Raw genomic sequence first — 72,089 nt, forward strand, 5'->3', positions numbered from 1 at the left:
CTCCAACTATTTCTGGTAATCCTTTGTTGTCTATGCATATTAGTGAATAAGGGACACACTGATTAGCAAAGATAGCTTGCCTGGGCTCCCTCTGCAGTTGTGTGTCAGACTGCCCTGTCTCCTGAGCAGAAGGACTTTGTGTAAGTGGGTTGTGTGTGCTGACCTGTCAGGCTTCCCTTTAAGGTAAGTAACTATGAATGAGACAGAAAGGCCATTCTCCCTACTCCCCGCAAATTGCCAAAACAATTTTACTCTGGCAGTGGGGAACTTTAGTGTATTTCTCTCCTGTTCAAAGTTCCTTCTCTTTTTTTGTTTTTCCATATATTTTGTGGAAGTCCAGATTACACCACGGTCTGCTCTGTTTTCTTCTAGGATCCTACACTCACAGTAGCAAACTTTTGGAAGCAAATAGCTCACTTTCTTTAGTGTGAATGGGTTGGGGGAAGGAGACGTAGGACTGATCACAAAGGGGCCCAACTGATCCTTCTTTTCTGAATACAATTCTTTAATTGACCAGAGAGCCTCCCCTGCTCTTTGCATTTATTCATTCTGAGATTTTATTTACTCTGGATTTAATCCAGTAAATTTCTCTTGCACGTTTTGGACTGGGCTCCTCCTACTTTCTTATCAATATGATCATATCTGATTTCTATCCTCAACGGATTCTTCACAATTTCTGAACTGCTGATGATACACTTTCCTTTAATTATACCACTCTTGGTCCTTTTGCTATTCTGATGTTTTAAGACGTTTGGGGAGGGGAGAATGGGGACAAAGCACTTAGGCTGCCATCTTGATCTAATCTGACCAAAGTCATTTTCTTATGTCAATTTCACTGAGGCAAGGAGAGTGGCCAGTGCTCACTCTGAGAGGCCAGGGGAAAGGGCATCTTCCAGTGCTGGCTTCTGATTAGTCAGGACTTCTAATAAAGGTCCATTAGGATTGAGAAATCTGGTGTCTGAATATCAGTGCTTCTGAGAGAGACAAGGTGACAACTAGCAGGCATGATCCTCAGAGCAGAAAAATTGTACACAAAAAAGTGCCCCCATTGGGTGAGTTGATTAGAAAAAGGCACTCCTTTGGGTAGGCCAATTAGAAAAATGCTTGCCTTTCTCTGCTGACAGTGGCATCCCTGCATTAGGGCCCAAGGCTTGTGGACTAGCAGAGTATGGGCTAGATTTCATCCTCTCCCACCCCCAACACACATACCCCCTCAGTGGTACACCTTTGTGCAGGGCATATCCTGCAGAACCATATATAGGCAAATAGTAGTCTCTGCCAATGCTACGTACAATGCCCAGAGACAAGGTCTCTGCCATCTGGGGCTTCTCCCAATTCCATGTACAGGGCTGAGAGGTCAGGTTCAAGCTCAGAGACTTTGCTCAAGTGGGCCTCCTATGGCAGCAACCTTTGCTCCCCACTAGCCACTGTCCCAAGAGACAGCCCTCTGACCTCCCTGAGCTCTTGCAGAGCCAACATTGAATTGCAGCTCAGAGATCCTGCCTCCAACAATTGCAGAGCTCTGGTTTTAGAGACTAGGCCCTTCTCACTGGAGACAGAGCCACCCTCAGCACCAAGAGCAAGGTCTTTAATGCAAATGCCAGCAACAACTCTCAGAGACCATCAACCACCACTAGGCCACTCCAAGAGCTGTCCTCAGGAACTAGGGACAAGGCCTGTACTGACCAGGCTACAGTGCCTCCTCCCACAGCCTACCCCACTCACCCGACCTGGGCCATCCGCTTATCTACCAGAAGTAATTATCGTGGCAACCCTGCAGGAATAAGGCATGGATGTCTGCTACAGCGTTTTTTGTTTTTGTTTTTTATTTATTTATTTATTTTGTTTTTATTTTTGGCTGTGTTGGGTCTTCATTGCTGTGCGCAGGCTTTCTCTAGTTACGGTGAGTGGGGTCTACTCTTCGTTGCGGTGCACGGGCTTCTCATTGTCGTGGCTTCTCTTGTTGCGGAGCACGGGCTCTAGGCATGCAGGTTTCAGTAGTTGTGGCACGTGGGCTCAGTAGTTGTGGCACAGGGGCTTAGTTGCTACGCGGCATGTGGGATCTTCCCAGGCCGCGGCTCGAACCCGTGTCCCCTGCATTGGCAGGCGGATTCTTAACCACTGCGCCACCAGGGAAGCCCCACTACAGCATTTTGAAGGTTCTGAAAATGTAATAAACCAAGAAAATAAAATAAGCTGTATAAAACTAAAAAGGGGGAAAGAGAAAAAAGTATAATTATTTGCAGATGATATGATTATAGTCATTGGGAATCCAAGAAATGCAATTTTAAAACTATTAAAACTGAGGAGTCTATGTAGTGGACATCTGTTGTTTTGGTTTGCCCAGCATTCCTTCCTCCCTGCTTCTGGTAATAGCACTTCTCTTCCTTTGGAGATCTGTTACTCCTTCACTGTCCTTTCAATATAGTCCTGGTGGGACGAGCAATGTTAGTACTTTGCCCCATTCCCCCTTTGCACACACAGCTGGGCACCTAACCCAGGATGGACTAATCATAATATCAAACCCTGCTGGACACTGTGGCAGCTCCAAGAGGTAGGCATATGACCCAGACCAGAGATCTAATACCTTCCTTGGAATATTCCAAATCAGAGGTAAAGAAGTAGCCTTCTCTTTCCTTCAGATCTTAAACCATAAGTAGACCCCAGAGTAGTTGATAGCTGTGTCTCTACCATGTGGAAGAGTCTTAGAGAATGAGGCAATACAGAGAAGAGAGAGGCTGAGAAGACAGATGAAGAAAGGAGTGCCTAGGTACTGGCTAGACTTGAGTCTCTGGATCAAGGTGTGTCTGGGATCTGCCCTGTCCTTCCCAGTTATATAAACCAATAAACTCCATTTTCCTCTTCAGCTTATTCAAGCTGGGTTTCTGCCACTTGGAAACAAGAGTCCTAACTAATAATACAAGCTGGATGTAAGATAAATGTACAGAATCCCATAGGTTTCATTTTTCCATTTTTTGAAGCATTATAACGTGGTTCCATTTTGTTTTATTTTCCAACATTTAATATAAAATTTTTTTAACATACAGAAAAGTTTAAAGAATTTCACAATGAACACCAATATACCCACCACGTAGATTTTACAATTAACATTCTATTATTATATTCCAATAGCTTTCTTTTATTCTAGCAATACTAGAAATAGAAAGAGGAAAAAGAAGTATCCCATTCACAGTAGTGGAAAAAGGTATGTGTGAAATGTCAACTGGCACAGACAAATAAGGGCCCCCAAATTCTGCTCTCTCTAGACAAAGGATGAGGAAAGGACCAACGCAGCAAGACAGAAAATTTTAGACAACTGATGTACTCTAGCCAAACGCCACGGAAAAACTGTGCCCCGCCCCTCACCCATGCCACCCTGGGCAGGCTACCTCGAGGCGGCCATCCCACTTCTCCTACCCTGGCCCACTGAGTGGAGACCACGTGGGGAGCCTGGCGCCTCTCCCTCTCCGCGCTGGGATTGTGTCCGAGGAGACCCCGAGGAGAGTCAGAACTTTCACTACCACTCAGTGGTGTTAGTGCAGGAATTGCACCAGTCTTGAAATAGAACAACTTTGGCTGACCTGCTGATGTCCCATAGGTGGTATTATTCAAGAGAGAATAACCCAGACTTTGGATAATGTATCCATTGATAGCATATCTTTTTGAGTGTTCGTTTTTTCGCTTTTGGCGCCAACTAGGCCTTCGTTAGGTGAGTGGGGTTTTCCCTGAAGGGATTGGTCAGATCTGCTGTTAATCATTGTTGAAAACCGTTAAATCCACAGGAAATCCAACCTCAGTGGGCAGAACTTAGCTCAGCGGTCTGGCCCTTGTCGCTAGCGTGTTTACCGAACGATTGTCTTCCGAGACCTGGGGCCTCTCACCGTTGTGGCCTCTCCCGTTGCGGAACACAGGCTCCGGACGCGCAGGCTCAGCGGCCATGGCTCACGGGCCCAGGCGCTCCGTGGCATGTGGGATCCTCCCGGACCGGGGCACGAACCCGTGTCCCCTGTATCGGCAGGCGGACTCTCAACCACTGCGCCACCAGGGAAGCCCGAGCCCTGAGGTTTTGAGATTGAACTAGATAGAACAACAAACAACAACCCATCCTGCTGATCCTCGTGGGACGGTGAGTTAAGCGGCTTCTCTGAGACTGTGTAACACGGGGAGGATTTCCTTTAGGAACATATTGAACGTCGACCTGCTTTAGGGTCGAGAGACAGTAAGCGATGCCACATCTTTAGACAGTTTTTAAGTTATTCTTTATGTTGTACTTCCTTTCATTATTCTCAAACGTTTAGAAGAGGTATATTAGAAGTTACAGCCTTTATTCACCTGAGGTGTGGAGAATTTAGGGGAAAGTATGTGAGAGCTCAATTTATCTGTCGAGAAAACTGCCTCCGGCAAAGCGGTGACCACGGGAGGACCCTCAACAACCACAAGTCTGTAGCTTGCTGAAGAGGCCACAATAGAAGATAATTAGAGACCTGGTTCAGATCACAAGTGAACTCGTACTTTGGAGAACCCTCAAGATAGCTGCAAGACAGTTGGAGGGGAGTCTAGTTCTTGGCATTCCAGCCAGCGGGGGCTCAAGCCATCGAAATTCAAAATAGGATTTGATGGGCTACGTCAGACTTCCAGTTTAAGATGTTAGTCTGAACAAATGTGTTTTTTCTCCCCCCAAGTTAGCTTTAAATGAAAGACGAAAAATAAATATTAGAGCCATAGCCGTAAGGGATAACAGGGAACGGTATGATTAGTAGGCCGAAATTGTGAGGATTTTCTTTTTTCTTTTTTTCTTTTAATAAATTTATTTATTATTTATTTTTGGCTGCATTGGGTCTTTGTTGCTGCGTGCAGCTTTCTCAAGTTGCGGTGAGCGGGGGCTACTTTTCATTGCGGTGCGCGGGCTTCTCACTGCGGCGGCGGGGCTTGGGCTCTAGGCGTGTGGGCTTCGGTAGTTGTGGTGCGCGGGCTCAGTAGTTGTGGCTCGCAGGCTCTAGAGCACAGGCTCAGTTGTGGCGCACGGGCTTAGTTGCTCCGTGGCATGTGGGATCTTCCCGGACCAGGGCTCGAACCCGTGTCCCCTGCATTGGCAGGTGGATTCTTAACCACTGTGCTACTAGGGAGGCCCTGTGAGGATTTTCTTGAAGATACGAAACAAATAGGATAAAATTAGTTGGGAAACCAGTCAATGAATCCATAATACCATCCAGATATGGGAGAGGGCAGCTGTAAAAGTGAATTCTCTGTTTTCTCACAGAGACCCCAACGATAGATGATGTCACAGTCATCTGCTTGGGATGGGAGTGCCAATGGAGCCGTCTCAGAAGGTACTGGTGGTAAATAAACTAATAAAACTTAAAGTTCAAATAATTGTTAAGAATATGTTGGGCTTCCCTGGTGGCACAGTGGTTAAGAATCTGTCTGCCAATGCAGGGGACACGGGTTCGAACCCTGGTCTGGGAAGATCCCACATGCCACGGAGCAACTAAGCCCGTGCGCCACAACTACTGAGCCTGTGCTCTAGAGCCCACAAGCCACAACTACTGAGCCCACACGCCTAGAACCCGTGCTCCACAACAAGAGAAGCCACCGCAATGAGAAGCCAGCGCACCACAACGAAGAGTAGCCCCCACTCACCACAACTAGAGAAAGCCTGCGCACAGCAATGAATACCCAACGCAGACAAAAAGAAAGAAAGAAAAGAAAGAATATGTCTAAGAAGCTTGAGTAAATTATTAAGCTATTACTAAGAAGATCAAGCAGAATGAAACCATTATAAAAAATTAATAGCAAGGTGGAAATCAGTTTCCTGAGAGGGATCAGGGGATGGTGGTCAAGTGGGCACTTCTGCTTTTGCTTTGCTGTGGTTGTTTTATAGTGAGAATGAACTCATGTAGTATTTTGACAAAAACTTTTTAAAGTTTGATCATATTTAGCGTTGCTAATGGTGTGGGCAATCAGTGGTCATTCTGAAGGTGGGTGTGTATGTGCAACATTCCTTAAGGGTAATATGGCAGTCTATCGAAATTTAAATATACCTTCTTTTCTTTTTTTTTTTTTTTTGTGGTACGCGGGCCTCTCACTGTTGTGGCCTCTCCCGTTGCAGAGCACAGGCTCCGGATGCACAGGCTCAGCGGCCATGGCTCACGGCCCAGCCGCTCCGTGGCATGTGGGATCCTCCTGGACTGGGGCACAAACCCGTGTCCCCTGCATCGGCAGACGGACTCTCAACCACTGCGCCACCAGGGAAGCCCCCTTCTTTTTTTTTTTTTAACATCTTTATTGGCATATAATTGCTTTACAATGGTGTGTTAGTTTCTGATTTATAACAAAGTGAATCAGTTATACATATACACATATCCCCATATCTCTTCCCTCTTGCGTCTCCCTCCCTCCCACCCTCCCTATCCCACGCTTCTAGCTGGTCACAAAGCACCGAGCTGATCTCCGTGTGCTATGTGGCTGCTTCCCACTAGCTATCTATTTTTCATTTGGTAGTGTATATATGTCCATGCCACTCTCTCACTTTGTCCCAGCTTACCCTTCCCCCTCCCCGTAACCTCAAGTCCATTCTCTAGTAGGTCTGCATCTTTACTCCCGTCTTGCCCTTAGGTTCTTCATGACCATTTTTTTTTTTAGATTCCATATATATGTGTCAGCATACGGTATTTGTTTTTCTCTTTCTGAATTACTTCACTGTGTGTGACAGACTCTAGGTCCATCCACCTCACTACAAATAACTCAATTTCGTTTCTTTTTATGGCTGAGTAATATTCCATTGTATATATCTGCCACATCTTCTTTATCCATTCATCTGTTGATGGACACTTAGGTTGCTTCCACGTCCTCGCTATTGTAAATAGAGCTGCAATGAACATTTCGGTACATGACTCTTTGAATTATGGTTTGCTCAGGGTGTATACCCAGTAGTGGGATTGCTGGGTTGTACGGTAGTTCTATGTTTAGTCTTTTACGGAACCTCCATACTGTTCTCCATATCGGCTGTATCAGTGTACATTCCCACCAACAGTGGGAATTTCAAGATTGCTTTGGCTATTCGGGGTCTTTTGTGTTTCCATAAAAATTGTGAAGTATTTTGTTCTAGTTCTGTGAAAAATGCCAGTGGTAGTTTGATAGGGATTGCATTGAATCTGTAGATTGCTTTGGGTAGTAGAGTCATTTTCACAATGTTGATTCTTCCAATCCAAGAACATGGTATATCTCTCCATCTATTTGTATCATCTTTAATTTCTTTCATCAGTGTCTTATAATTTTCTGCATACAGGTCTTTTGTCTCCTTAGGTAGGTTTATTCCTAGGTATTTTTTTCTTTTTGTTGCAGTGGTAAATGGGAGTGTTTTCTTAATTTCACTTTCAGATTTTTCATCATTAGTGTATAGGAATGCAAGAGATTTCTGTGCATTAATTTTGTATCCTGCTACTTTACCAAATTCATCAATTAGCTCTAGTAGTTTTCTGGTAGCATCTTTAGGATTCTCTATGTATAGTATCATGTCATCTGCAAACAGTGACAGCTTTACTTCTTCTTTTCCAATTTGGATTCCTTTTATTTCTTTTTCTTCTGATTGCTGTGGCTAAAACTTCCAAAACTATGTTGAATAAGAGTGGTGAGAGTGGGCAACCTTGTCTTGTTCCTGATCTTAGTGGAAATGGTTTCAGTTTTTCACCATTGAGTACGATGTTGCCTGTAGGTTTGTCATATATGGCCTTTATTATGTTGAGGGAAGTTCCCTCTATACCTACTTTCTGGAGGTTTTTTTTAATCATAAATTGGTGTTGAATTTTGTCGAAACCTTTCTCTGCATCTATTGAGATGATCATATGGTTTCTCAGAAATACTTTTACACATGCACAAAGATATATGTTACAGGATGTTCATTGCTGCATGTTTGTAGTAGCAAAAAATTGGAAGTACCAAACGTCCCAAAATAGGGGAATGGTTACATAAAATGTGGTATGTTTTTATTAGCAAATAGTACACAGTTTTTAAAAAGAATTAGATAGGGCTTCCCTGGTGGCGCAGTGGTTGAGGTCCACTTGCTGATACAGGGGACACGGGTTCGTGCCCCGGTCCAGGAAGATCCCACATGCCGCGGAGCAGCTGGGCCCGTGAGCCATGGCCGCTGAGCCTGCGCATCCGGAGCCTGTGCTCCGCAACAGGAGAGGCCACAATGGTGAGAGGCCCGCGTACCGCAAAAAAAAAAAAAAAAAGAATTAGATAGATCTCCATGTACTATCATGAAAAGATCTCCAATGTATATTAGGTTTAAAAAGCAAATTGTAGAACTTCATGTACAGTAATGATACCATTTTTTAAAAAGACAGTAAAGCTTATTTGTATAAATATAAATATATATGTACATAAATGCTGAGGAAGGCTGTGCACCAAACTTAACAGTGAAGGGACACTTCCACTTTTTATCCTGTGTTCTTCTATATTGTTTCTGTATTTTTTTTTACAAAAATGTGTTTGTGTGTCATTTGTATAAGTAAACAAAACCGAAAGGTAACCATTAATAGAATATAAATAGTTCATAGAACTTCCCAGCCACTAATAGTTAAAAAAAAAAGGAAATTCAGTCAGTCCAGCAAAAGTAAGGAAGGGGGAAAAGAAACAACAAGAAAGTGTGATAATTAGAATTTTTTAAAAATGACAGGAATATGTACATCCATATACAGTTGTCCCTTGGTATCCACGGTGGATTGGTTCCAGGACCCCCTCGCCCCAACCCCTCCCCCTCCCTCTCCCTCCCCCCTCCCCCCTCCCACCACCTCCCCTCTTCCCCCCTCCCCCTTGCCCTCACGTCCCCCCCACCCCCTGCAGGAATAACAAAATACCTGATGTTCAAGTCCCTTACCTGAAATGGTATAGTACATTCCACCCTCCGGATCCACTGATGCAGAACTGGTGGATACAGAAGGCTAAATGTACTATGCTGCCCATAAAAATGGTGAGGTAAATCTATGAATACTGACACGGAAAGATGTCCATGATATAATATTAAGCGAAATAAAAGTCACAGAACAATTCACATAGTGTAAACTATTTTTTTAAAAAAGCAAAAACTCTGTATATAGCTAACTATATAGAAAAAGATCTTTAATTAGCAAACTGTTAACTGAGGTTAACTTTGGGGATTGGGGGGAGCTGTCACCTCATTTTATAGTCAAAGGTTGTTGAGACCTGGACATCTCTAAATGTACAGCTGATCATATTACTCCCTTCACTGCTTGAAGCCCTTCAGTGGGTTACCCATGACCTAATGGAGTGAATCCAAACTCTGGAGCATGCCGTACAAAGTTCGTCATGGTCTGAACCCTGCCTGTCTTCGTCTCCCGCCATCCTCCCTGTAGGCCTATTGCACATCAGTCACACAGCATGGTCATGCTTGCATTTGCTTAAATGGGCCATGATTTTCCTCATACTTCCATGTCTTTGTACACATTGTTCCCTTTTCCAGGTAACTTGTAGATTTCCAGATCTCACCATCCTGATACTACAAATTAAGTTCAGATTTGTATAATTAGTATACAAATAACAATTCCAAGCCCCCATCTTGTGGACCATGGGAAGTCTATTCTTCCACCAGGTTGGAGGGCGATTCCTCCAGCTCCTGAGTAATTTCAGGGAATCCAGGAGAAATGTTCCAAAAATCAGTCCTAGTTGTCGTTTTCCATCTCTTCCAGGTATTCATTCTCCAAACTGCTATGCTCTAGCGTTCAACTGATCACCACTTGCTGTCTTTATACTTAAACTTTTTTTATTATATAATTTTAATATATACGTAAGAATATGTGTGACATGTAATTTATGGAGCATAATAATAAAACAAAAATCCAAGAACCCATCATCAGCTTAAGAACTAGAACACTACCAATGCTTTTGAATCTACCTAAATTCTCCCCCTTTGCTTCCCCTAAAGCAGTCCCCTATCATGGATTCTGTGTTTATTATTTCCCTTCTATATTTTAAGTTTTATCACATTATATATCCATGAGTTTTCTTATCTTTGAGCTTTACAAAAAATTACCAAATTGTATGTATGTATTCTGTGATTTGCTTTTCTCATGTAACATTATTTCTGTGATTTATGCATGTAACTGCAATTTATTTTTCAATGCTGTGTAGTATTTTCTTGTGTGAATATACCACATTTAGTCATTCTGTCGAAGAATATTCTCTTGCCATTCTTTGAAGTCTGTGTCAAAGGTGATGCAGACTAGGAACAGAAAATCCTTAGTGTGTTTTGAATCACTTCGTCCTTTGTGCCACCACTAAACATTCTCCATGTATCTTTTTTTAGCACTTAGCATATTTAAGAGCAAGGGTCAGCAATTTTTTTTTCTGTAAACGACTAGGTAGGAAATACTTTACGCTCTGCGGGCCATATGGTCTGTTGCAGCTACTGAACTCTGTTGTTTTAGCACAAAAGCAGCCACAGAAAATATGTAGATGAATGAGTATGGCAGTGTTCCAAGCTGGCTGAGTTTGGTCCACTGGCCATTATTTCCCAAACCCTGCTCTAGTTCGTCTGAATTCCTGTAGCATTGTCCAATATTGTGGTCATACGTGCATCTGTATCATCTCATTTCTTTCTCATTATCTTATTTCCCATGCCTCATCACCCTCTCCTCCTGCCCTTTGTGATTCTGAGTTCCTGTATCTAATGATGAGCCCAACTTGTCCAATTCCTGAACCAGTGTGGCTCAAAGCAAGAATTATTATCAGTAGCCACAGCTCCAACAGCAAGTAGGGTATAGAAGTAAGGCTCAGTGCTAAGAGGCCTAGGAATTGCTGTACCAGATTTGAGACTGGGATGCTGCCTTGATTTCTGTCCTGAGCACTCCAGGGTTTCTGGTTAAGACTGAAACTACTCCTGAGAACTATCTCCTTGCAATTTCCTGAATATGCCTTATTCTCTCTCACCTTCAGGATTTAACTGTGCTCCCCATTTTCCCTTTTTGTGCCCCCCCCATCCTTCCCACTCCCCTTTCCTGGCTAGTTCCCACTTACTCTCTGGGATTTAAATTTACTTTCTCTGGAAGCTATTCTTAACTCCCCACCCTTACCCTTTCTCCACCCCACCACACCCGACCTTCCTAGGCTGTGCAGGTGTCTCTCCTCTGTGTTCCTATTACCAGCCTTTATCTGCTCTGCCCTGTAGTTTTATGCCTCGCCCACTAGGCCAGTTGAGAACTGTTTGAGGGCAAGGATTGTCTTTGTATACTCAGTGACTGGATCATAATGGGTCCTTGGGCAAGGTTTGTTCAGTGTTTGCCTGGATTTGGCTAGGAGGAGCTGGATTCAACCTTTGGTGAAGATCAGCCACTGGCTGAGGGTCCAGCCAGGGAATGGACCGATTTTCTATAACCAAACTGCCACTCTGTCTTTGAAGGTACATTGCTTGGTGCTGTGTGCTGTGTGCTTGATGATGGCCTGAACTAAATCCAAGCTTGGGCTCCTTTTGGGCACTGTGATTTGGCTCATCTCCATAAAGGAGTTGTTTCATTATTCCTCATTTTTTCCTCCTGGTGAGTGGGGCTCTGAACGTTTTTTCCTAACTTGTCTATTACTTGAAACATTTTTATGGCATGTCTCCTTACTAAATTATAAACTATGGGAAGTACTGTATTTGGAGTTAGAGAAAAGCTGGGTTTGGTTTAAGTCTGTGCTTTGTGACTTTGGCAAGTCATTTTAACCTCCTGCCCTGAGCATGTTTCTCATCTGTAAAATGGGGATGGCACTTGACCTATTTCACAGTGTGGTTATGAGGATAAAATAAGATTGTGTGTGAAAGTGCTTTGAAAAACTGTAAAATCAACTGCAAATGGAATTTCGTATTAGTTCTGTATTCCCTTATGACATCTGTAGTCCCTTATGACATCTAGCACCATGCCTTGCCCAGAGTAGTTTGCTCAATACATTTTTATTGAATGACCAAATGAATTGGCAAGAGAGATAATGCTATCTGTGGGAATAAAGAACATTTAATAGAATCAGGAAAAACAGATCATTTGGCAATAGAAACATCCATATGGTGAGTGATAATTCAAAAGTTGGGCATTTATGGATAGCTCCAAACCTACATTCCCAATGTCTGCTCTTTGTTTTGCTTATTTAAAAAATTAAAATTTTCTTTTAACATGATTTTGGCAGCTGAGAGAAGCTGTCAAATTTGACTTGATGCTAAATATGCAGTCCTCTCAAAGCAGGGTTGGCCCCAGGCAATACTGTGAGGTCAGCAAAATGTACTCTCAGAAATCTTTCCTCCCTTGATGGTAACTGTCTTCCCCTACCCACATTGCAGTGCCTACACATAGTTCTGTTTACCTCCAGGCACTTAGGACTTTTGTATTATCCTTTGTTCCCAAGAAGCATTCACCTAAAAGGGTCAGGAACTAAGTCTTCCTGGCTAATTTGCATTTGAAAAAAGGATTCCTAGAGAAGGCGGCTATTTTTATCAAAAGGAATGAATAAATAATTGTGAAATTTCAGGCATTAAAAGGAATACAAAGGCTTATCAGCCTCATTCAAATCACAGTGGTACTTATTTCACCTACAGTTGTGGCCTCAACCCTGGAGTTATGTAGAATCACCCAGAGAGCTTCTTAAAAAAACTGGTAATTGAGGCCCTACTCACTGAGATTCTAATTCCGTTGGACTAGGTGCAGACCTGGGCAAAGGTGTTTTTTTAAAAAACTCCCCAGGCAATTCTGTTGTGCAGTTAGAGTTGGGAACCTCTGATTTAAACCTAAATTGGCCCTGCTCTTAAGAAAAGCTGAAGCCATTGGAAGATCAAACCTTAAAGCAGGGTGGGGGTGGAAGGGCTGTGAGAGTCATTGATAAAGTGAGCAGAAGGTTAAAAATAGGCCCAGCAACTCCAGAATAAGCAAGTGCTTGGCAGCACCAAAGGAAGAAGTAATCTGTGACTGATCCGTCCCCCACTCGCAAACCCCCAGGGGAAACTGCCTGCCCCTAACTGTTGCTTCTTAAAAATCTACTTTCCAGATGGTTCACAGGTTATAACAGTAGATAAAATCTCTTGAGATAAGGAGATAAGTACTCTAATGGTTGATGTACCCAAGTCAGTAAATATTCAGTTGATGAGATAACTTTACATAGAATGGATTTTGTTAAAAACAGGAGATCTGTGTCATTTATTTACATTTTACTGAACACCATAGGTTCAGCATTTGTTATTAAATTCCTTGCTTTATAAAGCAACTCCAGGATGGACAAAGGGTGAATTCACATTGTGTAGCTGGATCATCATTGCTTAAGCTTTGGCCTTGGTCATCCCCTATCAGTCCTTTGCTACTGATAGCATAACAAAACCCTTATTATGACATGTTTACTATGTCACCACTGCTAGGTCTGACTCCTCTGTATTTCCCTCCTTCAGAGATGGTCCTTCGGAAAAGTGGGTAGAGAGCCTGCTTTTACCCAGCAGTTGTCTTTTCTGGACGCGTTCTTAATGCTTGCTGCGGGAACATCTTTCTGAGCAAGCAGTTATCTCCTGTTTTTAAGGAAGATCCCACCCATGGATAACAAGGCTTCACAGAGTGAGTATTCACTGACAAACCCCTCCTCAGAGATGTCTGGAGAAGACCCCAAACCACGCACCCAGGGGAATCTGCATGATCAAAAAAGGGAAACTGGTTACACTCTGCCTTTTTAGAGAGATGCCTATAAAAATAGGGGAATGGACATTAGATAGTCCTCTGTCTTTATTTGTATCTCTTCCTTTATGCATATACTTACCTTTATAAATAGCTACAGATTTATTTATTTACTTGATTAAAAGAAGGCCAATAATAACTGTACCTCATCTGGCAGCATTGTTAAGTTTTATTAATGTTTCTAAGATATGAGTTGAACTCACCAGATGAAAGATTCTGTATATGGAATATGTTAAGTGCCCAATCGGGTTTAGTCTGATAATGGCCATAATTGTATGGTGTCCTACATTGCACGACTTGATTATTGTGGTTTCATTGAGTTAACCTTGAAAAGTGTATTTTAATGCTGAGAATGTCTTTAATGTTGGTTGGCAAACATTTGGGTATATAGAATATAAGCTTATGTTTTAGTTAGCCCCAATTAGTCGATTCTTGATGTAAAAGATGTTTTACAAAGCAATGTGGGTTTTTCTTCCTTTTAAATTGGTCCGAAGTTCCAAAAAGACACAAAGTCCTGGTCTTCATACATCACATAGTAATATCTAAGTTGGTTTGTGCCACAAAATGTAAATGTTAAATTAAAAAAATTACATAAATTACGTATCCATATTAAGATGTGCTAAATATGTGAGAATTGACCTGGCACAAAATAAATTAAGACAGTAAAATGTTAAAAGGAAGTTTTTTTAAGTTAATTATTTTATTTATATAAATTTATTTAGTTATTTATTTTTGGCTGAGTTGGGTCTTTATTGCTGCGCACGGGCTTTCTCTAGTTGTGGCGAGCAGGGGTTACTCTTCGTTGCGGTGCAGCCTTCTCAATGTGGTGGCTTCTCTTGTTGTGGAGCACGGGATCTAGGGCGTGCGGGCTTCAGTCGTTGTGGCACACAGGCTTAGTTGCTCTGTGGCATATGGCATCTTCCCGGACCAGGGCTCGAACCCGTGTCCCCTGCATCGGTAGGCGGATTCTTAACCACTGCACCACCAGGGAAGTCCTCAAAAGGAAGATTTTTATTAACCACTAAGAAAAAAAAGAAAAAATATTTTCCTATGAAACTCACTTAAGGATATTTCATGGAAAACTTAACTAGTAGGTTAGACTACTGGGTCATTCAAAGTGAGCTAGAGCTCAAGAGTCAAGTATCTGTGCTTTTAGAGCTAACATGTAATGTGGAAGACTGAAGGGCTTAGATAACCGTGTCAGATTGGGAGCTATGATTACTACCACGTAGTTGAATATTAACAGGATTCAGCTATCCTGTATGTTAGTATAAAAGTTTATCTTTGTATGGCACTAATTTTTGTAATTTTTAAAATAGCTAGCACTTCCATACACCCTTCTGAGGAATATAGTTACATGAATTAGAACAAGGCCTACTTTTTTTTTTCTTTTTTTTGGTCTTGAAAAGTCCTTGGTTAAAATACAAATCCTCCTAGAGAGGGTACCACTTTGGGCCATTATCAGCTGGCCCATCCATACACCCTTCTAAGGAATATAAGTACATGAATTAGAACGACCTTTATCATTGTCCTGAAAAGTAGCCAGTTAATCCTCCCTTATGAAGACATGGCATTATTTTATTCTCATTCAATGAAATACTCAATTCAGTAAGTATTTACTCTGAATTTACACAGTTGTTCAGCACCGTGTGAAATGTGAGACAGAATAAAAGAGGGTTTAATATTTTCAGATATCTTCCCTGGCCTTAAGAGTTTACAGTCTCATTTTGGACAGGAACAACAACACGGTTCATTCGAAACAGGTAGGAGTCCATCTTCCCCCTTTGAGGCCTCTTATCTCTCTTCTCTGTGGCCCTGGGGCCTTAGTTCCATTAGAGCCTTGCTTTCAGCCTGTTGTCATCAAACAGCACAAAGCTGATAGTGGCCCAAGTTGGTGTCTTTTCTAGGAGGATTTGCTTTTTAACCAAGGACTTTTCAAGACAATAAAAAATAAAAAGTGGACCTGTGTAAACAAAATTAAGAAAACTGATTTATTCTTAGGGTTCTGATTTGTCTATCTCAAACTGTACAATACAAACTGCTTTTACTCCATCCATAATCCTGTCACTACCCTGCTTTTAAAAGCCCAGTTTGGTCTCCATACCATCTACCCTACCCTACAGGGTAGACTCCAAAATTTTTGGCTTCATGTTCCAGGCATCCTTGAGCCTCATTTTTCTTACTTTCAACCAAACATACTACTTTCCAGCCTCACTGCACTTTCCATTTTTCCATAAACAGGCCAGGCCCTTTCACAACTCCCTGCTTTGCCCCTGTTTCCACTGCCCAGGATGGCTTTCACCCTCTCTCCTCTTGTCTTTTTGGAAACTTCCTCTTTGAGACCCAGCATAAACCTCAATTCCTCTGTGAAGCTCTTCCTGACTATTCCAGAATTCTCTCAAATGTCTTGCTTCACCTGTTGCTGCAGCACTTTGTACGTTTATAGTACTGTTATAGAAATTAGTTTTGAGACTCTTCTCCCTCTGGCTTCTTGATGGCAGGACCTGGTATAGTGTCTGGCATACAGAGTCTTTCAGTACATGCTCCTTGAATGTTTCCGCAGTTAGAAAGATCAACAGGTTGGCAAATTTAGTTTTATTTGACATTGTGTTCTCCTACATCTCCTCCCCCCCCAATACCCTCAGGTTAAATAAAAACTCCCAACAGGGGATTTACACGGTTTATTGTTGCTAATTTAACCAAATTTAGAGGTTTGTTCTTAGGATTACTTCATTTTAAAATTTGCACTCATGTACTATATTGGTAGAAAAGATTGACTTTTGCCAATATTGTTGTCCTAAAACGTCTTGAGACAAAACGTATGAACCAGGATTTGGTAAAAGAAGTGGCTCTGTTTAGTCTGTAAATTACTGAGTTAATGATTGATGGGGCTTGGGGTTGGTCCTGGGAATTGTGTTAGGGAGAAGTGTTAGTTACCTTCCTGTTTCTTGGCCTTAGAATGCACCCTTAACTCGGGCTTCCCTGGTGGGACAGTGGTTAAGAATCCGCCTGCCAATGCAGGGGACACTGGTTCGAGTCCTGGTCTGGGAAAATCCCACATGCCATGAAGCAACTAAGCCCGTGCACCACAACTACTGAGCCTGTGCTCTAGAGCCCGTGAGCCACAACTACTGAAGCCCGCGTGCCTAGAGCCCGTGTCTCCGCAACAAGAGAAGCCACCGTCGATTAAGACCCAACGCAGCCAAAAAATAAATTAATTTAAAAAAAAAGAATGCACCCTTTCTAGCCAGCCATCTTAGAAAATGCTCCTGGTAGGAAGGTAAAAGGATTTGCAACTACATTACTGAGAAAGGTATCAAAACACTCAGTATTGGGTCAGCTGTGTCCTTGACATAAAAGAGAAACAATTTATAGCTCAACCGAATGAAAAACTCATTTTTCTTTCTATATAAGTTCTTTTTCTTTTCCTTTCCTATCTTAACATCATGACATTCCTCCCTAGCATTAGGCATAATGGCATGATTCTATTTTCCTCCATTTCGGGTTACTCCTCTCGCCTTGCAACCCCTCCTTATTCCTTTATCGCTTTCAAAGTTTCCATTCTCCGTTCCCTTACTTTTACTCCCTCCCTCTTTTTTCCCAGCTAGCTCACCCCGCCCCTCACCGTCACCACCTTCCCTCCCCTTCAGGCTCCTTCCCGCTCCTTCTCCCGCCACCACCCCTCCCTGCCCGCCTCGCGTTCAGGAAGCTCCAATCAGGAGCTCCGAAGGTGTCTCGAAGGCCCGCCCCCTCCTCCCTTTCCACTTCTCTGCCCCCCCTTCTCCCTCCCCCACCCCACCCCCACTCAAGTCCTGCGGACCTGGGGGCTTCGGGATCTGGGCGCTATGAAAAGTGTCTGCTCAGTCACTTCCGGTAAGGGCGTTGCGGCGCGAAGCTTCCCGCGGGACTGTTTAGGAGGGGGTGGAAGTAACCGGTGGGCCGGGGGAGGAGAGTGCTGCCTGGGAAGGGGAGCGAGAGAGGGAGGCGGAGGGAGAGCAAGCGCGAGCGTCTCGGGCGCCTCAGCGGCCCCTTTCCCGCCGCCTCCCCACAAGCCAGCTCCCCCGCCCCCCGGCCGCCTGCAGTGCTGCTCTCCACCCCCCACTCTCGCGGACTAACACCGCCCCTCCCTCGCCGCCGCGTGACCGGAAGTGGCGCCATCTTTAGCTTCTTGTGCTATTGACAATAACAAGCTCCGGTTCTCTCCCCCTCCCCCCTCCCCCCAACCACGGCATCTCCCCTCCCAGAGAGAGGGAGAAAAGGAGGAGGAGCTGCAGCCTCACAGACTTACTGAGTCGCTCCTGCAGAAAGGGGGGAGAGAGACCGAAAAGCAGGGGAGGGGGACGGCACGGCCGTTTACCTGTCTGCCTCCTCATTCGCTCTCCCCCCTTGTTCTGCTCACTCCTGGTGTCAGCCTATCCTCCTTCCCAAACCCTCCCATTCCCCCGGTGGAGCCCCCCCCTTCACTTTCCTTCTCGTCCTCTGTGTTTCTCCTCTCTTTCTTCCCTTCCCCCTCTAGCATTGCCACCTTCTCTCCTACACGCACTCAGGCATATAAACGTAGGTTTTTGATGCTCGTCTGCCTGTTGACCCCGCTATTTTCATGTTTCCAACAGGTTTTTCTTCCCCCAATCCCTCAGCTGCTGCTGCTGCTGCTCAGGAGGTCAGATCTGCCACTGATGGTAATACCAGCACCACTCCGCCCACCTCTGCCAAGAAGAGAAAGTTAAACAGCAGCAGCAGCAGCAGCGGCAGTAACAGTAGTAACGAGAGAGAAGACTTTGATTCCACCTCTCCCTCCTCTTCCACTCCTTTACAACCCAGGGATTCGGCATCCCCTTCAACCTCGTCCTTCTCCTGCCTGGGGGTTTCAGTGGCTGCTCCCAGCCACGTACCGATACAGAAGAAGCTGCGTTTTGAAGACACCCTGGAGTTTGTAGGGTTTGATGCGAAGATGGCTGAGGAATCCTCCTCCTCCTCCTCCTCATCTTCACCAACTGCTGCAACATCTCAGCAGCAGCAACTTAAAAATAAGAGTATATTAATCTCTTCTGTGGCTTCGGTGCATCACGCAAACGGCCTAGCCAAATCTTCTACCACCGTCTCTAGCTTTGCTAACAGCAAGCCTGGCTCTGCTAAGAAGTTAGTGATCAAGAATTTTAAAGGTAACCAAGGCCAAAATCCATAATCACCTAAGGATTTGACACTTGAGTGGTCACGTGCTCTATTTCTGTTAATATATTAAACAGTATAGAGGTGGCCTAATGTTTTATGCATAATCAATGAGGTGGAGGGAGGTCCTTTTTGGGTGGAGGGTTCATTTTCCGGGGGTGGTTAGTATCCTTGTGCTGAAGCAGACACCAGGTGTTTCTGTGCAGTATTTTGAGGTCTGTCTCAGCCTATTGTATCTAATCTGTTATGCCTTATAACACTGACAATCGATATGATTGATCCGGATTTTACAGGTGAGAAATTTGTATTCTAAAAAGGTTTATTTATTTCAGGTGCATAGTGAACCTTGGCACTGCTGGGATTTTTATTTTTATCCTTCAGTAGGCCACGTTATCTAGTCCCTAGAAATGCAGGTAGGACTAGTGATTTTTTTCATGTTCAAAGAAGACTTATAGTTAGATTTATAATGTTGAATACTACACTCTTGAAACTCATTGTGGAAGCAATAGTTGGAGAAAAGTATTTATGATCTCTTCATTTCTTTCCAAAGGTAGGATTTGGAAGTGAAAATACTGTGTATACACAGTAGTAACTCTGTGTACCACTAGTCTAAAGATAGGAACAATTACTACATCTTTTTTGTTTTTAATCACTGAAATGGGTCCTAAAGTACTGACCTGCAGCTTTTAGGAAAATTTGTTCATTTCAAGTTTTTGAGATGTGTGCTTGAGAGTACTGTGAATGCATTGATGCAAATGTAAAATCAACAATTTTTTTAAATGTAATTGAGCTGAATTACTTTTTAATCTCTTGAGTGTGTTTCTGTTTCTCTTTTTCGACACTCTTAACTGGCAAGTAGTGGATGCTAAAATGTTTATTAAATGGGCAAGTAAAATGAATGAACTAAAGTAATATTTACCAGAACAGTGCCTTGTGGCTAAATATTAGTATTGAGAAAATTAGATTCTCCATGCTTGTATTTTCAACATTAGTGTGGAAATCAGTAATATGCTCTATTTTGTTTTAAGCAGAGTATAGTGTTGTTTATTTTTAACCTTTTCTTTTTTCTATCACTCCTCTCCCACCTCCAGGCTCTCAAGTGTTGTAATCTTTCTGATTTAATAGTAGACTTTTCTGAAGTAAATATGAATTGTAATTGACTAATTTGTTCACTGTTTTATTTAAAATATATCAATTTAATAGCCAAGGATTTTTAAAGAGATGAGCTATGACCCTAATTGCATTGTATACCGGTTTCAGAGATTTTGTTTGGGTTTTTTTCTCCCCCTCCCAAAATAAAAACACATTATTAAGGTATCTGGATGTTTTAATTTAAAAAAACCTCATTGCTGGTCAGTGAAGTTTAAAGCCTGGATTAAGATGTACCTTTCCATTCTGAAAGTGCTACATAGGTTCTGGAGTTGTTTGGATGTTTTAATTTTTTAATATTTTACTCTGCTCATAAATGCAGTTTAAATTAAAACATGAATTAAGATGTTTCTCTCCATTCCTGTAGATACTACATAAATAAGGGGGTCAAACAGACCTGAGTTAGAATCCCAGTTTTACCATTGACTAGCTATGGTGACCTTGGGCAAGCCTTACTAAATGAGTCTTCCAGCTTCAGTTGCCAAATAAGGATAATAATACTTTCCTTAGGACATTATTAGGAAAATTAAGATGTTTATAAAGTACCTTGTACGTAGTAGGCACTCAGTATTTTACGTTTCAGGTACAAAATTCATGTTGACTTTGGTTTACACATGATGGAATAGGATCAGGATTGTTAATTTTTTATTTGTCATTCTTGAATTTTTATTTTTTGAAGCAATTCAGTCAATAGCAGGAAAAAACCCTCACCTTCAGTTTTAATAGGTGAGTCAAAATGACTTACACAGTATTCTGGCATTTCAAATTTTATTCTTTATACTAAGCCTAAATATAATGGTTACTTTAATAGTTAGATATAACACTTATAACAATTTACCCTTAAAGAGCAGTAATACTAGTATTTTGTGGATCTTTTCATTACTATATCCTACATATTATTCTGATTATCAACCTTTTACATATCATCTAGATAAGCCTAAATTACCAGAAAACTACACAGATGAAACATGGCAGAAACTGAAAGAAGCAGTGGAAGCTATCCAGAATAGTACTTCGATTAAGTACAATTTAGAAGAACTCTATCAGGTATGTATTAACTTGGATTACCAGATTTGGTTAGCGTAAATTGAGGTGAAATGTATATGGATTTTACTTTCTGAAATGGGCGCTTATGTAGATTTTTGGTTCCCTTCTAATTACAATTTCTTGATTAATATATGCACTCTGTTTTATAATCAGACCATATGTTCTGACATAAACTATGGGTACAGTCTTATTGGTATAAATTGGGCTTATCTTGGACCCTTCTAATTAGGATTTACAGTTAGGAGTACCTAGCTGTAATAAGTTTGACCTATAATAGAATCCTATAGCCTGGATCCCAAAGATGATTTCTGGTGACATGTCATTCTGTTGTGATACTTCTTGCTAAGTGGTGTTACCTATATAGGAAAGCCCTCAAGAAATGCAGATATTCTCCATATACTTTATTCTACGTCTTTGCTGTTAGCATACTTTTGCCATTTCTTTCTCTTGTTCTTTATGTTGTCTTTTCTCCTGGTCTACAAGACATACCTTAGCCCAAAAATGATCAGCAGGTTGTAGTTCAGCAACTTGGTCTGAGGTTCAGGTTTGTTTCTTTTGCTTAACAAATGGATCTGTATTTGAAGTGTTGAACGTAAATATACAATTAAGGGCAATTCCTGATTTAGACTTCTTGCTACCAAGATACTTTGACCTACTGTATTTTTGCCACAACCAATTCAAGAAGTTACTTTCCATTATAGAGTCAGCAGTTTCATATTAAAAAAAAATCCAATGGCTTGAGTTTTTGTATTGATGAGTACTTTGTAAGAAATTATGTTCGTTCAGTTTATCAGAATTCGTAGTTTTCATCTATTCATTTTAGTTGTAGAGATAGTTTGGTGATGGACAAACAGTGGATTAGGAGTCAAAAGACAAAGGGATCTAGTTTTGGATCTATTACCCTTGTGGTCTTGGGCAAGGTACTAAACCTCTCTCAGCTTCTGTTTCCTCCTTTGTAAATGGGGGAAGAACTCCTGCTCTATCTACCTCACAGCGTTGCTTATAAGACTCAAATAAGATATTTGTGAAAAACACCTTGAAGCACTACGATAGAAATATAAGTTGATGTTATCACTAGTTAAACTTTTTCATAAGGCACAGTATGACTTTTTCACTTGTAATAGGTCAATTGAGATCACTAGTTTCTGTTGCTGTTTAAATTTAATGCGTCAATGCATGCCAAACAGAATCGTGCCGAATACATAGTAGTGATGCTGTGTAATATTATAAGCATAATAATGCTATGTAAGTGTCAGGGAGTAGTCAGTAGTAGTACTAAGGTATTAAGGATATTGCACATGTGGCTCCTGAGATGTACAGTAATAAAAGTAGAATTACAGTTGGAAAGGCCTTAAGCGATTATATGGTCCAGTATCTTTTCTTTGTATAGTGTATGTGACAGCCTACAAAGTAGGATTATCTCATTTAAGCATTATAGAAACCCTTTGTGAAGTAGATAAGGTAGTAGTTATCATCCCTATTCTATTGATGAGGAAATGGAGTCTCAGGGACTCCAAAGTCTAGAGTCGTGTATTGGCAGAGCAGGGGACTTAAACCAAGATGCCCAGGTTTTTAGTCCAGTGCACTTTCACTAATACACCACAGCACTTCACATACCTCTGTAGTGCAGTGTTTGAAGCAAATAGTCTTACTTTAGGAAAAGAAACTTTGTCATCAAAGAAGGTAATTTTTTTGGGCTTCCCTGGTGGCGCAGTGGTTAAGAATCCGCCTGCCAGTGCAGGGGACACGGGTTTTTTTTTAAAGACAGTTGGGTCTTCTTACTTTTTAAAAAAATTAATTTATTTATTTACTTATTTTTGGCTGTGTTGGGTCTTTGTTTCTGTGCAAGGGCTTTCTCTAGTTGTGGCAAGCGGGAGCCACTCTTCATCGTGGTGCGCGGGCCTCTCACTATCGTGGCCTCTCTTGTTGCGGAGCGCAGGCTCAGTAGTTGTGGCGCACGGGCCTAGTTGCTCCGCGGCATGTGGGATCTTCCCAAACCAGGGCTCGAACCCATGTCCCCTGCATTGGCAGGCAGATTCTCAACCACTGCCCCACCAGGGAAACCCGGGGGACACGGGTTTGAGCCCTGGTCCAGGAAGATCCCACATGCTGCAGAGCGGCTAAGCCCATGCACCACAACTACTGAGACCCCGTGCCACAACTACTGAAGCCCGCATGCCTGGATCCCATGCTACGCAACGGAAGAGGCCACAGCAATGAGAGGCCCACGCACTGCAGCGAAGAGTAGTCCCCACTCGCTGCAACTAGGAAGAAGCCCGCACGCAGCAATGAAGACCCAACGCAGCCAAAAATAAATAAATAAATTTTAAAAAAGAAGGTAATTTTTTTTCATTCGTGCTTGTATATGGTGTTTCTTTGGATTTGCTGGCATACAGCATCTTTAATTTAAGTAATGTGTTACTTTACATATTTCATATTTCTGACATTTTTAAAAAATTTATTTATTTATTTACTTATTTGGTTGCTCCAGGTCTTAGTTGCGGCAGGCAAGCTCCCTAGTTGCGGCTCACGGGCTCTTTAGTTGTGGCATGCTAACTCTTAGCTTCAGCATGCGTGTGGGATCTAGTTCCCTGACCAGGGATCAAACCTGGGCCCCCTGCATTGGGAGCTCAGAGTCTTAACTGCTGCACCAACAGGGAAGTCCCCATATTTATAACATATTGATTGTAGTTGCTAATGAACCCTATTTACTTTACCTTGAATATTTTTCTAGAGCTTTTGGGTTAAAAAAATATTTTTCCTGGTAAGTTGATTCTGTTAAATCCCTTTGTGTTTCAAGAGCTCATAGCTCACATTTTTTGTGTTTTTCCTTTCTTGTACTTCAGAATTCTTTACCTGCTGTTGTTCAGTTGCATTTCTTTAGCCTAAAGTCAGTGTTACAACTTTTCACTCTTTGCATTTTTCATAATACTTTCCTACTTCTGTAATAATAAATTCAAAAGCATTTGTTTCTAGCTCTTTTGCTGTTTTTGACCTTAATTTTATAAATGCTCCTTGGGATTGTTCTCAGAAAGAGTATTGTGAGGTGTTCAAGTTCAAAAAAGAGGATAAAAGGATAAAGGGAGTAAAATTATTTCATACCATCTGGATTTCAGGTGCTTGTTGGATTTTTAACAGGTTGAAATGTAATTTAAAAGTACTCTTCTAAAATTGAAACAATATAGAAGTATGTAGTGTACCAAACAAAAGTTCTCCAAACTCCTCAGCACACACCCCCCACCCCCGTCCCTGAAGTAAACACTTACTTGGCATATGTCTATGCAGAACTTTTTTCTATGAATGAAAAACCATTTTGCTTTAAGGCTTAAGCATGGAAGTCTTCCCTAGTGTGGATTGCATATACTACCTCGTAAGTTTTTAATTTCTAGAAAAGAACGTGCTGTTCTGAGTATATTTGCAATAAGTAAACGTTGTCTTTTAAAAGTGATTTAAGTGTGACTTGTACCTGAGTTTAAAAATTATCTTTCCGGGCTTCCCTGGTGGTGCAGTGGTTGGGAGTCCGCCTGCCACTGCCGGGGGCGCGGGTTCGTGCCCCAGTCCTGGAGGATCCCGCGTTGCCGCGGAGCAGCTGGGCCCGTGGGCCATGGCCACTGGGCCTGCGCGTCCAGAGCCTGTGCTCTGAGGTGGGAGGGGCCACGGCCCCGGTACCGGTACCGCAAAAAAAAAAAAAAAATTATCTTTGCTCCACAACCTTGAAATCCTGTTAAGAGTGAGGCAGTGGTTCATGTTGTTTTGGTTTGGGTTTTTTTGTTTGTTTGCTTGTTTGTTTTTGATTGACTACAGATAGGAGTATGGTTAAATGCACTGACTTTTGAGTTGTTCAGCCTGCCTTAGATTTGAGATCTGCCACTCATGATAACTTTGGGTGAGTTACTTCTCTAAGCCTTGGTTTCCTCATTTGCAAAATGGGGAGACTACCTATATGGCAGGGTTGTTCAGTTGTAAATAAAATACTGCAAAAACGTACTTACTACACTGCCTGCTGTATGTCCGTGTCATCAGTGATGATGATGATAAACAGTATTTGAGTCTTTAAAAAAGGTATCTTTAAGATTATGTTTTATTATACATCTCTAAAGCCACACATGTTTTTAAATTCTAAATCCACACTGGGCCAGAACAGCTGGCTGATAAATAGATTACATCCCAAATATGCATCAGAAAACATCATTAGCCAAAGTGAAAAAATAATAGAAAAAGAGAACTCTCTAGGAACAGTGTCCCTCTGCACTGCTCAAGAATGTGTCTTGTTTTTATATGTAGTATCTTAATAGTTGGCATCTTGGTTTTGGTGTGTGACTTTTTTACTAAGTGATATTTTAAGTAATGGGATTATTTTCCTCATGTTCTCAGCCTTGTGTGAATAGCTGTGTAGTGTTTTTAAATTAGCTACCTTTTTTGGAGCTGGCTGGTTTCTGTATGAGTGTTACATTTATTCTTAGTATAAATTTTTAGCTATTATCTTTGAAGGTAAGCTTAGTCCATTCTTCAATTCCGATGAAAATGATTTCATCATTAGTAATGAGAACTCTTGTTTGGTTAGCTTTTTGTGAAATAAATTTTAAATAATGGAGCCTTTCAATTAATGATTCATTCATCAAGTACATGACCGCAAGACTGGAAGCAAATAGTGCATCCATCTGAGTATAGGTTATTTTCCATTGTAAAATCGGGTTTCTTAAGCAGTCAGTGGAGAGCAGGTAGTAGATTCTTAGCAGAAGTGACAAGCTATTATATTCTATGTTGATGACTAGGTATTATGTTCTGTAAGTTTAACCTTTGATGTGTTTAAGCTTAGTCTGTCACGTTACTATTACTCCTGTTTTTACTGAATTGTTAATACTATCCCTGCTATTTATCCCAACTACAAATTCTTAGTCCTTGATAATTTGTCTTATTTAAGCTCTTTTTACTAGATGTAAAAAGAGAAATAATTTAGGTTTCATTGTTCAGCTTCCTTTCTGCAAATTCTTAGTTTTTGATATATTTTGATTATCTTATATTAGGCATTTTTACTAGATGTAAAAAGAGAAATAATTGAGGTTTCATTGTTCGGCTTCCTTTCTGCAAATTCTTAGCTTTTGATATATTTTGATTATCTTATTTTAGGCATTTTTACTAGATGTAAAAAGACATAATTTTGAGTTTTATTGTTGTATCAGTTGTTGAAAAGTTTTGTGGTATGCTTTTCTTTCTCTCTTTAAACATTATGGTTTGAAAAATAAGCCCCAACCTGTTAGGCCAGTGACCAAAGTTCAGCACCCTGGTGGGAATTTAATTTCTTAAGTGTCTGTTGTTGCTAAATCAGAAAATTTTCCGGATTTCCTCCCTTACCATTTATTTTTGCATTCTTTGTATTTTTATCCTTATTTTAATCCTCTTCATTTTTTTATTCTAGTCTTCTTACCCTCATTTCCACTCTTTTCCTCGTACCAAATGCAAGCTCCTGTGCCTTTGCTGTTTCTAAATCTTATATTCTGCAAATTTCAGGAACTATAGTTTTGCATTTCATTTGCTACACGTTTATATTTTCTTAGGAGTTTTTTTTTTCTTCAGACAAACATGTGTTTGATGCAATGTATGAATTTTGGAGGAAAGGGGCTGGGATTTAGAGGAATAAAAGTTAAAACCTTATTAGAATGTTTTTATCTTATATCCAACTACCTGCAAAAAGGATTTAAGGCAGCATATTTAACCAGTAGTGATTGGGAGCTTAAGTAAAAAGATAGTTTTATTTAAGAGACTTATAGAATTATCCAGAATGTTTAATACAAATAGTTACCTGTGAAACAAGGTTATATTAGTAATAATTATACCAGATCAAACTTCTAGGGATTTCCAGAGTGTTTAGTGAAATGTAAAATGATACATGTCTAAACTAAAAGTGCTTTTCAAAGGTCTGGAATAAAATAAAGTTTACCTCAAGCTCCTCAATAGTGATTTAACACTTATTCATGTTTCTATCCCAGCACCTAACAGGACAGAGTACTTAGTAAACACCCCATTCTTGTTGAATCAGTGACTGTGTGACTGCTTACTGTGTGCAAAGCTGGACAAATGCCATGGGCATATAGAGATCACTTAGTCCTTGCCCCTAAGGTGCTTATATTCTAGTAGGCTCATGAAATTAGTAGTTTGTGACCAGCATTTTTAAAAAAAGGTAAAATAGAAAATATCGGAGTACATCACACATAGTAATGGTAAGTACAGTTTCATGAAGACTTTGTTTCAATTACATAAATTTTATGTATAATGGATTGTGACATAAAATGTATTTCTTACTGTGGCTTGTCAAAAACTTTTGGAAGCCACTGTTTTAGGCACACATGATTGCTCCAAACAAACCTTGCTTGAAAGTGAGCAAAGCAGAGTATTTAGATCACGGGGTGTATGGAAGATTATAGACAGACATGAGAGTAAAATAATGGTACTATTGAGCCTTGAATGCCATGCTAAAAAGTATGGTGGTGGGGAAGATAGGGTTTTATTGGGGGAGGCAAGTACTTAAGTTTTTTGAATAGTTAGAATATTCATCTGGTTCAAAGCCCCAAAAGTATTACAGAGCATGTAGTAAAGTTTCACTTCCACTCCATCTTCCAACCCTGCTCCCCCAGCTAATAACCCTCTTGACAAACGTAACTGGGTGTATCATTCCAGAAATGGTTCATGTGTGTAAAAACAACTGTGTGGAGGTTTTTTTTTTGCGGTACGCGGGCCTCTCACCGTTGTGGCCTCTCCCGTTGCAGAGCACAGGCCCCGGATGCACAGGCCCAGTGGCCATGGCCCACGGGCCCAGCCGCTTCGTGGCACACGGGATCCCCCCGGACCAGGGCACGAACCCGCGTCCCCTGCATTGGCAGGCGGACTCTCAACCACTGCGCCACCAGGGAAGCCCTGTGTGGAGGTTTTTTTAATTAATTTTCTTCCTTTTTTTTAATTTACATAAATGATAGTAGACCATGCACCATACCATTCAGTCCTTTGTATTTTTTTATACCACTTATGGGATTTCTCCATAAATGGTACCTGAAGAGCTTGATGGAAAAGTTCTTAAGGAACGGAAATTACTAGATCTGGTCTATATGTTAAGCAGTCAAGGCTAAATTAGAGAAGCAGGATGTTCTCTTCCATCTTGACCTTCAAAACTCACCTTAGATCCTCCTGCCTTTCCCTTTCCTTCTGTTGTTGCTTCTCATATCTTAAACCATTCTCCAGCTAAACACAGCTGAAGCTGTATGCATATGAAGACCAGCTTAATTCTCTTATTTCTCACTATTCCCATAAGCTCTTTATCTATTTCCCACTGGGTCTTTGGGACTCCACCTCTTTACTTGTGCTCCAGAAGCCTTTCCTGACTTGCCTCTGCCCTAAAGATTGGGTTAGGGACCTCACCTCTATCTTATCCCCGTCATAGCACCCAACACAGTATCTTGTAATTATATGTTTTCTGACCAGTTTTCTCCTTACGCTGTAAGCCCCTTCTGTGTGCAGGACACATTGCTAGTTATAGGTACATTAGGGGTTTTTTTTGTTTTTTTGTTTGTTTGTTTGTTTTTTGGTTTTTGGGTTTTTTTGCGGTACGCGGGCCTCTCACTGCTGTGGCCTCTCCCGTTGCGGAGCACAGGCTCTGGACGCGCAGGCTCAGTGGCCATGGCTCACGGGCCCAGCTGCTCCGCGGCATGTGGGATCTTCCCGGACCGGGGCACGAACCCGTGTCCCCTGCATCGGCAGGCGAACTCTCAACCACTGCGCCACCAGGGAAGCCCTACATTAGTTTTTTGAATATTTACTATATTCACCTGGTTCAAAGCCCAAAAAGTATTAAAGAACATATAGGTACATGAGCACATGGTCTCTTTCTGTCATTAAGGAGAGTTGGGGGACAGGATATACACATTAAGAGATACAATATTGACTCAGGGACAAGTCAGTGTGGTATGATTGGTGATAGTGCCAAATGAGTCGCTGGTAGCCAAGGCAATTAAGGAAAGCTTATTGGAAGAAGTGGAACCTAGTTGAGTAGTAAGGGAATATGGTATCTTGTGTAAGAAGATAAATAGATGCGATGATAACTAATATATGGAAGAAAGAGTAACACAGCAGAAGGGAATGGTGAAGGAGGACTTGGAAAAGTACTGCAGGTGGGAAATGTGGAGAAGGTGAAATACAAAGACAGAATCTAAGCAGGAAAACGAGAAATGCTGAGAAAATTAGTCACTCAAAAGGAACACCAAAGTACAATGAGAAGACTACTAAAGGAGGAAGGAAGAGAGTCCATAGAGGACTAATGTGAACCAGTCAGGCACATGAAATAAACGTAAACACACACTTAGGCATTTGTGGCCTGACCCAAGGCCCCATGGAAAGTGGTGGCCAGCAGAGACTTAGCCTTCTTATTCCTCCTTAGCTGCTATATCTAAGTGGTCTGCTGTTTCCTGGTAAGGTGTAGTGCCTTTCCTCCTTTGGTATAAGTGGTTTCCTTTAAGCTTTCTTTTCATTTGCTAGTTTATTTGCTGGACGTGCATGCTGGGAATATGACTTCCAGCTACATATTTATAAAATTCCACTCCAACCAAGAGGACTTGGATGGTCCCTTAGAGTCAATTTTAATGGAATTTTTGCCTTGTGTTGTGGTGAGAAAAAAATCCTGGTGTTATACTTAAGTCATTAATAGTTGAAATTGTAGATTATATCAGAGTTCATCCAAAGAGTTTTACCATGCCTGTTGTATTAAATTTGAAAGTCTTTTGATGCACATAAGAAGAAACTCACTGAAATCTCGTTTGTCCTTTTGGATCTGAGTATAAAAGGCCAATTCAACTATTAGAATGAAGTAAAAATTCAGTATTTCTTTAGTAATTAATGTTTATCCCATTGTGCAAATTTTAAAACCTCTATTTATTTAAATATTCTTAAGCTGCAATGTTGGAGAAAAATCCCTGTGTATAATTATATCATACTCATTATAATACTGCTAGCAATAAATTCTGCATTGCTCTGTTCAGGAAAACCAAAGAAAGTATAAACAAATTTTATTTCAGTAGTGGTTGGACCACCCAGCCCATCTAATAAACAATTGGTGAAATTATTTTCAAACTCAAAATGGAATTCTGCTTATGAAAACAATTAACATTTTTAAGAACAAGACAGAATTTATATGTAGCAGTTGTTACAAATTGGTCTTCACAAGGTGAGAATTTGGCTTGATTCCCTCCATCCTTAACCTGTACTGCCACAATAAATGTATTAATTTGTGTGTGGGGAGGTTGGTATAGTACACTGGTTATGAAAAATGTTCACTACCCATGTTGATATTTTGCTATTTTACCTTGTGTTTTATTTTATTTATTTATTTATTTGCGGTACGAGGGCCTCTCACTGTTGTGGCCTCTCCCGTTGCAGAGCACAGGCTCTGGATGTGCAGGCTCAGGGGCCGTGGCTCACGGGCCCAGCCGCTCCGCGGCATGTGGGATCTTCCCGGACCGGGGCACGAACCCGTGTCCCCTGCATCGGCAGGCGGACTCTCAACCACTGTGCCACCAGGGAAGCCCTTACCTTGTGTTTTAAATGGACGAATAATCCTTTTTAATAAGCCGACATGGTAGAAATAACAAATAATAGGACTTTGATGTAAATAATCAAGAAATCCCCCCTCCCCTCCCCATTCACTCCGTAAGAAAGTATGTGTTTAATTTTGCAGGCTGTGGAAAATCTCTGTTCTTACAAGATTTCTGCAAACTTGTACAAACAGCTGAGACAGATTTGTGAAGATCACATCAAAGCACAAATTCATCAGTTCAGAGAATATCCTTTTAAAAACAAAAAACCTTGTATTTTCATCTATCCCTCCCTCTCTGTCCCTCACTTTTAAACCCAGCTTGAAATGGAATGCCTGTGTTTTGTAGATTTATTTTTTGTTCATCTTGCCTCTGGAGTAAGAAGATGCAAAATTTGACTTTTTATCTCTAATTAGGGTCCAAATCTACATTGTGCTATTAATGTAAATAAATAAAATGTCTTTATGTCTTTACTCTTTTTGAGGAAAGATAATTGGGAAATAATAAACTGAAAACACAATGCTCAGTTATGTCTAAGACTTGTTTTTTGTTGTTTTGGCCTAGTGGCTTTCAGGATCTTAGTTCCCCGACAAGGGATTGAACCCGTGCCCCCTGCAGTGGAAGTGCAGAGTCTTAACCACTGGACCTCCAGGGAAGTCCCTAAGACTTGTTGTTTTTTTTTGTTGTTAGTTTGTTTGTTTCATTTTTTTCAAAGACAGTTTTTTGGTTTGGTTTGGTTTTTTTTTTTTTTTTTTTGCTGCTTTGGGTCTTCGTTGCTGCGTGCGGGCTTTCTCTAGTTGTGGTGAGCGGGGGCTACTCTTCATTGTGGTGCCCGGGCTTCTCATTGCGGTGGCTTCTCTTGTTGCGGAGCATGGACTCTAGGCGTGCACACTTCAGTAGTTGTGGCACGCAGGCTCTAGAGCGCAGGCTCAGTAGTTGTGGTGCATGGGCTTAGTTGCTCCATGGCATGTGGGATCTTCCAGAGCAGGGTTCGAACCCGTGTCCCCTGCATTGGCAGGTGGATTCTTTTTTTTTTTTTTTTACATCTTTATTGGAGTATAATTGCTTTACAATGGTGTGTTAGTTTCTGCTTTGTAACAAAGTGAATCAGTTATACATATACATATGTTCCCATATCTCTTCCCTCTTGCGTCTCCCTCCCTCCCACCCTCCCTATCCCACCCCTCCAGGTGGTCACAAAGCACCGAGCTGATCTTCCTGTGCTAGGCGGCTGCTTCCCACTAGCTATCTACCTTACGTTTGGTAGTGTATATATGTCCATGCCTCTCTTTCACTTTGTCACAGCTTACTCTTCCCCCTCCCCATATCCTCAAGTCCATTCTCTAGTAGGTCTGTGTCTTTATTCCTGTCTTACCCCTAGGTTCTTCATGACATTTTTTTCCCTTAAATTCCATATGTAAGTGTTAGCATACGGTATTTGTCTTTCTCTTTCTGACTTACTTCACTCTTAACCATTATACCACCAGGGAAGTCCCACTAAGACTTGTTTTTGGAGGTATTTTTTTTTTAGTGGGATCTAACATGTTTTTACAGTTTAAGAAGTAGTATTTTGTTTCATAATTAAGTGCTGTTTAGTTTCATTTAGTACCTAGGGCATTCCGTATTTAAGACAGATGTGCTCTTACGTTGCATATATTACTTGTACTAAGCGCTTTTAAAATATCCTTAACGTATATCTCACGGATTCATTGGATAGTGTTCTTTTTCTAAAGAAGATCGATAGATGTTGGCAGAACCATTGCAGACAGATGGTAAGATGGAAAAAGCATTACATTTCAGCTAAATATTGTAGTTAAAATAAGTTTCTTCAAATACAGGAATGCTAGTTTTAAAAGCTTTGCAATGGGGGGACTGAAACTAATTTTGGTTGAGTTTTCTATTTTAAAACTGCAAGTTACAGGTAAACCAGTATTTTAGAATGACTTGCACCTTACGATCATTTTTATTTTTGTAGCACTTAAGCAAAAAGTATTTATCTCATTAAAAAAGTTACATTTTGCCTGCCAGTCTTGATGGCTATCCCACTCGCTATTTGGTTACTTGTGAAGGTGCCTGATGGTTCTGCATTTTAGATTATTCAGATCACAACCTTTTCCTTTTTCCCTAATCTGGTATTATTTTAAACCTTATATTCTGCAAATTAAAAATCTTAAAATCCATCCCACCCACCCAAAATCCCACGTATACAATTTAAGGCAGTTTCACCCTGAGGACTGTTGCTGAGGAAAAATTGTATGCCCCTTTATTCTGTTTTTATTTTTAGTTGCTTCTCAGATTGCAAAGAAGTCATAGACCATTTTAAGTGTCTTTTTTTTTTTCCGGAAACTACAGCAAGAATTAAGGTTTATTAATGGTTTAATAAAAATGGTGTGGGCATATTCTCAGGTAGATGTGTTTATCTGCATGTTTGATCCTAGTAGTCTGGTATATATACAAGCAAACCCTGCAATCTTGTTTTATAAAATATTTCAGCTTCACAAAATATAAAAAGTTGTTTGATTTCTTTTTTTCATTGGCAGATCATGATCAGGAGCATTTTTTTGTTTCTGGATAGGACTTACGTTCTTCAAAATTCAATGCTACCCTCCATTTGGTAAGGATACCAGAAAAAAATTATGAAAAGATTTGTAACAAATCATAGTCAAATCTTAATTACACTGATAGAAGAGAGTGATACTGTGAATATTCTCCTAAAAACTCATATTTGGCTTCTAGACTTCTGTTTATAGCAGTTTTACCTTGTTAATTATGTTTTGCCTATGCTAATATTGGAGATAGCTAACATTCCCTGGGCATATAATAACTTATGAAGAAGTTTCTTTGTTAGCCAAGGGGATTAAAGTTTGCTCTGGATTGTCTGAGTGTGCATCATTTTGTTGCTGATCAAGATTTCACTCATTATCTTTTAACATTATTGTGGAAAATTCCACGTATACACAAAAACAGAAGAGTATAATGAGCTCTTCCCCCCATCATGTGCCTAGCATCTACCTACAGCAATTATCAGAGTTTACTGATTTTTGAGTACTGAAGCCAGATGACAAATGAGCAATTAAGCCTTCATTACCAGTACAGTGAAGACCATTTTATAGCTTTGAACTAATTTTGCCTCTTGATTTGACCAAGGAAGAAATCCACCAAAGAAAATAATACAGTAAAACTTAGTTATGGAGGAAGATGGTAATTTAGCTTCAGTTTTCATTAAAGACAAAATGAGTTTCCTGTATGCTTTAATCTAATAATGTTATTTAAAATTAAATGTGTGGATTTTATACTTTTACAATTGCTGCTTCAAAGCCTGGAACCCTAACTAACATGTGGTGAGAAGTTAAGCCTCTCCAGAAGTGGTATTGTCGTCAATTAATTTAAATTATATATATTTTTTATTTTAGGGATATGGGACTGGAGTTATTTAGGGCTCATATTATAAGTGATCAAAAAGTCCAGAATAAGACAATTGATGGCATTCTTCTTTTGATTGAGAGGGAAAGGAATGGTGAAGCAATTGACAGAAGTTTACTGAGAAGCCTTTTAAGCATGCTCTCTGATTTGCAAGTAAGTCAACTACTTCACTTACTACAGAGCTGATTGCTATCCCTAATTTGATGTTTAAAAAGCAAGCTCAGGGAAATTCCTTGGCGGTCCAGTAGTTAGGACTCCACGCTCTCACTGCTGAGGGCCCAGGCTCGATCCCTGGTTGGGGAACTAAGATCCCACAAGCCGCGAGGCATGGCCAAAAAATAAAAACCAAACTCATAGTGCTGTTCCCATTAAGGGCATTCAATAAACATTTATTGGATAATTGAACTCCTTTATTTTGTTATCCCTTCCCAGATTTATCAGGATTCTTTTGAACAACGATTTTTGGAAGAAACTAACCGACTTTATGCAGCCGAAGGCCAAAAATTAATGCAGGAAAGAGAGGTATTTAAAAATCATGATTAATAAATCCACTGTGTCTCACAATAGACCCTACTTTATTGAACATAAGCTTCCCTTTGCATTTATCTTCCCAACATTATGCTGCTTTTCTCTCACTTAGGTGCTCCTTTCTTTTCTCTCTTCTTAAAGGCCAGAATTCTGGATCATAAACTCTACCTATAATTTTACATATGATTCAACCCTGTCACATTTGACAGGGCTGCTTCCAGGATCTTTTGGAGTTGACATTTTCTGAATGATTTATGGGGAGGAAAACAATAATATAAAAAACTATCTTTGTAGGTTCCTGAATATCTTCATCATGTTAACAAACGTCTAGAAGAAGAAGCAGACAGACTTATTACTTACTTAGATCAGACCACCCAGTAAGTATTACATGCTCAGCCTAATAGCCTTAACCTGTGTTGTTGAATCACTTAAGGCACTTTGGGCATCCCCAAACATGTTAGTAACTGTTTTCAGGTATCTTGAGTCTTTAACAATTGTTTTCATAATGCAACCTTCGAGTTGCTATTTTCCCTACTTAATTAGATTTAATCAAGGATTTGATAATTGGTTGTCTGTATGTGTTTAGGATGTAATTAAAAAATAGTATTACAAGCTGATGTGATCTTTGAAATCTTCAGGCCGATTAAAATTCAGTGGGTGTTCATAGGAGAAAGTATTTCTGTGCTTTCCTAAATATTACCAACCAAGGAGTTCCTGTAAGCAGCACAGATAAATTCCTTACTTTCCTAGTGAAAGCAGAGAAATTTGGGAAAAGCCAGCCATAGCAAGACCCTTAAAATATTTGTTTTGTGATGTAACAAATTCTGAAATATGCAATGTTTTCCTTCTAGTCATAAAGTAGAGTAACTCTGAGCACAATAAATTTATACATAGGAATAGGAATATTGAAATTAACATATAATGAGCTATTTGATTTTTTTCCCCCCAGGAGAGACTATAAATTTTCAGGAAAGTCAAAGTCAATAGTTCTAAACTTTTTTTTTCCTTGTAGAAAGTCATTAATTGCTACTGTGGAAAAACAACTTCTAGGTGAACACTTAACAGCAATTCTTCAGAAAGGTAATTGGTAATTTACAAATAAGAGATTACTTTTAAAATGGTAGCAGCAAACAAGTAGAAAAATTTTTAAAGATTGCCCTTTTAAAAGTTTGGTAGCGTGTGGCTGCATTTCTGAGGAGGGGCACAACCCCTTTTCCCTATTCATCACAGTAAACTTTCAGGAGGTGCCTGTTTCCTTAACTTAAAGATACAGGGAGTGAGATGAGAGGAGACTACCAACTCCAGTAAAGAAACAGTGGGAATTGGGGAATTCTTGATTTAATTTTTAAGACTGAAGTAATAAGGAAATGCATTCCTTTTTGCACTGAAATGTTTTTGTTTCTAGCATATAAAACCAAGCATTTCTATTAATCCTAAGTGATCTATGAGTATACCCTGAATTTTACTTTGACAATGCTACAAATAGGCAAAAAAGTCTTACCTTTCTCTCCAGCCATCTTTTCTTTTGTTTAAGGTATTTTAGTACATTAATGCAGTTACACTTTTATTTCATTCTGAAAATCAAATACTTTAGAACTTCATTTAAACTTGGCCTATTGATGCATGGTTTTTGATATACCACAGGCCATATCCAATACTCTGAAATATATATATGTGTATACTAATGCAAATATAATGTGGCTATTGCACATATGAGGTATTTATAATGTGTATTTATGTAAACCAATTTTTATAAGTTGGTTTATACATCTCATCTACTATGCTAAATGGTACAAACCATTACACAATTTTTGTTTTTATATAAAGTTCCCTATAGTTAGTTTTCACTTGGAAAGGTGATTGTTTCTTTGAGTTTAATTCAAAGCACATCTCTGTATTAAAATCACAGACTAGTCATAGTTCAGACCAGTATCACAATAACTTATTTTTCATTAAAATATCTGACATTTTTGTTCACTTTTTTAATACCAAATGTTTCAAAATTCAGGTTTAAATAGCCTCCTTGATGAAAACCGAATTCAAGATTTATCTCTCCTGTATCAGCTCTTCAGTAGAGTTCGAGGTGGCGTTCAGGTTCTCTTGCAGCAATGGATTGAATACATTAAGGTATTAACATTAACCTGTTTTTTTCTCTCTCATGGCTTATAATCTATACATCTAGAGTACATATCAGCAAGAATTATTTGTTAGATCCTTTTTTTTTTTTAAGTAATGGGCATTTTGGGAACAGTCAACCTGAGAATGATAGCTGTGTGGCAAATTAGCAATAAAACAGTTCTCTTCTTGATGTCTGATGTGATTTCTAGCTCCAATAATTATAGCAGTGAATGTGGAAAAAGGAAGAGGGCTTTTTTTGGATCCAAATTTCTTTCCTTTCTTTGATCTTACACTGAAGGCAGATTGCTGTTTTTTAAAAATTCAACCCGACTTTTTTAAAAGTAGGAAAAAGACCCTAGAGACTTCTACAATAATGCCCCATTATGATATTACATAGCCAGTGGCCATTACTTATTTTATGACTATAGATGAATGGCATCAGTCTGGATGTTTTATAACTTTATTTTTTTATTTTATTGACTTCAAAGCCAGGTTTATCTTAATTTTTTGAGATTTTAAAGTATGTGTATCTACTTAAAATATGATTTGGGGGATTGTTTTCATTGTAGATAATTAAATTCTAATAGAAAGTCATTTTTGTTTCTTTAGGCATTTGGTAGCACTATTGTAATTAATCCTGAAAAGGATAAAACCATGGTTCAAGAATTGCTGGATTTTAAAGATAAGGTTGACCATATAATTGATATCTGTTTCCTGAAGAATGAAAAATTTATCAACGCCATGAAAGAAGCATTTGAAACATTCATTAACAAAAGACCAAACAAACCTGCTGAACTTATAGGTATTTCTCTAGTCCCTTTTCCCGGTTCTTTAATGTTCTTCTTTTACTCATAAAGTTCCAGTTAACCTGAAATTTTGACAAGGTTTTGTATATTAACACCTAATTTATTTGGAGTTGCATACTTGGTGGTTTCTAAGAAGCTGGATGCAAGGAATAAGTCCTTCATGCTAAAGAATATCTCAAAACCCACATGTCAAACATGGTCTTTCTTTGTAAGACCCTACTTACTTTTATTTATAAAAAGCTTGATAGCTGTTTTACAAGCCTCCTGCAATTTAGAGGTGAGGCAGGGTGCCATTTCTTGAGGCCCACACATAGGGCTCCAGGAAAGGGTAGCACAAAATTACAGTTGCCAGTGAGAAAGGTAGAATGTCCAGGATAAAAATAAACCTAATAATCTGGGCCCATTTAGAGTAAAAGGTGTGGTATACTTCAGTTCTCAGTTTTTCCCACCTGGATACCACTTAATGTCGAGGAGGAGGTAGCTGAGAAGGTCCTTCGCCAAAAGGATGAAATTTTTTTTTTTTTAAAATTTTTGACTACGTTGGGTTTTCGTTGCTGCGCGCGGGCTTTCTCTAGTTGTGGCGAGCGGGGGTTACTCTTCGTTGTTGTGCGCGGGCTTCTCATTGTGGTGGCTTCTCTTGTTGTGGAGCATGGGCTCTAGGCGCGCGGGCTTCAGTAGTTGTGGCACGTCGGCTCAGTAGTTGTGGCTCACGGGCTCTAGAGCGCAGGCTCAGTAGTTGTGGCACACGGGCTTAGTGGCTCCGTGGCGTGTGGGATCTTCCCGGACCAGGGATCGAACCCGTGTTCCCTGCATTGGCAGGTGGATTCTTAACCACTGCGCCACCAGGGAAGTCCCAAAAGGATGAAATTTTGTTGATTTACTACTTACCCTTAAAATTTTTGCAAAATTTGCCTCCTACTCTGTAATGTATCTGGTTTGTTTTAATAGAAAAGGGTTTAAGATTGCCTACCATCAGTGTAAAATGAATACTCCAGAAGATGTGCCATGTCTTTCAATGGCTTTGATGACCCCAGCACAGGGCTGTATACACCCCCTGCCCCCGGGGTACCCATATCCCGCATATCCCATTTTTAGTAAGCATCAGTATGGTAGAAAGTACATTAGATGTGGAGCCAGAAGACTTGGGTTTGAGTTGAGACTCTTGTATTTTTTAGCTCTGTGACATTGAACAAGTCACTTGGTCTCCCTGACTTTGGAGACTGTTTTAAAAATGCATGTATACATGTGAAACATTGAAAAAGTCAGTGTATCATACTCCTATTTGGTATTTATAGTGACCAGTACCTTATGGATACATGATCACTAAACAACAAACTTTCCCCCCATTTTAGCTAAGTATGTAGATTCAAAGCTTCGCGCAGGCAACAAAGAAGCTACAGATGAAGAACTTGAGAAAATGTTGGATAAGATTATGATTATATTTAGATTTATCTATGGTATGTATTTTTGTTTTAATATTTTTCTTTTAAAACAAAGCACTCAACAGAGAAACTAGCGAGTATAACCAACCTAGAAGGTATATTTATTTGGGGGTTAGCTATTTAAAATTCTGTTACATTCCTTGCATTTAATTTATTGGGGTACTTGAGGAATGTTACTTAATTGCCTTGTGCTTTGACTTTTCCACTATTAAGAGCCTTGAATTTTGCTACTTGTTTTAATCTCTAGAATATTGATGCTAAAGCTACTAGTTGACTAAAGCTTTTCTAAAGAAAAGTTAATTCAGTCTTAATTCTTTACAGCAAAGAACTTTTGAAAGGTTTGGCACAAAAACCTACCTCTAATGTTTCTTGCATTTAGCAAACTTGGATAAAATCTATAAATTTAAATAACTTGGAGTAATGGTGTGATTTATTAAGCACTTTGAGTCAATTTTGTCAAAACCTTATATTGGAGTATTATGAGAGTTGTGTTTTATTATTTAACATAGGCAAGGATGTTTTTGAAGCCTTCTATAAGAAAGATTTAGCCAAGCGCCTGTTAGTTGGGAAGAGTGCATCTGTGGATGCTGAAAAATCAATGCTGTCCAAACTTAAACATGGTATGTTTGTCATTCTTTCTGTTCCTTTTCTTCTTTGATTTCTGAGAGAAAATGTTAGCTTAGTTTTTAAAACTCTTTCAGTCAGTTGCCTCTTTTGTTAATCATTGTATGTTCGTATGATAAAAACGTAAATTGAGTAAGCTCATTAGGTTTCCAGCCTATTTACATATCCAGAGCTGTTGTGATTTTTTTTTTTAAATAAAGCATTGTTCTTTTATTATTTGTATAAAAGTTTCCCATTTATCTTATGCCTAAGTAGTAGATAAGGTTACTACAGGATTAAAGATTTGACTCTGAATTAGTGGGGCATACACTTTGGGGTAAGGATTTTTTGTTCTTATGAATAGTTACAGATCATATTTCATGCTAAAGTAAGTTTTATATTTCATGTTTTCAATTCTAAATTCTGTGTTTTTACCACTTTAAAATACTGTAAATGTACAAACATCTTTAATAGAATGTGGAGCTGCTTTCACCAGCAAACTTGAAGGAATGTTTAAAGACATGGAACTTTCTAAAGACATCATGATTCAGTTCAAACAGGTAAAAGTGAGTTAAACTCTTACTTAATTCCTCCAACTTAAATGTATTTAGTTATCTCCTTACTTTGGTTTGTACTGAAGAGGATAAATAGAAACATGTATTTGTTATAAATAATTCATAGCAACTTAGATGATAGTCACAGTAGAGGAAAAAAATCACGAATGAAATGTAAGTATATTTGACCTACTTCAAAATTTATTCTCAGTATACACCCAAGATAACACAAAAATAGAAATAAAATGTATTGAACAGAAGTAAGGACAAGAAAAGCTATAGCTAGTGAGAACAGGGCTTCTAGCATCTAATCGCTGTTGGTGAGTTGCATATTCAAAGCTGGTGATGGGGAGGGAGGAGAAGTGATAGAGTGGTTGTATAAGGCCTTTAGGGACATTGGGAATGAAAAGCTAGATCCATAGTTTTGCAGATGTTGGTAGAAGCTGGTTTTAAATTTTTGAGATTATAGGTAATAGTGATAGCAAAGTAGATTTTCCTCTCCTAGGGTTTTAATAATGACTTCTTTACCACTATATTGCTATGGTGGGAAATGAGAGTGGAAGACTCGAGAAAGATCAGGGTCAGTAGGATCATGGGCCCTGTAGTAGCTACAGAATAGGGTTTATTTGCTTTGCCCTTTCCCCTTCTTCCTTCCCCATTTCAGGCCACCCCCTGCAAACAGGCAGTGGAGCAGATGAAAAACCAGAGACTTGGGCTGGCTGGTGGGGTGAGGAATGGGGGTTGCTGCCAGGTTTTCTAAGCCACACAGGGGTCTCCAGAGATGGAGACTGCAGGTGGTATGGGGAAAGGAATGGAGAAGAAATCCCGTAACAGCCCAGTCATATGTGAGAAATTATTTATTTAAGTCGTTAATGCCTCTAACAGAGTCACGTGATCTTTGTGTGCCATTGTAGCAAAATGTTACCCAGTGTACTTTTCTAGTGCACTTAATACAGGCTTCATTTATAATCCTTTTAATAGTTGCCTTTTATTTTAAAGATCGTCAGTATTCACATGTAGTTTTGTAATGGGGAACTTCTTAAATGGGTCATTATTATGGCATGAAATGTATGCACTTTTATTTTTTAAGATCTCAGTGTGTGTGTTGATCTTATTGTAGTATATGCAGAACCAGAATGTACCTGGGAATATTGAATTAACTGTGAATATCCTGACGATGGGTTATTGGCCAACATATGTGCCTATGGAAGTTCATTTACCACCAGAGGTAAGAGTTGCTGTTTAGGACTTGAGTTATAAGCATAGAAATACATGACATTTCTATTTTGCTTATCATTGAAAAATATGTAGTTTTTTAAAAGTTTGTTGTCAGTAAGCACGCCACCACCAAATGTCAACTGTTTTTAATACTTTACTCTTTTATTTATATTACTCTTGTACTTATATCATTAGAGCATAGCTAAAGATGCCAAGTTTCTGAGTTCAGGGCCAATTTGCTTGACTCTTCTTTCAGTTCCCCAGATTGTACCCATCACTCTGCCCAGCTCTCAAAAATTCTTGTCCGTATATCACCTGGGGGTTGGACTGCTGAGTGATGGATGCTTGAGTAAATCCAACCTAACTCCTGGGGAAATGTCTTAACCCAGGACTGAAGCTTAGAAAAGGGTTAAGGCTAGAGAGATAGATACTGAGAGTCCTCCATGGAGATAATCATGGAAGCCCAGGGAGCAGATCTCCCTCATTAAGAGGGAGAATGTGGAAACAGGAAGAACAGGCCTAAGGCAGAACTTTGAAAAAGGCTCACATTTGGTAGGTGGTAGGAAGAGGTACCTGTGAGGGAATCCAATGAAGAAGCAATGATGAGATAAAGGAACCAGCATGTTGCAGAGACACAGAAGACATTGGAGATGAATGTTTCAAAAGAGGGGATGATAAATTGTTGCAGACAGATCAGAGAGTGTAAAGACTGATTAATGCCATTAGATTTGGTGGTTATTACCTTACATCAAAGTGATCAGTGGACCTGCTCTGTATAGTCTTTAAAACTTCCAGAAATTTTTACACCAGATAAATATAAAAAGTGGTGAACGTGATATTGGATACAGAGCTTAAATAAAGTTTTGTTTTATTTATTGTAGATGGTAAAACTTCAGGAGATTTTCAAGACCTTTTACCTAGGCAAACATAGTGGCAGGAAACTTCAGTGGCAGTCAACCCTAGGACACTGTGTGCTAAAGGCAGAATTTAAAGAGGTAAGTGGATGTTCCCCAAACTTAGTTTTCACCTTCATCTTTGATATTGAGGTCATCCCTCTTAATTTGAAGGTTTAAGGTGTTTTATAAATTTGTCCTGAATATCTACATGAGATAGTGATAGCTTGTCACAGCCCTGTGTATATTATAAGAATGTGGTCTTTTCCACTGTTGATTGGGCCCTGCTGCAAAACCAAAACCAATAACCCTTTTCTCCCACACCCTTTCCCCACCTGTGGATGCAAAATTCATGCTGCCTCTTCTTTTTTTAAAATTTTATTTATTAATTTATTTATCTATGGCTGTGTTGGCTCTTCGTTTCTGTGCGAGGGCTCTCTATAGTTGCGGCGAGCGGGGGCCACTCACTATCGTGGCCTCTCTTGTGGCGGAGCACAGGCTCTAGAGCGCAGGCTCAGTAGTTGTGGCACATGGGGCCAGTTGCTCCGCGGCATGTGGGATCTTCCCAGATCAGGGCTCGAACCCGTGTCTCCGGCATTGGCAGGCGGATTCTCAACCACTGCGCCACCAGGGAAGCCCCCACGCTGGCACTTCTTGACAGGAAACTTCTTTTCTTGTTGCTGGGAGCTAGAGAATAGAGTGGGCGTTAAGGGGAACAGTTCTTATATCAATTTCAAAAAATCCTACAGCTTTTCATGACTAATCTGAATCAGAAGAGTTGAAAATGCATTGAAATAGTGATTTCTTGTTGCTCATGATAAATATCTGTAATGACACATAAAACCGAGTTATTAATTTTCATTACTTTGTTGTTTTAATTATAATGCTTAAAAAAAGACCTGTAGAAAGGTCACCCAATCCTTCCTCCTGTTTTAGGTAGGATCACACCTAAACCCTACACTGAACATACTGGCCTTTCTGGATAATGTTAATCCGAGTTTCTAAATCCACTAATTGAAAAATGCTTTTCCAGTAAGAGATTAGTTATTTGATTAATTTTCATGCAGTTTTTAAAAAAATGATGGCTAAACACTGTTGTTTCTCCAACAGGGTAAAAAGGAACTCCAGGTCTCTCTTTTTCAAACACTGGTGCTGCTAATGTTTAATGAGGGAGAAGAGTTCAGTTTAGAAGAGATCAAGCAGGCTACCGGAATAGGTTTGTGTTGAATCGTTTGATTAGCATGCATTTTTCGGTGTCCACTATGTGCACTCCACTTGGTTAAGAGCTCTGGGGGATAATCCCCCTCCTCAGCACTTACAACCATGGGGAAAGGGAGAAATGACAATTTCACAACCAATAAGTACCAATCTGTGGTGCTGACAGAGTGTGTTAGGAGTTCAGTGAAGCAAGAGATAACTCTGGACTGGCACAATTGGGAAAGCCTTCATGAAGGAGGTAGGACTTGGGCTGGGCCTTCAGATTTAAGTTAGGGAGAAGGCATATTTTGCAAGAGGAAATACCATGAGAAAAGGCGTGGAGGAAGGAATCAGCACAGTGTGGGCAGGAGTCATAAAAAGTTTAACTGCAGCATGGAGTAGTGAGATACAAAGTTAGATAGGTAAGCTATGGAGAGCCTTACAGATCTAGCAAGTGAAACATACATTGTAGGATCTCAAGTGTGTGACATATTGGAAGTGACTTATTTGGGCAGCTTGCCTATAATCAGTAGATAGTAGGGCAGCTTGAAGGATGAAGAGATTCCAGTCCAGAAGCTAATGGGGTAATTCAGGCGTAAAGTGATAACGAGCTTAGACTAGAATGAGGCCAATGAGAAGAGACGAAGCATCTCTAAGGAAGCAACTACTAGATATGTGGAGGATGCAGGAGAGGGAAGAGTTAAAAGATGATTCCAGGGTTTCTCAACAGAGGAGGTTGGTAGATTCATAACTAACAATTGGAAAGAAAACAGTTTTATGGGGAAGATGATGAATAAAACGTTGGACATACTAAAATTGATGATAGTAAAAGAGCCAGCTGGAGGTATCCTTTAAATGTAGGACTGGGGAAAATGAGATGTCATTTCTGAAGATGTGGTGGTTATTCACTCGGAATGATAACTGAAGCCTTTAGAGGACGACCAGGAAAAAAGCCATTGGATAGGACAAAGAGGAAGTTGTTCATGATCTTGGGGAAAAAAGGAAACAGTTTTATTAGACGGGTGGGGTAGAAGCTAGATTGAGGTTGAATGTAGCTGTGCGTGTTGATGAGTTAGTAACAAATAACTAAGCCAGTCTTTCTTCTTCAGAGGATGGGGAGTTAAGAAGAACACTGCAGTCATTGGCTTGTGGCAAAGCTAGAGTTCTGGCGAAAAATCCAAAGGGTAAAGATATTGAAGATGGTGACAAGTTCATTTGTAACGATGATTTCAAGCACAAACTTTTCAGGATAAAGATCAATCAAATTCAGATGAAAGAAACGGTATTTCTTTTGCATTTTCCTCATTCTAATGTACTGGAATTATATATGTTCATAATAAATATTTATAAAGAAGGTTTTAGCCTAGAATACTACCACTAACATTAACATTATCTATGCCTATATCTAGCTCAGTGTATTTCAGTATTTGATTTTGCAGATTTTGAGGGGGCGGGGGTGTACACAATTGGGCCTGATAGTTTTATATCCTGCTTTTTGTGTGTTTAAATTAAGACTTTAGAATTTTTAAAATTTATTTATTTTATTTATTTTAGGCTGCATTGGATCTTCGTTGCTGCTCGCAGGCATTCTCTAGTTGCAGTGAATGGGGGCTACTCTTCGTTGCGGTGCACAGACTTCTCATTGCGGTGGCTTCTCTTGTTGCGGAGCACGGGCTCTAGGCATGCGAGATTCAGTAGTTGTAGCACACAGGCTCAGTAGTTGTGGCTCGCGGGCTCTAGAGCACAGGCTCAGTAGTTGTGGCGCGTGGGCTTAGTTGCTCCGCGGCATGTGGGATCTTCCCAGACCAGGGCTCGAACCTGTGTCCCCTGCATTGGCAGGCAGATTCTTAACCACTGTGCTACCAGGGAAGCCCCAAGTCTTTAGAATTTTTCCATGCCATTAAGCATCTTTATAAAATGGCACATGGCCACACAATATTCTTTTACACAGCTATAATAATTTATTCAACCAATGTCCATTGTTGGGCACTTAAATTCATAACTTCTTAGTATTGTAAATAAAACAGCAAGATACATCTCTGTACCTAAATCTTAATCTCTCTGATCCTTTCCTTACGAATTTACCATGGAAGTAGATTTTTTGGGTTAAAGAGTGTGAACATTTTAAGAGTCTGAATACGTTATGCCATTTTGTGTTCTAGAAAGATTGGACCAATTTACACTGTCTAATGTGAGTGCCTGTCTTACTGTGCCCTTGCCAGCACTAAAGATTATATTTTCTTTTTTTAATCTTTGCCAGCTTGCTTGGTGAAAAATTGGAAGGTTTAGTTAGTGTTTCTTTGATCAACAGTGAATATTTTGTTTGTTTTTACCATTTGAATTTGTAAGAGATTTTTATTAAGGAAACCAACAACTGCAGCATTTCCTGAAACCAGTTGGTTTCAATTCCAACAAGGTTTAATGCAGTACTTGAGAAAAAGTTTTATAATAGGGATAGAAGTCAGGGTCGCAAACAAGTTCCCGTCTCGTTAACATTCACATCAAAGGCGTGATATTCCCTTAGATTACTATGTTATTTTAAAACGTGTGCTGTATCAGAAAGAAACTAACTGCAAAAAGCCGAAACTAGGGACTTCCCTGGCAATCCAGTGGTTAAGACTCTGCGCTTCCACTGCAGAGGGCACAGGTTCGATCAGGGGAATAAAGATCCCGCATGCCGAGTGATGAGGCAACAAAAAAGAAAAGCCCAAACTACTCTTTTAATTTAGGTGCTAAAGAGGAACATTCTTGCTTTAGCATTAGAATTGGTTAACTGACTTTTTTTAAACTGTGCGTTTCTGATTTATATATTACAAAATAAAAATTAATGAAAAATAATTTGGGACTTCCCTGGTGGCACAGTGGTTAAGAATCCGCTTGCCAATGCAGGGGACACGGGTTCGATCCCTGGTCCGGGAAGATCCCACATGCCGCGGAGCAACTAAGCCTGCGCACCACAACTACTGAGCCTGTGCTGTAGAGCCCGCGAGCCGCAACTACTGAAGCCTGCGCTCCTAGAGCCCATGCTCTGCAACAAGAGAAGCCACTGCAATGAGAAGCCCACACACCACAACAAAGAGCAGCCCCCGTTCGCCACAACTACAGAAAGCCTGCACAGCAACGAAAATGCAAGGCAGCCAAAAAAATAAAATACAATAAAATAAAATGTTAAAAAAAAAGTTTGACTACTGGTTAGCTTAGCTGGTTAGTATCATACTTTGAGTCAGATGTCAGAATCGGTCACTTTTACAGATAAGCTAATGTCATACAGAAATCTGGTCAATAACCTCTTGTGACACATTAAGATTTTGAGAAGAGAGTAAAAGAAAATGATAAATTCTGCATCAGCTGTTTCTCTTTCTAGAAAAGCAGCTCAAAGATGGTATTTTTCTATTAACTAATATTGGTGTTACTTCATTGATACAGGACATTAGGCCAGATAGGAGTTATGTTTGTAGGGTTTTTTCTGTCCTTGTCAGTATTTATAAGGTTTCTTTTGATAGTTCAGCATATTTAAAGCATTAACTGTGTCATGTCCCTAAAATGTACAATTTGTATAAGTAATCAAGTTTCACTTCAGGTACAGTTCCTAAGTTTAAAACTTTTTTGTTAGGTTGAGGAACAAGCAAGCACCACAGAAAGAGTATTTCAAGACAGACAGTATCAAATTGATGCTGCAATTGTTCGAATTATGAAGATGAGAAAGACACTTAGCCACAATCTCCTTGTTTCAGAAGTGTACAACCAGTTGAAATTTCCAGTAAAGGTAGGTACTTCTGTATTTTATTATTGAGCTGCTTATATATAAAAAATATTGAGTTTATTATATATAAAAATTAGATTTTTCAGACACAAGTCTTACAAACATAGAATAAAACCTCAAGACCATTTGGAGGGACAAAAGTTTTCATTTCTTATGCTCATATATATGATTCCAGAAAAACCTTTGTTGGCATATGTGGGCATCTGTGACAAAAGGGGAAAACAATTTATAAAAGCTCCTATACCTGAAAGTTTAGCTGCTAAGTGAGTCTTTGAAATTTTCAAGTTTATTCACGTTATTTTTTTGAGCTTCTTTGTTATTTTTGTTTCCTTTTTCTCCTTGAAATACCTAGCTATTTGACAGATTTGGTTATTTTAATTAAGCTAAATCTATTTAGTTAGCTTGTGTAAGTGTCCATTAAAAACTATACAGATAACTAGTAATCATTAGGCATCTTTTTTAAAGCTTAGCGATAGTTCTGGCAAACAAATTAGTCGTCACATGGACATGTTCCATTATAAATGCCCAGTAATAAAGCGCCTTAGACAATGTGGTGTTGTACTGGACTGTATCTCATGTTTTAGAAGATTCCCAAACTCTTATGATGATAAACACTTCGTAAAGTTTGGATAGACTCTTGGCTGTTAGGGTTCTCATGAGCTTTGGGCCTAGGTAAGTTATTTCACCTCTTGAGCTTGTTTCCTCTTTTGTAAAATGGAGATGATAATAGTACTTATCTCTTAGGATTATTGTGGAGCTTAAATGAGATAATATATGTAAAACTTAGCACTGGGCCTGGCACGTAAGTGCTCATTAGCTGTCACTGCTAATAAGGTAGGTTTTCTCTCTCCTCCAAACCTAATACTGCCTTCTCATTACCACACACTCACCCTCATGTTCTGCCTTAACAATCATTTCACCTCTAGCCAGAGAGATCACTAATGCTAGCTAGCTAGGGAAGGTAGAGGATCACTGTAGTAAATATTGTGCTGATATTCTAGGTCTTTCACCATAATTAAGAGAAAGTCATTTTGATTTTCAAATCTTGGAATTCAAACTTTGGTGAAATTTTGGCTGCCCCATCAAACTACTTTCCCTTTTTACCTTTCTTGATCAAGTAGCCATTTTACACAATCTAAAAAACTGTTAGCAAGCAAGATTATATTGTCTTTATAGGCTAGATACAAAAGACAGTGGAATTTTGTTACCCAAGAGCTAAGAATGCAATCATGAGAATAAGCTATAATCTTTCTCAATGATTTTTCAACAAATAGGATTCAAAAATTCAAATCATTTATAGCAGGTAACAGTTAAACCTTAAACCTGAAATACGAAGATCTGAATTAGATGATACTTCACTTATCAAACCATTTGTTGTAGTATTCTTGTAAATAGTGATTTCCATAGTACATTTTTTATTTAATTTATAAATATGCTTTGAGAACCAGCTTTTGTCCAAATTTAGGGTCTACTTATTTTCTCAAACTATCTTGGCAAAACTAAATAGCATTCTGTTTCCTTAAACTATACTGTGTTCCGTTTGTGAAGTTATGGTAGTCTTTTGTATTTGTGCAGAGAATAGCTGGTTCTTAGAAGACCTCTTTAAAATAGAAAAGTAAAGTATTGTATAACAGTATGACAGGGGACTTCCCTGGTGGTCCAGTGGCTTAAGACTCCCCGCTCCCAGTGCAGGGGGCCTGGGTTCAATCCCTGGTGACGGAACTAGATCCCACATGCCACAACTAAAGATCCTGCACTCAGCAACAAAGACCCCTCATGCTGCCGCAACTAAGACCCAGCACAGCCAGATAGATAGATATAGATAGATAGATAGGTAGATAAATAGATAAACAGGTAAATAAATAATATAAGATGTGACAATGTATGTATAGTGTAAAAACATCTTTTAACCTGGTTTATTTTCATTATACTTTCCTCTTTAAAAAATCAAGGAGATTTAAAAAATAAAAATTAAAAAATATTAAGGAGATTAAATACATTAAATCAATGAGCCAAAACTGTTCTTTTGGGGTATTGGTAAATGGGCTTGAGCTAGTGATCATGAGCTTTGCACTGAAAATTTGCCTTCTCTTACAGCCTGCTGATCTTAAGAAGAGAATAGAATCCTTAATTGACCGGGACTACATGGAAAGAGATAAAGAAAATCCAAACCAGTACAATTATATTGCATAAAATGTTGGCCTTGGAGCATTTGGTGTCATAAACAGTAACCAGTGGATAAACTAACCTGTTATTATTTGACTTCTTTTATACTACCAATGACCAAATGAAGCAGTGTAATGGAAATAGTTGAGTGACTTTTCAGTGGTTAACATGCCCATTTAAAGAGTAATACTTACCTTTAAGAAGAATGTTGTTGAACTCTTTGCATGTTATTTAGTATGATGTGCAGAAAACTCTTAAGAAAGTACCTGGTCTTCATGATTCCTATTTGGAACTGGGGAAGAGGTCCCTATGGCTATTAAAGAAAAGAGGAGGGGGGTTCTTATACACCATTAATTATGAAGCAAAAGGTTTATTTGCTTAAAATGTCATTTAAAGATACTTAAACTGCATGCAAACTTTATTTACTGTACAGAGTTCTGGATGTATTTATCAAATAGAAAAACCACCCTGGACTTGGTTGTTCACCTGTTTTGTGATTTCCCTTGAAGAGAAAAATAAGTTGTCATAGCTATTGATATTTTACTAAGTAATGTTCTGTTACACTGAAAGGGATGTTTTTAAAAATTTTATTTGGAAACAAGTTTTCAAGCAGAGGGACAGTTGCTTACATAGTCTTGTATACACACATCCTAAAATGTTCCCATGGGATGTGTGTATATGGTTCAGCCCTGAGTTTACTGTGCTGATTAACAGGTACTTATAAAAATAGCTGAAATAGAAAATTGCTGGTCAGTTGTACTAGAAGAACATGGTAGGAGAGAAAAATCCAACTCTTTCTTCATATTAAAAATGAATATAATATGAACATCGCAAAAGAGACCAAAACCCACGTGTTGTGTAACTTTTTACAAGAGCAAAAATTCATAAACTAGTTTTCAACTTCCTTTAGACTTTAATGTTGTTTGGACAGTTTTGTCTTTAACTTGGACCAATTGTAGATTGTTACAGGCTTCCTGGGATTTAGCATTCCTATTTTCTCTACCAAAGTTTTTTTTTTGGAAGCACCTCAACTCTCCTTTTTGTTGGCATATAAGCATTTCCTTTCATCCTTATTTTAACTTCCTAAAGCCCTAGATAGAACTAGATCCTTCCTCATTTCCCCCATACACCCCCTAGTTGGGAATTTCAAATTCTGTATTATGCTGATCTTATTCCTTTCAAAATTGCTTGAAGATAAAGAGTTCTCATAGCCACTGGACACCTACCTTTCAGGGGAATGTCCTAGGATTGTTCATACATAGAAAATAGCAGAAGTATTGTTTTTCAAATTGATAATGTGAGTAAAAGTCTTCTCTTTTACCATCAGTGGTTTTTTGTTTTGGGGTTTGGGGTTCTGTTTTCCTTCCTTGTTTGTTTTTCCTTGAAGCTTTGAAGGGAATTGATCTTGGAGGAAAAGCAGAAATTTTGTTTTGATTTTTAAAAAAATCAGAACTGCTTTAATGCTTTTTCACCGCCATGGCCTCTCCCGTCGCGGAGCACAGGCTCCGGACGCGCAGGCTCAGTGGCCATGGCCCACGGGCCCAGCCACTCTGCGGCATGCGGGACCCTCCCGGACCGGGGCACGAACCTGCGTCCCCTGCATCGGCAGGCGGACTCTCAACCACTGCGCCACCAGGGAAGCCTGCTTTAATGCTTTTTTGCAGCAGTGTATTTCCTTGACTATTTGGAACCATTAAGAAGAATACCTAGGTCCTAACCCTCAACTGAGACTTTTGGCTCTTGTGTTTGCTATTGATTGTTTTCTTGAGTTCTCAAAGACCTGTGACCAGCTATTCTTTTTAAAGTTGCCTGTTTTCTTTATAACTACATCAAACTTACACACTGTTGTCCACAGTATGTGGTATTTAGAATGCCTTCCTAACTATTTTTGAGCAGCCATTGCCTGTATTTTCTTTTCTTTCTTTCTTTTTCTTTTTTTTTTTTTTTTTTTCCGGTACGTGGGCTCTCACTGTTGTGGCCTCTCCCGTTGCGGAGCACAGGCTCCGGACGCGCAGGCTCAGCGGCCATGGCTCACGGGCCCAGCCGCTCCGCGGCATGTGGGATCTTCTCGGACCGGGGCACGAACCCGTGTCCCCTGCATCGGCAGGCGGACTCTCAACCACTGCGCCACCAGGGAAGCCCTGCCTGTATTTTCTTAGAGCCTCCCTGGTTTCCTTAACTGAGCTTATCTGACAAGGAAATGCAGCTATTTTTTTGCCCTCTCTCCATACTGGACCATCTAAGTCAGTGTTCTAACTCATCCCTGATGGTCTGTGAGATACGTAGACTGTTCCACCAGACTCGATAATTACTCTTAAGGAATTTTTAGGTAGAATTGGTACCATTAGGAGACTCTTGGTGTTACCTTTGTTATCTTGAAAGCTGGTCCCTTCCCTGAGGCTCTTAATTTTTTGAAAACTTGATGCTATTTCAGCTGAAAAAATTGGTGAGACTATTAAACAAATTGAGGGGAGCTGTTTAAGAAATTGAAAAGTAATCGCAAACAACATTGGATAATTGTGACTTTCAGTTCTGTATCAGTTGAATTTTTGTGCTCTTTTCCCTGTGTACGTGGTGGTTCTATTTTTCTCCAATAAAACTTTTATTTAAAAAAAGTTTCTGGAGAAGATCTTTAAAATTCAAATATTGTAAGAATATTATAAAACCACAGAACTTAACATCTTCTTCCTAATGATTTCTTTAATGAATTCACAGTTGTCAATTTTGTTATTTTTTAAGTTTCTCTTTAATTTTTGTGGTGGTTTGATAGTAATGCTGTAGGAATGTGGAGGGGAAGGTATGGTAACAGATGATTCCCAGGAATCCTCAAGGTGAGTATTTATTCTTAAATGTTCTATTTTAGAAAAATCAAGCACAAGTAGAAACATTGTTTCATCCAAATCCTCAGAATCAAGTAGTTTCATAAAGTCAGTATGAAACTAGTCTAGATTTAAGTTGAGAAGGATTGGTGTTAATTCTTCAAATACTTACTAGAATTCATGAAGCTATCTGGTCCTGGGCTTTCTTTTATGGGGAATTTTTTGATTATTGATTCAATCTTTTAATAGTTTTTTTCAGATTTTCTATTTCTTGAGTCAGTTTTAATATTTTGTCTTAAAATAACTACCCTGACTTTTGTCTAGTATTTGCTTGGTATATCTCTTCATTGCTTAACAGCCTTTTCTTATATTTTAGGTGTGTCTCTTCCATATTAGATGGATTTTCTCATCTTTCCCCTAATCTGACAGTTTCTGTCATTTTTTTCATAATACACATTTATTTTTTTATTGAGGTATAGTTGAAGACAATTTCTGTCCTTTAACTGGAAGATTATATCCATTTGCATTTGTTTCTAACATCTTACTGGTTGCTCTTTATCTCTTCTAATTTTCTTTGCTTTTTCTTCTTTCTCAGCTTTAAAAAATATATATTGAGTTTTGTTTATTTTTTTATTCCATTTTCCCCACTACTTATTTGGAAGTTATATATTCTATTTCTTTTCTTTTACTGATTACCCTTGATATGTTAGCATATATGCTTAACAAAGTCAAAAATATCTAAATTTTCCTCCCAATTAATATAAAGATGTTAAAACACTTTAATACTGATCACCTCTCCCCCAACTTAACACAGTGTTGTTGTTCAGTGTTTTAGTTTTGTCCTCTTTTAAAAATGAACACCACAAATTAAAACATTAGTCTTTGCTCAAACACCACCTTCTCAGTGAAGCTTACCATAGCCATTCTATTTAAAATTTCAACTTGCCCACCAACGCCACCACACACACTACCAATTCCACACTCACCCTGCTCTTTTTCCTTTTTTACATATCATTTGTTACCTTTTACATACTATGCAATTTACTTGTTAACAATACTTACGGCATATTGTCTGTTTACTCCGCTAGTGTAAAGTTTAAGCTCCATTAGGGCAGAGACCTTTGTTTTGTTCATTGATGTATCTCAAACACTTAGGGAAGTTTCTAGCCATAGTAGGTGCATTAGGTTCCTGTGGCTGCTGTAACAAATTACCACAAATGTAGTGGCTTAAAACAACAGAAATTAATTCTCTCACATTTCTAGAGGCCAGAAGTCAGAAATCAGCTTTACTGGGCTGAAATCAAGGTGTTCACAGGGCCACACTCCCTCTAGAGCTACATTTCCTTGGCTCATGTCCCCTCCCTCCACTTTATTTTCTTTTTCTTTTTTTGTTTTCTTGTCCCTTCCTCCAAGTTAAAAGCTGGTTCCATAACATCTTTTTTTTTTACTGTTTTTTTTAATGTATTTATTTTTATTATTTATTTTATTTTTGGCTGTGTTGGGTCTTCGTTGCTGTGCGTGGGATTCCTCTAGTTGCGGGTAGCCGGGGCTACTCTTCGTTGCAGTGTGCGGGCTTCTCACTGCAGTGGCTTCTCTTGTTGTTCAGCATGGGCTCTAGGTGCTTGGGCTTCAGTAGTTGTGGCACATGGGCTCAGTAGTTGTGGCTTGTGGGCTCTAGAGCACAGGCTCAGTAGTTGTGGCACGTGGGCTTAGTTGCTCCACGGCATGTGGGATCTTCCTAGACCAAGGATCAAACCCATGTCCCCTGCATTGGCAGGCAGATTCTTAACCACTGCGCCACCAGGGAAGCCCTCAACCATTATTTTGTTTTTCAAATATTGCCTCTCCTCCATTCTTTCTTTTTTCTCCCCTTGGAACTAAGTCAGACATGTAGAGTTTCTTATTTTATCCTCTATCTCCATCATATTTTCCATCCCTAAGGCTGCATTCTTGGTAATTTCTTTAGAACTGTTTTCCAATAAACTAATTGTCTTCAGAGCCCAATCTTCTCTTTAATTCATTCACCAAACTTTTAACTTCAACAGTTTATATTTTTATTTCTAAAAGTCTTATTTGCTTCTTATATAAATCTGCCTAGTCATTTTGATAATCTGCTGTTGCTTGCTCATTTTTGTGGTTCTTTCTTTTAATTAAATATTTTTCTTACACTAGTAACTTTGTATCCTGTATCAGGTAATTCCAATATCTAAAGCACTTGGGGGATATAAATTTGTTTCTTTTTTTACAGAAGTTCCTTATATATGTTAGATCATCAGTGGCCAATAGAAATATAATGTGAGCCACGTGTAATTTTAAATTTTCTAGTAGCCATTTTAAAAAAGTCAAAAATAAACAAGTGAAAATAATTTTAATATATTTTATTTAACCCAATCTATTAAGGTTCTCCAGAGACATAGAACAAGTAGTGAGTGTGTGTGTGTGTGTGTGTGTGGAGAGAGAGGGAGAGGTTTATCATAAGGAACTGGCTCACACAGTAATGAAGATTGAGAAGTCCCATGATCTGCAGTCAGTAGAGCCAATGGTGTAGTTCCAGTCCAAAAAACCAGCAGACTGGAGAAACAAGAAGAGCTGTTTCAGTTGGAGTTCAAAGGCAGAAAAAGACTGATGTCTCACCACAGCAGTCAGGCAGGAGGAAATTCCCACTCACTCATGGGAGGGTCAGCCTTTCTGTTCTATTCAAGCCTATGATTGGATGAGGCCCACCCACATTAGGAAGGGCGATCTGCTTTACTCAATCTACCAATTCAAATATTAATCTCATCCAAAAACACCCTCAGAGACAACACCTGAAATAGTGTTTGACCAAATATCTGGGTACACTGTGACCTGGTCAAGTTGACACATGAAGTTAATCATCACAGCCATCATAGCCAAAGTATTTTTGTTTCAACATGAAATCAATATAAAAATTATTAGAGAGATTTTACATTTTATATGAAGTCTTCAAAACCCAGACTGTATTTTACACCTCCAGCCCATCTGAATTTGGATTAGTCACATTTCATGTACTCAATAACTGCATATGACTAGAGACAATTGTATGATACACTGTAGCTTGACTTTTTACACTTTTAAAAAAATAAATTTATTTTTTGGCTGCGTTGGGTCTTCGTTGCTGTGCGCAGGCTTTCTCCAGTTGTGGCGAGCAGGGGCCGGGCTACTCTTTGTTGCTGTGTGCAGGCTTCTCATTGCGGTGGCTTCTCTTTGTTGTGGAGCACAGGCTCTAGGCATGCAGGCTGCAGAAGTTGTGGCACATGGGCTCAGTAGTTGTGGCTCTCGGGCTCTAGAGCGCAGGCTCAGTAGTTGTGGCGCATGGGCTTAGTTGCTTTGTGGCATGTGGGATCTTCCTGGACCAGGGTTCAGACCCGTATCCCCTGCATTGGCAGGCGGATTCTTAACCACTGTGCCACCAGGGAAGTCCCACTTTTTACACTGTTATAGATGACTTTTTATGTACAGAATTTCTTAATTTAGTCAAATTTATCAATCTTTTCCTTGATGTTTAGAACTTTTTTGTATCTCGTTGAAAAAGTATTTCCCTACCACAAGGTCTTAAGAATATTTTTTTCTTGGAAGCTTTATTTTCTTATGTTTATATTGAAGTATAGTTGATTTACAATATTATATTAGTTTTGGTGTACAGCATAGTGATTCAGTATTTTTACACATTATACTCCATTAAAATTATAAGACAATGGCTATAATTCTCTGTGCTATACAATATACCCTTGTCGCTTATGTAGTTTATACATAATAGTTTGTATCTCTTAATCCCATACTCCAACTTGCCTGTCCTCCATTCCCTCTCCCCACTGGTAACCACAAGTTTGTTCTCTATCTTTTTCTGTTTTCGTTTTGCTATGTACATTCATTGTACTACTTTTTTAACTCTACATTTAAGTATTTGTCTTTCTCTGACTTATTGCACTAAGCATACTAATCTCTAGGTCCATCCATGTTGCTGCAAATGTCAGAATTTCATTCTTATGGCTGAGTAATATTTCATTGTATATATATACCATATCTTCTTAATCCAATTGTCTGTTGATGGACACTTGGGTTGCTTTCATATTTTGACCATTGTAAATAATGCTGCTGTGAACACTGGGGTGCATGTATCTTTTTGAATTAGTGTTTTCGTTTTTTCTGGATATATACTCAGGAGTGGAATTGCTGAATCATATGGTAGTTCTATTTTTAGTCTTCTGAGGAACCTCCATACTGTTTTCAATTGTGGCTGTACCACTTTACATTCCCACCAACAGTGTAGAAGGATTCCCTTTTCTTCACATTCTCACCAGCAATTGTTATTTGTAGACTGATTGATGATAGTCATTTTGACAGGTGTGAGGTGATATCTCACTGTTTTGATTTGCACTTCTCTAATGGCGATGTTGAGCATCTTTTCATGTTCCTGTTAGCCATCTGTATGTCTTCTTTGGAAAAATGTCTATTCAGGTCTTCTGCCCATTTTTTACTGTTTTTTTTTGATATTGTATGAGTTGTTTATGTATATTTTGGATATTAATCACTTGTCGGTCATATCATTTGCAAATACTTTCTCCCAGTCCATAGGTCGTCTTTTCCTTTAGTTGATGGTTTCCTTTGCTCTGCAAAAGATTTTAAGTTTAATTAGGTCCCGTTTGTTTATATTTGCTTTTATTTCTTTTGCCTTTGGAGACAGATCTAAAAAAATATTGCTACAATTTATGTCAAAGACTGTTCTGCCTATGTTCTCTACTAGGAGTTTTATGGTTTCAGGTCTTACATTTAGGCTTTAATACATTTTGTGTTAATTTTTGTTTATGGTGTGAGTCTCTTGTAGGCAACATATTCAAGTGTATTGTTTTTTTTTATCAAATCAACCACCCTCTGTCTTTTGATTGGAGCATTTAGTCCATTGCCATTTAAAGTAATTATTGATAGTTGTGTACTTACTGCCAGTTTATCACTTGACTTCCAGTTGTTTTTGTTAGTTCTTCTCTGTTCATTTCTTCTTTTTGTTTCTTCCCTTGTGGTTTGATGATTTTCCTTAGTAGTTTGCTTGTGTACCTATCTTTTTAGTTTTTGTGTATCTGTTGTTGGTTTTTTATTTGTGGTTACCATGGGGTTCATGTGTTGGTCTATAATTATATCTACTAATTTTTTATTTTATTTTATTTTATTTTTTGGCTGTGTTGGGTCTTCGTTGCTCTGTGTGGGCTCTCTCTAGTTGCGGCGAGTGGGGACTACTCTTCGTTGCGGTGCGCGGGCTTCTCATTGCGGTGGCTTCTCTTGTTGCAGAGCATGGGCTCTAGGCGCGCGGGCATCAGTAGTTGTGGCACGTGGGCTCAGTAGTTGTGGCTCGCGGGCTCTGTAGCACACACTCAGTAGTTGTGGTGCACAGGCTTAGTTGCTCTACGGCATGTGGGATCTTCCCAGACTAGGGCTCGAACCTGTGTCCCCTTCATTGGCAGGTGGATTCTTAACCACTGCGCCACCAGGGAAGTCCTATATCTACTAATTTTAAACCAGTAGTCATTTAAGTTCAAAAACATTCTAAAAGGTCTACATTTTTTTTACTCCCCTCCCCACATTTTGTGTTTTTGATGTCCTGTTTTATATCTTCATGCTTATCCCTTAACTGTTTATTTTAGTTATAGGTGCTTTTACCATTTTTTGTCTTTTTATGTTCATACTGGCTTAAGTGGTTGATTCTCAGTCCTTACTATATATTTGCCTTTCCTAGTGGGATTTTCCCTTTCCTATACATTCTTCTTATCCACTTAGAGAAGACCCTTTAATGTTTCTTTCAGGGTAGGTTTAGTATTGATGAAATCTTTTAGTTTTTGCTTGTCTTGTTCTTTATCTCTTTTTCTTTTATAAATGGTAATCTTGCTGGGTACAGTATCCTAGGTTGTAGGTTTTTCCCTTTCAACACTTTGAACATATCATGCCACTCCCTACTGGCCTGCAAAGTGTCTGCAGAGAAACCAGCTGATAGCCTTATGGGGATTCCCTTGTATATGATTTTGTTTTTCTTTTGCTGCCTATAGAACTTCCGCCATGCAGCATGCAGGATTTTCCCCGACCAGGGATCCAACCCATGCCCCCTGCAGTGGAAGCCCGGAGTCTTAACCACTGGACCACCAGGGAAGTCCCAAGACCTCTTTAGTTATCTTTAACTTTTGCCATTTTAACTATGATATGTCTTGGTGTGGGTCTGTTCGGGTTCGTCTTGTTTGGGACCCTCTGTGCTTCCTGTATAGATATCTGTTTCCTTCTTCAGGTTTGGGAAATTTTCAGCCATAATTTCATTAAATACATTTTGAATCCCCTTCTCTCTCTCTTCTCCTGGGACCCTTACAATGCAAATGTTGGTACACTTAATGTTATCTCTTAAATTGGCTTCATGTTTCCAATTTTATCATGATCTTAAATGTAATACATAAAACTTCTAGAAAAAAACAGGGAAAAATCTATGGGGATTTATGATAAAAAGTTCTTAGATATCAAATCAAAAATATGATTCATAAATGGAAAAAGTGGTAAATTAGACATAAAGTTAATATTAATTGAGCATTGTTATGATTTTATTTTCTCACTTTTGTTTATTAACTATAGCTGTGTTTTGTTGTTTTAGATTTTATAGTTATACATCTTTAACCTGTCATATTCTACCTTTGGGTGATATTATACCATTTCACTTACGGTATAAGAATCACACAGTAGTGTTCTTCCATTTCTCCCCTCTGGATCTTTATTCATTTTGTTTTTATATATGTTGGAAACTACACAAAACACTGTTCTTGTTTTTAAGTCACATATCTTATAAAGAGATTTAAATGATTTTTTTAAATCTTACATATTTACCCATGGAGTTATCACTTCCAAAGCTCTTCATTTCTTTGTATACATCCAGATTCCATCTGGTATCACTTTTCTTCTGAAGGACATCATTTAACATTTCTTTTACTGGGGGATCTACTGGTGATGAGTTCTTTCTGCTTTTTTACATCTGAACTTATTTCACCTTTGGTTCTTATAAGTTATCTATTTCATATAGTAGTGTATATATGTCGATCCTAATCTCCCAATTCATCCCACCACCATCACCCACACCGCCGCTTTCCTCCGTTGGTGTCCATACATTTGTTCTCTACATCTGTGTCTCTATTTCTGCCTTGCAAACCGATTCATCTGTACCATTTTTCTAGATTCCACACATATGCATTACTATATGATATTTGTTTTTCTCTTTCTGACTTACTTCACTCTGTATGACAGTCTCTAGGTCCATCCACATCTCTACAAATGACCCAGTTTCATTCCTTTTCATTGCTGAGTAATATTCCATTGTATATATGTATGAAATCTTCTCTATCCATTTGTCCGTTGATGGGCATTTAGGTTACTTCCGTGACCTGGCTATTGTAGATAGTGCTGCAATGAACATTGGGGTGCATGTGTCTTTTTGAATTACGGTTTTCTCTGGGTATATGCCCAATAGTGGGATTGCTGGATCATATGGTAATTCTATTTTTAGTTTTTTAAGGAACCTCCATACTGTTCTCCATAGTGGCTATATCAATTTACATTCCCACCAACAGTGCAAGAGGGTTCCCTTTTCTCCACACTCTCTCCAGCATTTGTTGTTGGTAGATTTTCTGATGATGCCCATTCTGACTGGTGTGAGGTGATAACCTCATTGTAGTTTTGATTTGCATTTCTCTAATAATTGGTGATGCTGAGCAGCTTTTCATGTGCTTCGTGGTCATCTGTATGTGTTCTTTGGAGACATGTCTATTTAGGTCTTCTGCCCATTTTTGGATTGGGTTTTTTTTAATATTGAGCATCATGAGCTGTTTATATATTTTGGAGATTAATCCTTTGTCCGTTGATTCGTTTATAAGTATTTTCTCCCATTCTGAGGGTTGTCTTTTTGTCTTGTTTGTAGTTTGCTTTGCTTTGCAAAAGCTTAGAGTTTCATTAGGTCCCATTTGTTTCTTTTTTTTTTAATTTCCATTTCTCTAGGAGGTGGATCAAAAAAGATCTTGCTGTGATTTATGTCAAAGTGTGTTCTTCCTCTGTTTTCCTCTAAGAGTTTTATAGTGTCTCGTCTTATATTTAGGTCTCTAATCCATTTTGAGTTTATTTTTGTGTATGGTGTTAGGAAGTGTTCTAATTTCATTCTTTTACATATATCTGTCCAGTTTTCCCAGCACCACTTACTGAAGAGACTGTCTTTTCTCCACTGTATATCCTTGCCTCTTTTGTCATAGATTAATTGACCATAGGTGCGTGGGTTTATCTCTGGGCTTTCTATCCTGTTCCATTGATCTATATTTCTGATTTTGTGCCAGTACCATACTGTCTCTTGATTACTGTAGCTTTGTAGTATAGTCTGAAGTCCGGGAGTGTGCTTCCTCCAGCTCTGTTTTTTTCCCACAAGACTGCTTTGGCTATTCGGGCTCTTTTGTGTCTCCATACGAATTTTAAGATTTTTTTGTTCTAGTTCTGTAAAAAATGCCATTGGTAATTTGATAGGGATTGCATTGAATCTGTAGATTGCTTTGGGTAGTATAGTCATTTTCACAATATTGAGTCTTCCAATCCAAGAACATGGTATATCTCTCCATCTGTTGGTATCTAATCTTTCATTTCTTTCAGCAGTGTCTTATAGTTTTCTGCATACAGGTCTTTTGTCTCCCTAGGTAGTTTTATTCCTAGGTATTTTATTCTTTTTGTTGCCATGGTAAATGGGAGTGTTTCCTTAATTTCTGTTTCTGATTTTTTGTTGTTGGTGTATAGGAATGCCAGAGATTTCTGTGCATTAATTTTGTATCCTGCAACTTTACCAAATTCATTGATTAGTTCTAGTAGTTTTCTGGTGGCGTCTTTAGGATTTTCTATGTATAGTATCATGTCATCTGCAAACAGTGACAGTTTTACGTCTTCTTTTCCAATTTGTATTTCTTTTTCTTCCCTAATTGCTGTGGCTAGGACTTCCAAAACTGTGTTGAATAATATGGTGAGAGTGGACATCCTTGTCTTGTTCCTGATCTTAGAGGAAATGCTTTCAGTTTTTCACCACTGACAATGATGTTTGCTGTTGGTTTGTTGTATATGGCCTTTATTACGTTGAGGTAGGTTCCCTCTGTGCCCACTTTCTGGAGAGTTTTTATCATAAATGGGTGTTGAATATTATCAAAAGCTTTTTCTGCATCTATTGAGATGATCATATGGTTTTTCTTCTTCAATTTGTTAATATGGTGTATCACATTGATTGATTTGCGTATATTAAAGAATCCTTACATTCCTGGGATAAGTCCCACTTGGTAATGGTGTCTGATCCATTTAATGTGTTGTTGGATTCTGTTTGCTAGTATTTTGTTGAGGATTTTTGAATCCATATTCATCAGTGATATTGGTCTGTAATTTTCTTTTTTTGTAGTATCTTTCTCTGGTTTTGGTATCAGGGTGATGGTGGCCGCATAGAATGAGTTTGGGAGTGTTCCTTCCTCTGCGAGTTTTTGGATGAGTTTGAGAAGGATGGGTGTTAGCTCTTCTCTAAATGTTTGATAGAATTCACCTGTGAAGCCATCTGGTCCTGGGCTTTAGTTTGTTGGAAGATTTTTAATCACAATTTCAATTTCAATCCTGGTGACTGGTCTGTGCATATTTTATGTTTCTTCCTGGTTCAGGTTTGGAATGTTATACCTTTCTAAGAACTTGTCCATTTCCTCCAGGTTGTCCATTTTATTGGCATAGAGTTGCTTGTAGTAGTCTCTTAGGATGCTTTGTATTTCTTCAGGGTCTGTTGTAACTTCTCCTTTTTCGTCTCTAACTTTATTAATTTGAGTCCTCTCCCTCTTTTTCTTGATGAGTTTGGCTAATGGTTTATCAATTTTGTTTATCTTCTCAAAGAACCAGCTTTTAGTTTTATTGATCTTTGCTACTGTCTTCTTTGTTTCTATTTCATTTATTACTGCTCCGATCTTTATGATTTCTTTCCTTCTACTAACTTTGGGTTTTGTTTGTTCTTCTTTCTCTAGTTCTGTTAGGTATAAGGTTAGGTTGTTTATTTGAGATGTTTGTTGTTTCTTGAGATAGGATTGTATTGCTATAAACTTTCTTCTTAGAACTGCTTTTGCTGCATCCCACAGGTATTGGATCATCGTGTTTTCATTGTCATTTGTCTTGGTATTTTTTGATTTCCTCTTTGGTTTCTTCAGTGATCTCTTGGTTATTTAGTAACGTATTGTTTAGCCTCCATGTGTTTGTGTTTTTTATGGTTTTTTACCTGTAATTCATTTCTAATCTCATAGCGTTGTGGTCAGAAAAGATGCTTGATATGATTTCAATTTTCTTAAATTTACTGAGACGATTTGTGACCCAAGATGTGATCTATCCTGGAGAATGTTCTGTGGGCACTTGAGAAGAAAGTGTAATCTGCTGTTTTTGGATGGACTGTCCTATAAATATCAATTAAATCTGTGTGGTTTATTGCATCATTTAAAGCTTGTGTTTCATTATTAATTTTCCTTTTGGGTGATCTGTCCATTGGTGTAAGTGAGGTGTTAACGTGGTCCCCCACTATTATTGTGTTACTGTCGGTTTCCTCTTTTATAGCTGTTAGCAGTTGCCGTATGTATTAAGGTGCTCCTATGTTGGGTGCATATATATTTATAATTGTTATACCTTCTTCTTGGATTGATCCCTTGATCATTATGTAGTATCCTTCCTTGTCTCTTGTAACATTCTTTTTTTTAAAGTCTATTTTATCTGATCTGAGTATTGCTACCCAAGCTTTTTTTGATTTCCATTTGCATGGAATATCTTTTTCCATCCCCTCACTTTCAGTCTTCAGACCCACCCTAGGTCTGAAGTGGGTCTCTTGTAAACAGCATATATATGGGTCTTGTTTTTGTATCCATTCAGTGAGCCTGTATCTTTTGGTTGGAGCATTTAGTCCATTCACGTTTAAGGTAATTATCAATATGTATGTTCCTATTACCATTTTCTTAATTGTTTTGGGTTTGTTTTTGTAGGTCCTTTTCTTGTCTTGTGTTTCCCACTTAGAGAAATTTTGTTGTAGAGCTGGTTTGGTCGTGCTGAATTCTGTTAGCTTTTGCTTGTCTGTGAAGCTTTTGCTTTCTCCATTGAATCTGAATGAGATCCTTGCCGGGTAGAGTAATCTTGGTTGGAGGTTCTTCCCTTTCATCACATTAAGTATATCATGCCACTTGCTTCTGGCTTGTAGAGTTTCTGCTGAGAAATCAGCTGTTAACCTTATGGGAGTTCCCTTGTATGTTATTTGTCGTTTTTCCCTTGCTGCTTTCAATAATTTTTCTTTGTCTTTAATTTTTGCCAATTTGACTACTATGTGTCTTGGTGTGTTTCTCCTTGGGTTTATCCTGTATGGGACTCTCTGCGCTTCCTGGACTTGGGTGGCTATTTCCTTTCATATGTTAGGGAAGTTTTTGACTATAATCTCTTCAGATATTTTCTCTGGTCCTTTCTCTCTCTCTCTTCTCCTTCTGGGACCCCTATAATGCGAATGTTGTTGTGTTTAATGTTGTCCCAGAGGTCTCCTAGGCTGTCTTCATTTCTTTTCATTCTTTTTTTCTTTATTCTGTTGTGCAGCAGTGCATTCCACCATTCTGTCTTCCAGGTCACTTATCCGTTCTTCTGCCCCAGTTATTCTGCTATTGATTCCTTCTAGCGTATTTTTCATTTCAGTCATTTTATTGTTCATCTCTGTTTGTTCTTTAATTCTTCTAGGTCTTTGCTAAACATTTCTTGCATCTTCTTGATCTTTGCCTCCATTCTTTTTCCGAGGTCCTGGATCATCTTCACTATCATTATTCTGAATTCTTTTTCTGGAAGGTTGCGTATCTCCACTTTATTTAGTTGTTTTTCTGGGGTTTTATCTTGTTCCTTCATCTGGTACATAGCCCTCTGCCTTTTCATCTTGTCTATCTTTCTGTGAATGTGGCTTTTGTTCTACAGGTTGCAGGATTGTAGTTTTTCTTGCTTCTGCTGTTTGCCCTCTGGTGGATGAGGCTATCTCTGGGAGCATTGCCTCTTAATGTCTCCAGTTCACTTATTTTCTTCCAGATTACCAAACTTAGTAGAACCACAGGCGTTCACTCCTCTCCTGCAGTCTGCCAAACCTCCAAAATGCCTTTTTTCCTCTGGTTGCTTTTAAGTTTTTCTCTTTGCCACATGTTTTGAGCTCTTTCATTACGGTGTTCCTTATGGTGTTGTTTCTTCTAATTGGGGTTCATTGAGCTTTTGGGATCTGTGGGTTTATAGTTTTCATAAAGTTTGGAAAGTTTTTTGCTATTTTTTTTCAAATATTTTTTTCTGCCCTCTCCCTCCTTTATGGACTCCAATTAGGCCATTTGAAATGGTCACACAGTTCATTAATGGTCTTTACATTTTTTGGTATTTTTCACTCTGTTTCCTTTTGGATAGTTTTGTTTGCTTGTTTGTTTTCAAAAGCAGTTTTTATTATTATTAGAAGTTTCAATTTGTACCTAAAAATGGATCAAAAATAAATGAGCTCTTAAAGACTTGGGTTAAGCATCTCTGCTATCATTTACAAATTGATATATCTTAATATTAATGAAAACTAAATGATTTAGTGATCATATACATCTGATATTTAACTGTTATTATAAACTACCTTGTTCTGTACAAGTATTCAAGGACAGGGAAGATATTTAATAGAATAGATTATTTCCTTCTTTAAATCATTAATGCAAGTAGCATTTATCTAGGTCACAAACTAAACAGGTGATGACAAGAGAATAATATCCACAACTCAAGTTTAAGAGTTCTTACTTAATGGCTATATTTTTTATGTATAGTCCCTTGTCTCTTGTTACTGAGAAGAATGTTTCTGATATATGAACAATTATAAAATAAGCCAATAAGGGCTTCCCTGGTGGCGCAGTGATTAAGGATCCGCCTGCCAATGCAGGGGACCACGGGTTCGAGCCCTGATTCGGGAAGATCCCACATGCCGCGGAGCAACTAAGCCCGCGAGCCACAACTACTGAGCCCACGTGCCACAGCTAACCTGCCCATGCTCAGCAAGAAGAGAAGCCACTGCAATGAGAAATCCCCGCACCGCAGTGAAGAGTAGCCCTCGCTTGCAGAAGCTAGAGAAAGCCCGCATGCAGCAACGAGGACCCAACACAGACAAAAATTTTAAAAAGCCAATAAAATTAATTTTCTGGTTACAATTTTATACTGTTTTAAGTCTTTCAGTTAATAGTTTCAATTCTCTAAGTAGTATATTATCAAGAAATCAGAAGTTATATACTAGGAACCATGAATAAATCATTGTATAAGATTTCTCAAGCTTTGGAACATGCAATGTTTATTGTTTTAATTTTTTCTGCTTTCTAGGATAAAGACACCAACAATAAGAGGGAGGGTACACTACATTAAATAATTTTTTGGTAAAAGAAAAGGCAAACCATATTAAATATGAACCAGTTTGATGTGTTTCAAGCAAGATATTAGTAAGCTACATATCTATAAAGTAACATAAATCTTCAATTTCCAGCGTTATAGCAAACATGATACTTAGAAATGTTAGATGAATGATATTTAACATATTTAGTATTATGACAATAAACTCTTCAAGTTCAGGTCAGTAAGAATGTAGCCATCTTTCTGTCACTTCTGCAATCAGAGAAAGTATATTTGCTTCCCACACAAATCCCTCCATCCTGTTGCCATAGCTCTCTTTAGTTTTCAGACATATGGCAGACACCTGGTCTAAGGGTGCTGAATTGCCCTAAACACACTTCAAACTTCCAAGTCATCTCAGTGGAAGTAACTATCCCAAGGAAGCTTGAGGTGAAGGAGTTACCAACTCATCCACTTCTCCCCTCCCTACCCCAACCCCCTCCCTTCATGATACATAGCATGGCCACATACTTTACAAAGACGTCTTCAGGAAAATTCTAACCCTTTTTTTATTTGTGTATATATATATATATATATTTTTTTTTTTTTTTTTTTTTTGCGGTACGGAGGCCTCTCACTGTTGTAGCCTCTCCCGTTGCGGAGCACAGGCTCCAGAGGCTCAGGCTCAGCGGCCATGGCTCATGGGCCCAGCCACTCCACGGCATGTGGGATCTTCCCAGACCGGGGCATGAACCCGTGTCCCCTGCATTGGCAGATGGACTCTCAACCACTGTGCCACCAGGGAAACCCTATTTGTATATTTTATACTACAAATAGGATGAGAAATTTTAAAAGTTGTACAGTCAGCCTTGAAATGTTTGTTCGCTACACATGTGTTGATCTTCATATTCAGATTGGTCCTCAGTCAAATGAAAGACATATTCCCAAATGATATCCTCTTAAAATAACTAATTTTTTAAAATTAGGTATAGTTGGCAAAATTGTAAGATATTTAAAGTGCATTGTGGTGATTTGATATGGAGATATATATATATACATATACTGTGAAAGAATTTCCACCATCTAATTAACACATCCATCACCTCATTTATTTTTTCTGTGAGAACATTTAAGTTCTACCTTCTTAGCAAATTTTAATTATACAATACAGTGTTAACAAACATGTTAAACATGGTTTTGTTTGTTTGTTTATTATTTATTTTTGGCTGTGCTGGGTCTTTGCTGCTGCACATGGGCTTTCTCTAGTTGCAGCAAGTGGGGGCTACTCTTCATTGCGGTGCGCAGGTTTCTCTTTGCAGTGACTTCTCTTGTTGCGGAGCATGGGCTCTAGGCACGCAGGTTTCAGTAGTTGCAGCATGCGGGCTCAGTAATTGTGGTACACGGACTTTAGTAGTTATGGCGCACAGCTCAGTAGTTGTGGTGCACGGGCTTATTTGCTTTGCGGCATGTGGGGTCTTCCCAGACCAGGGATCAAACCTGTGTCCCCTGCATTGGCATGTGGATTCTTAACCACTGGACCCCACCAGGGAAGTACTATAGGGACCATGTTTTATATTAGATTCTCAGACCATATTCATCTTATAGCTAAAAGTTTGTATCCCTTTTCCAACCTGTCCCTATTTTCCCCACCCCTGTCCCAGCCCCTGGCAACAATTTTTCTGCTCTCTGTTTCTATGAGTTGGACTTTTTTTTTTTATTCTACATGTTACTGATACAATACCGTATTTCTCTTTCTCTGGCTTATTTCTCATAGCATAATGCCTTCAGCTCCATCCATGTTTTCACAAATGGAAAGATTTACTTCTTAATCATAACTGTTTTGTTTGTTTATACACACACACGCACACACACACACACACACGCACCACATCTTCTTTATCCATTCATCCGTTGATGGACACACCTATGTTGTTTCCATACCTTGGCTGTTGTGAGCAATGCTGCAATGAATATGGGAGGGCAGATATCTTCTCAAGATCCTGTTTTCATTTCCATTGGATGTAAACCCAGAAGTGGAATTGCTGAATCATATGGAAGGGCTATTTTAAAGTTTTTGAGGAACCTTTATACTGTTTTTCACAGTGGCTGCGCCAATTTACATAAGTGTTCCCTCTTCTCCACATCCTCACCAGCATTTGTTATTTGTAGACTTTTTGATGATAATCATTTTGACAGGTGTGAGGTGATATCTCATTGCTTTGATTTGTGTTTCCTTGATTAATGATGTTGAGCATCTTTTAATGTACCTATTGGCCATTTGCATGTCTTGTAGAAAAATATCTGTTCAGTTCCTCTGCCCATTTTTTGATTGGATTTTTAAAATTTATTTATTTATTTATTTTTGGCTGCATTGGGTCTTTGTTGCTGCGTGTGGGCTTTCCCTAGTTGTGGCAAGCGGGGGCTACTCTTCGTTGCGGCGCACGGGCTTCTCATTGTGGTGGCTTCTCTTGTTGCAGAGCACCGGCTCTAGGCGCGCGGACTTCAGTAGTTGTGGCTTGTGGGTTCCAGAGCACAGGCTCAGTAGTTGTGGTGCACAGGCTTAGTTGCTCCACAGCATGTGGGATCTTCCCACACCAGGGCTTGAACCCGTGTCCCCTGCATTGGCAGGCGGATTCTTAACCACTGCACCACCAGGGAAGTCCTGATTGGATTTTTAAAAAATATTTATTTATTTGGCTGCATCGGGTCTTAGTTGCGGCACATGGGTTCTTTGTTGCGGCATGCGGGATCTTTCATTGTGGCGCACGGGCTTCTCTCTAGTTGTGGTGTGTGGGCGCAGTAGTTGAGCGGCGTACGGGCTTAGTTGCCCTGTGGCATGTGGGATCCTAGTTCCCCGCCCAGGGATCGAACCCACATTCCCTGCATTGGAAGGCAGACTCCAACTGCTGGACCACCAGGGAAGTCCCTTGATTGGATTTTTTGTTTGGTTTTTTTTTTGTTTTGTTTCTATTGAGTTGTATGTGTTCTTTATATATTTTATGGTTCTAGGTCTTATGTTAAATTATTTAATCCATTTCGAGTTGATTTTTGTGCATGGTATAAGATAGGGGTCCAGTTTCATTGTTTTTTTTTTTTTTTTGTCAGGTAGTTTCAATTGCTATGCCTTCCAAATCACTAATATGTTCTTTGGTAATGCCTAATTTGCTGTTAATTCCATCCAGTATATATTTCATATTACACATTGTAGTTTTTATCTCTGAGTTCATTTTGTGTCTTTTCTATATCTTCCATGTGTCTACTTAATTTTTTGAACATGTTGAATATATTTATAACTGGTTTAATATTCTCTGCTAATTCTAACATTTCTGCTTTGTTTTTGATCAATTGATTATTCTCCTTATTATGGGTTGTGTTTCTTTGCCTATTTGCACATCTAGTTATTTTAATTGGATGCCAGGCACTGTCAGTTTTACCATTTGGGTCTTGGATATTTTTGTACTTCTGTGAATCTTCTTGAGCTTCCTAGTGTTGATTATTTTCTGCTACTCCAGCAAGACCTATCTGTCTACTCTACTCAATGCCCTGTGAATCATGAGGTTTTCTATTCTGGCTGGTGGGAACAGGCACTATTCCTGGCCTTATGTGAGCACCGGGCATTCTTTCTTCAGATTCTTTCAGATAGTTCTTTTCTGTGTGAGTTATTTTCCTCATGTGAATGCACTGCTTAGTTTTCTGCTTAACACTTGAGGGGCACCATCTGCAGATCTTTGGAGGTCTGCCTCTGTGCAGTTCTCTCCTCTCTGGTATTCTTTTGTATGTGCTCCAGTTGCCCTGGAGTCTCCAGATGCTCAGCTGTGCCTACTCAATCTAGGAAGTCTGCCAGGCTGCCTTGGTTTCCCCTTTTTGGTAGACAGGCTCGATTCAGGGACCTGTTACAGTAGTGCAGGGCCCCAAGCTCCAAAAGGGCCCATGTTTGGATTTAATGCTCTGTGGCCACCATCTTGAAATTCATAATAATCTTATATTTGTGTTTTGTAAGTGAAATCCTGTGGTGCAACAGAGCATACACTGGGGGCTTGGAGCCAGGGTTCACATGTGGCCCTTCCTCTCTCTGTCTCACTGCCTCTTTGGATAGGTTCTTGCTAACCACTCTCCTATCTCTGGCACCTCAGCTTCCTCCCTCGTCCCCCGCCCAGCAACTAATGATACCCTCTCTCTCCAGTGGGGGCTTGGGCATGGGCACAGGGAGAGTCAGAATCAGATGCCTATTTCTGTGGAATCTCAGGGTGGGGCATGGTGGCAACCATCCCTGCCCCAAGCTGGCAGTTCCACAGTACATTCAACAGGAGATTCAGCTGGGATGAACCTCTTGCCTACTTTCTTCCAGTTACCTACCCATCCTGGCACAGAAGTTGTAATACTCTGGGGCTGCCTAAACCACAGTGGTTTGGGGTGTCAGACCCATGGGAAGTGGGGATTTCTGGCTCGTCTTCCTGGGGGCACTGATTCAGCTGGTGGCACGAGGGAGAAGCCAACAGCTGGTTTGCTGCAAGCGTGTGTGTGCATGCCTTGTCAGAGGGCACAGCTTCTGGGTACCTCTGAGGGTCTGCACTTGCCCTTCAAGTATCCCATGTCTGAGGGAATGTAACATTAAATAGCACATAAAAACCACCATGATGGGTTAAGAGAGAGAATGTGGAAGAAAGGAAAACATTTTTCCTTTTTCTTAAATTTATTTATTTATTTATTTTTGGCTGAGTTGGGTCTTTGTTGCTGTGCGCAGGCTTCCTCTAGCTGCAGCGAGTGGGGGCTACTCTTCGTTGCGGTGCGCGGGCTTCTCATTGCAGTGGCTTCTCTTGATGTGGAGCACAGGCTCTAGGCACATGGGCTTCAGTAGTTGCGGCTGGTGGGTTCTAGAGCTCAGGCTCAGTAGTTGTGGTGCACGGGCTTAGTTGCTCCGCGGCATGTGGGATCTTCCCACACCAGGGCTTCAACCCGTGTCCCCTGCATTGGCAGGCGGATTCTTAACCAGTGCGCCACCAGGGAAGCCCTTTTCCTGCCTTTTGAATAAGGGCTTTTACTTTTTCATTTTGTACTGGGCTTTGCAGCTTATGTAGCCGGTCTCGATCAGAGGACTCACCTTATTTTTTAACCATCTTTCAGGGATCACTTTTTCTTCATTGCCTGATGTATCTTAAAAAATCATTGTTTCATGAATTTTGTATTTTTTTTCTCTCTCTTTTTTGCTTGTTTCAGGCAGAGCGTGAATTCAGTCCTTGTTACTCCACCTTGGCTGGAGGCAGAAGTCTTCTACATTTCCATACGTTTATCTTGAGTATTATGCATTAGTATTGTGCATAAGTATTATGCAACTGCATAAGAAAGAGTTCAATATCAGATTAATGGCAAGCTAAACTAATAGTAATATTTGGAATTCTTAGGGATAAACACATCAGAAATGGGTACAAATCTCATTAAAATGCAAAACATATAACTCTCAGGGAAATCATTTCAAAAAATTTGACCAGAATCTGTCCTCAGGCTTTAATATCTGCCCCAGTGCCCTGGGACCCTCCCAGCTAGCCCTGGGTTCCAGGATAGCATATAAAGAGTTAATCCACAAATGGGTCATTCTGTTCAATTTCCCTAAAGACACAAGCTGGCAATTAATCATATAAGACCAATTTGTCATCAAATCAATTGTCCAAAGGTCTCATAATCCAGAACACAGTGTTTTGAAAGGACACACGAAATCTATCATGCCCCCACATAGCCTGGCCAGGATTGCATTTGAGGAGTACAGGTCAGTGATGGACAGTTTTCGCTGGACAGATTAGGAATGTCACCAAAAGGCCAGTGCGGTGGGAAGTGCCTAGTAGCTGGGGGACAAAATCCAATGGCCACGGCCTCTGCTGCTGCTGCTTCCCTTCCTCATCCCACCAAAAGAGCACACCAGCCCCTCCTCCACCTCCCCTCAGGCGCACGTTCCTTGACCATTAAGAATGTCCAACCCTTGCAAAGGCTCCAACCATTAGCGTTTAACCAATCTATGAAGAAGTAAAATTATGGTGAGCTGGAAAGAGCACTGCACTTAGAAATAAAAGATTTGAGTTTAGGGAATTCCCTAGGGGTGGCCTAGTGGTTAGGATTCCAGGCTTTCACTGCCATGGCCTGGGTTCAATCCCTGGTCAGGGAACTGAGATCCCACAAGCTGTGAGGTGCAGCAAAAAAAGATTTGAGTTTACTTCTCTATCACTACCTAATGGTGGGACCTTGAGCATTTCTGGGCTTCCCTGTCTTCATCTGAAGATGGGGAAAATAATTTTCTTACCTTCATTTGCATGATTGTTGTGAGGATGAAATTAGATAATAGGGAAAACTTGGTGTAGTGTAAAGAGCATGTTGGATTCAACAAAATTATGCTTCCAATTCCAATATAAACACTTTATAGTTGTGTGACTTTAGGGAAGTTACTTAACCTTTCAGAGCCATAGCTTCCGAATCTGTAGAATGGGATAATATCTGTC

At 39.4% G+C, this 72,089-nt stretch overlaps 1 protein-coding gene and 1 long non-coding RNA gene across 6 annotated transcripts; one reads left to right on the forward strand and one right to left on the reverse strand.

Moving 5' to 3' along the window:
• Positions 1–1,808: 1,808 nt before the first annotated feature.
• LOC141277592 (uncharacterized) lies at positions 1,809–18,126 on the reverse strand. Its single transcript, XR_012329213.1, has 2 exons — positions 18,061–18,126; positions 1,809–2,162 (listed from the first exon to the last, which is right to left on the reverse strand). It is a non-coding gene; the product is annotated as an uncharacterized lncRNA (long non-coding RNA).
• On the forward strand, positions 13,427–49,830 carry CUL4B (cullin 4B). 5 transcript variants are annotated; one of them, XM_033849372.2, is made up of 21 exons: positions 13,427–13,586; positions 18,317–18,865; positions 20,953–21,068; positions 30,790–30,893; positions 32,349–32,418; positions 33,187–33,260; positions 34,060–34,222; positions 34,502–34,591; positions 34,892–34,974; positions 35,610–35,677; positions 36,606–36,724; positions 37,325–37,517; positions 38,874–38,978; positions 39,473–39,583; positions 40,041–40,132; positions 41,241–41,348; positions 42,220–42,333; positions 43,342–43,447; positions 44,538–44,710; positions 47,042–47,194; positions 49,289–49,830. In XM_033849372.2, the coding sequence occupies exons 1-21, from the start codon at positions 13,565–13,567 to the stop codon at positions 49,382–49,384; spliced, it is 2,709 nt and encodes a 902-aa protein (XP_033705263.1). In that variant the 5' UTR covers positions 13,427–13,564; the 3' UTR covers positions 49,385–49,830. The 5 variants fall into 5 exon arrangements, with proteins under 5 accessions (XP_033705263.1, XP_033705266.1, XP_033705267.1 ...); XM_033849375.2 differs by lacking the exon at positions 13,427–13,586 and adding an exon at positions 17,428–17,576; XM_033849376.2 differs by lacking the exon at positions 13,427–13,586 and adding an exon at positions 17,428–17,576 and having other exon boundaries at positions 40,041–40,126.
• Positions 49,831–72,089: the final 22,259 nt, after the last annotated feature.

Source organism: Tursiops truncatus, chromosome X (genome assembly GCF_011762595.2).
Source record: "Tursiops truncatus isolate mTurTru1 chromosome X, mTurTru1.mat.Y, whole genome shotgun sequence".
Classification (NCBI taxonomy): Eukaryota; Metazoa; Chordata; class Mammalia; order Artiodactyla; family Delphinidae; genus Tursiops; species Tursiops truncatus.

What these genes read in the sequence shown, in the direction of transcription:
- CUL4B (XM_033849375.2), top strand. Translation starts at nt 17,549, where the DNA reads ATGAAAAGTGTCTGCTCAGTCACTTCCG. An exon ending in AGAACCATTGCAGACAGATG is followed by an intron (nt 32,419 to 33,186) that starts GTAAGATGGAAA and finishes TTTCATTGGCAG; the next exon opens with ATCATGATCAGGAGCATTTT. An exon ending in TACTTAGATCAGACCACCCA is followed by an intron (nt 34,975 to 35,609) that starts GTAAGTATTACA and finishes TTTTCCTTGTAG; the next exon opens with AAAGTCATTAATTGCTACTG.